This window comes from Papio anubis, chromosome 2, assembly GCF_008728515.1.
Source record: "Papio anubis isolate 15944 chromosome 2, Panubis1.0, whole genome shotgun sequence".
Taxonomy (NCBI): domain Eukaryota; kingdom Metazoa; phylum Chordata; class Mammalia; order Primates; family Cercopithecidae; genus Papio; species Papio anubis.
Window position 1 is genome coordinate 91,858,793 of NC_044977.1, and position 54,077 is coordinate 91,912,869.

General features: G+C 49.2%; 2 protein-coding genes and 1 long non-coding RNA gene across 14 annotated transcripts in view; 2 read left to right on the plus strand and 1 right to left on the minus strand.

Moving 5' to 3' along the window:
- Positions 1-3,405, minus strand: part of LOC110742579 — a 26,862-nt gene extending 23,457 nt beyond the window's left edge. The window contains exon 1 of the long non-coding RNA XR_002520387.2: positions 2,833-3,405. This is a non-coding gene — a long non-coding RNA (uncharacterized LOC110742579). The remainder of the gene's footprint in view (positions 1-2,832) is intronic.
- Positions 3,406-11,120: 7,715 nt separating this feature from the next.
- On the plus strand, positions 11,121-33,591 carry IP6K2 (inositol hexakisphosphate kinase 2). Of its 9 annotated transcripts, none has more exons than XM_021934428.2 (7): positions 11,151-11,243; positions 12,852-13,061; positions 26,129-26,453; positions 28,380-28,605; positions 30,078-30,253; positions 31,886-32,061; positions 32,843-33,591. In XM_021934428.2, exons 3-7 carry the CDS (start codon positions 26,252-26,254, stop codon positions 33,341-33,343), a joined length of 1,281 nt encoding a protein of 426 aa, XP_021790120.1. In that variant the 5' UTR covers positions 11,151-11,243; positions 12,852-13,061; positions 26,129-26,251; the 3' UTR covers positions 33,344-33,591. The 9 variants fall into 9 exon arrangements, with proteins under 9 accessions (XP_009199096.1, XP_003894517.1, XP_009199094.1 ...); XM_017955454.2 differs by having other exon boundaries at positions 26,132-26,453; positions 27,305-28,605; XM_009200831.2 differs by having other exon boundaries at positions 26,132-26,453.
- A 2,083-nt stretch (positions 33,592-35,674) lies between these two features.
- Positions 35,675-48,024, plus strand: NCKIPSD (NCK interacting protein with SH3 domain). 4 transcript variants are annotated; one of them, XM_003894467.3, is made up of 13 exons: positions 35,675-35,970; positions 38,577-38,686; positions 39,031-39,235; positions 39,427-39,538; positions 39,799-40,292; positions 41,329-41,499; positions 41,671-41,757; positions 41,845-41,983; positions 42,100-42,180; positions 42,374-42,502; positions 42,588-42,680; positions 42,821-42,993; positions 47,122-48,024. In XM_003894467.3, the coding sequence occupies exons 1-13, from the start codon at positions 35,800-35,802 to the stop codon at positions 47,323-47,325; spliced, it is 2,169 nt and encodes a 722-aa protein (XP_003894516.1). In that variant the 5' UTR covers positions 35,675-35,799; the 3' UTR covers positions 47,326-48,024. The 4 variants fall into 4 exon arrangements, with proteins under 4 accessions (XP_003894516.1, XP_003894515.1, XP_009199102.1 ...); XM_003894466.3 differs by having other exon boundaries at positions 39,448-39,538; XM_009200838.3 differs by having other exon boundaries at positions 35,699-35,970; positions 38,550-38,686; positions 47,122-47,948.
- Positions 48,025-54,077: the final 6,053 nt, after the last annotated feature.

Here is a 54,077-nt window from a genome sequence, read left to right on the forward strand (position 1 = left end):
CTCATTGCCTTAATTCGGGCACTCATTCTTACAAAAGGACTACGTGTCAATATTTTTACTGACTCTAAATATGCCCTCCATATTCTGCACTAACATGCTGTTATATGAGCTGAAAGAGGTTTCCTCACTATGCAAGGGTCCTCCATCATTAATGCCTCTTTAATAAAAACTCTTCTCAAGGCCGCTTTACTTCCACAGAGTCATTCACTGCAAGGGCCATCAAAAGGCATCAGATCCCATCGCTCAAGGCAACAATTATGCTGATAAGACAGCTAAACAAGCAGCTAGCATTCTAACTTCTGTCCTTCATAGTCAGTTTTTCTCCTTCTCATTGGTCACTCCCGCCTACTCTCCCACTAAAACTTTCACCTAACAATCTCTTCCCACACAAGGCAAATGGTTCTTAGACCAAGAAAAATATCTCCTTCCAGCCTCACAGGCCGATTCTCTTCTCTCGTCATTTCATAACCTCTTCCATGTAGGTTACAAGCCGCTAGCCCACCTCTAGAGTCTCGCTCTGTCGCCCAGGCTGGAGTGCAGTGGGGTGATCTTGGCTCACTGCAAGCTCTGCCTCCTGGGTTCATGCCATTCTCCTGCCTCAGCCTCCCCAGTAGCTGGGACCGCAGGTGCCCGCCACCATGCCCAACTAATTTTTTGTGTGTTTTTAGTAGAGACAGGGTTTCACCATGTTAGCCAGGATGTTCCCTGACCTTGTGATCCGCCCACCTCAGCCTCCCAAAGTGCGGGATTACAGGCATGAGCCACTGCACCTGGCTCTAGCCCGCCTCTTAAAACCTCTCATTTCATTTCTATTGTGGAAATCTATCCTCAAAAAAAAATCATTTCTCAGTGTTCCATCTCCTGTTCTACTACTCCTCAGGGATTGTTCAGGCCTCTCCCTTCCCTACACATCAAGCTTGGGAATTTGCCCCTGCATTTCCCTGCCCAGGACTGGCAAATTGACTTTACTCACATGCCCCAAGTCGAAAAACTAAAATACCTCTTGGTCTGGGTAGACACTTCCACTGGATGGGTAGAGGCCTTTCCCACAGGGTCTGAAAAGGCCACCGCGGTCATTTCTTCCCTTCTGTCAGACATGATTCCTCAGTTTGGCCTTTCCATCTCTATACAGTCCAATAATGGACTGGCCTTTATTAGTCAAATCACCCAAGCAGTTTCTCAGACTCTTGATATTCAGCAAAACCTTCATACCCCTTAGCATCCTCAATCTTCAGGAAAGGTAGAATGGACTAATTATATATATATAATTATATACATATATATATATATATATGGGGTTTTTTTTGTTTTGTTTTGTTTTGTTTTGAGACAGAGTCTTGCTCTGTCACCCAGGCTGGAGTGCAGTGGCCCAATCTCGGTGCAACTGCAAGCTCTGCCTCCTGAGTTCACGCCATTCTCCTGCCTCAGCCTCCCTAGTAGCTGTGACTACAAGCACTTGCCACCACGCCTGGTTAATTTTTTCTATTTTTTTTTTAGTACAGATGGGGTTTCACCGTGTTAGCCAGGATGCTCTTGATCTCCTGACCTTGTGATCTGCCTGCCTCAGCCTCCCAAAGTGGCGTGAGAACCACTGCGCCTGGCCAAACTAATGGTATTTTAAAGACACATCTCACTAAGCTTATCCTCCAACTTAAAAAAGACTGGGCTGTACTTTTACCTCTTGCCCTTCTCAGAATTAGAGCCTGTTCTCGAGATGCTACTGGGTACAGTCCATTTAAACTGTTATATGGATGTACTTTCTTGCTCAGCCCCAGCCTCGTCCCACACACCAGCCCCCTAGATGACTATCTTCCAGTCCTCAAGCAGTCTAGACAGGAAATTCACCAGGCTGCTTCTCTTGCCTACTCCAGATTCCCTGCCATATAAAGACACCCTAGCTAGACGATCAGTTCTTTTTTTTTTTTTTTGAGACAGAGTCTCGCTTAGTCGCCCAGGCTGGAGTGCAGTGGCGCGATCTCGGCTCACTGCAAGCTCCGCCTCCCAGGTTCACGCCATTCTCCTGCCTCAGCCTCCCGAGTAGCTGGGACTACAGGCGCCCGCCGCCTCGCCCGGCTAATTTTTTGCATTTTTAGTAGAGACGGGGTTTCACCGTGTTAGCCAGGATGGTCTCGATCTCCTGACCTCGTGATCCACCCGCCTCGGCCTCCCAAAGTGCTGGGATTACAGGCGTGAGCCACCGCGCCCGGCCGACGATCAGTTCTTATTAAAATTCTGACCCCTCAAACTCTACAACCTTGATGGACTGGACCCTACTTAGCCATCTGTAGTACCCCAACTGCCGTCCGCCTGCAGGACCCTCCTCATTGGGTTCACCATTCCAGAATAAAGCTGTGTCCATCGGACAGCCAGCCTGATCGCTCTTCTTCCTCCTGGAAGTCGCTAGTACTCTCCCCTACTTCCCTTAAACTCATTCACATTTCTGAAAAACAGTAATAACTTTTATGAGCCTAATACATCCCTTCATTCTATCAAGTCTATTCATCCTTACCCTACTTTTTGCAACAGGGCTCTACGTAGTCACCCCCACTACTTGGACTGCGCCCCAAAAACCTGTCATCCCTACTATATTCTGTCTAGTCATACTCCTATTCTCCATTCTCAACTACTCACAAATGCCCTGCCCTTGTTTACACTGCCGGTTTACTCTTTTCCTCCAAACCATCATAACTGATATCTCCTGGTTTTATCTCAAACCACCTTAAGTCTCTCTTGAAGTAAATAAAAGATCTTCGGTGGCAAGGTACACTCCACTACTTTCACCCTGATGAAGCCCTATTCTCTCCATAGTTTTGTCATTGCTACACTGCTTACTTTGATGTCCATTCCTTGCCTTCTGATGAGTTTCAACATCTTTTCATGTTGTGAGGTTCTGTCCATTGCCTCTTAATACCCTTTTCTCCTTCTTTGCTAACAAATCTTGATTTTGTCCAGGAGGGTAAGTGTCCAGTCCCAAGTAATGGACAAATCCTGACCTGTTCTCTGACTTCTCAGCCTCCTTGTGAGAAGTCTGAGTCATTGGTCAGTGAACAATAAATGGAAGTCTGCTGGGGCTTCTGGGAAAGCATTTGCTTACCTCATAAAGGGGATAGATGTGGCTGGGGCCAGCCTACCTCCTACTTTGAATACTGATATGATGTTTGGAAAGGATGCAGCTATCTTTCAAAGCAAGGGCCATAAGCCTGAGGACAGAATCCAACACGTCAAGGATGATGGTGGAAGGATCCAAATAGCCTGAGTTATATGCAACAGAAACAAATGGTGTGTCCACCAAAAGACATGTAAAAGAACATTCGGCCAGGCACTGTGGCTCACGCCTGTAATCCCACCACTTTGGGAGACTGAGGTGGGTGTATCACCTGAGGTCGGAGTTCAAGACCAGCCTAACCAACATGGTGAAACCCTGTCTTTACATAAAATACAAAAGTTAGCCCAGTGTGGTGGTGCACACCTGTAGTCCCAGCTACTCAAGAAGCTGAGGCAGGAGAATCAGTTGAACTTGGGAGGAGGAGGTTGCAGTGAGCTGAGATCATGCCACTGCACTCCAGTCTGGGTGACAGAGCGAGACTCTGTCTCAAAAACAAAAACAAAAACAAAAACAATATTTTATATTTTTGTTCTTAGTTAAATATTTGTAAATTAAATATTTTTCTCATTTTTATTCATTTCTAGGGGCCAATTTGTAGCAAATGCTATTATTTTTCATGTGTTTTTCTTGTATTTATCACCTTAACATTTTATCTTATTAATTGCAATAATTTTCAAGAAAGTCCTTTGGATTTTCTAGATTTGCAATCATGGCATTAACTAAAGAGATAGTTTGGCCAGGCGCGGTGGCTCAAGCCTGTAATCCCAGCACTTTGGGAGGCCAAGACGTGCAGATCACGAGGTCAGGAGATCGAGACCATCCTGGCTAACCCGGTGAAACCCCGTCTCTACTAAAAAATACAAAACACTAGCCGGGCGAGGTGGCGGGCGCCTGTAGTCCCAGTTACTTGGGAGGCTGAGGCAGGAGAATGGCGTAAACCCGGGAGGCGGAGCTTGCAGTGAGCTGAGATCCGGCCACTGCACTCCAGCCCGGGCGACAGAGTGACACTCCGTCTCAAAAAAAAAAAAAAAAAGAGATAGTTTAATGTCTTTCTCTCCAATATTTATAGCATGCCATTTTCTTTTCTTATTATATTCGTTAGGACTCTTTTCTTTCCTCCAAAGCCAAATACTTTGGAAATATTTGCTAGAATTCTAAGGCAATGTGTTATAATAGTGTTGCCATCATCCCTGTCTAGTTCCTGTTTTTAAAAAATGTTTTGCATATCTGGTGTACCTGAACTTATTATTATATCGTTTATGTGTAGTTTATGTCTGTTTCTTTTTTCTTTTCCTTTTTCTTTTTTTTTTTTTTTTTTGGAGACAGAGTCTTGCTCTGTCACCTAGGAGTGCAGTGGCATGATCTCAGCTCACTGCAACCTCCGCCTCCTGGGTTCAAGCGATTCTCGTGCCTCAGCCTCCCAAGTAGCTAGGACTATAAGCATGCACCACCACGCTCGGCTAATTTTTGTATTTTTGGTAGAGATGGGGTTTCGCCATGTTGGCCAGGCTGGTCTTTAACTCCTTGTCTCAAGTGATCTGCCCGCCTTGGCCTCTCAAAGTGCTGAGATTACAGATGTGAGCCACAGTGCCCGGCCATGTCTGTTTCATAAATTGTCTCTTTCTGTATTAGATAGTGGCCCTGTTTATTTTGCTCAATGCCTGTCACCTTAACTCCTACCTTTTCTCATGTGTACTCCTGTTCTCCTCTAGTTTGTGCTGGCCTGATCTCTCTGCCCACTCCTTTATTTTTCAGCCTTTTCTATTCATGTGGTCTCAAATATCCTACAAATAGCATGTGGCTGGGTTTTGTTTCTCTAATCCAGTCTCTGTGTCTTTAAAGGGAGTTCAGAATTTATTTACTGTGATAAAGATGTTTAGTTTTGCTCATTCCATAAATTCTTTTTTTTTTTTTTTTTTAAGATATAGGATCTCACTATGTTGCCCAGGCTGGACTTCAAGTCCTGGGCTCAAGCAGTTCTCCTGCCTCAGCCTCCAGAGTAGCTGGGATTAAAGGTAAGAGCCATAGTGCCCAGTCCCATAATTTAGATTTATTATTATTATTACTATTATTATTATTATGTTTTTGAGATGGAGTCTCGCTCTGTCGCCCAGGATGGAGTGCTGTGGCGCTATCTCTGCTCACTGCAAGCTCCGCCTCCCGGGTTCACTCTATTCTCCTGTCTCAGCCTCCCAAGTAGCTGGGACTACAGGCGCCCGCCACCACGCCCAGCAAATTTTTTTGTATTTTTTTAGTAGAGAAGGAGTTTCACCATGTTAGCCAGGATGGTCTTGATCTCCTGACCTCATAATCTGCCCGCCTCAGCCTCCCAAAGTGTTGGGCTTACAGGCGTGAGCCACTGTACCCGGCCTAGGTTATTTTTTACATTGCAGTTTTATATTTTTATTCAGTTGACCTATATGAAACTACTGTTTTTGTAGGTTAAAACAGTTGAGTATTAGCAGTTTCATAGGGTCAACCTAATATTTTCCTCTTTCTCTTGCTCTCTTTGATTAAACTGTCATTCATTTAATGTTTCCCCCTGGTAATTTAGACATTCTACTATTTTTTCCTCATTCCATTTATGGTTATTGTTTCTCTCCAGGCATGACAACTGTCCTTTAGCTGGGCCTAGGTGGGCCGATAGTGCACCTGTGTTACGGGGAAGAGTTTGAGGCCAGCTGGCCCTTCTTCCTTGATATGTAATTTGTTTTATCTATCTAGAACCTTGTATAATGGTCTCTTTCTCCTTGGAGTTTAAGAATTTTACTGTAGTCTTTCTCTTTCATCCTTCTTGGGAATGTGATCAGTTCCTCCCATCTACACACAGCGTTTTTTTTTTTTGAAAGGGAGTCTCGCTCTGTCACCCAGGCTGTAGTGCAGTGGTGTGATCTTTGCTCACTGCAACCTCTGCCTCCCAGGTTCAAGCAATTCTCCTGTCTCAGCTTCCAGAATAGCTGGGACTACAGGTGTGCACCACCACGCCAGGCTAATTTTCGTATTTTTTAGTGGAGACAGGGTTTCACCATTTTGGCCGGGCTGGTCTCAAACTCCTAACCTCAAGCAATCTACCCGTCTCAGGGTCCCAAAGTGCTGGGATGACAAGTGTGAGCCACCGCGCCTGGCTGACACTGCTTTCTTCATGTCATGAAAGTTTTCTTCTGTAATTTGACTAGCCGATGCCTCCATTTCAGCTGTCCCTTTTTCTCCTTTTAGGACTCCTGCTGTCTGCACATCAGAATTCCTGGACTTGCCCCCAAGATCTGTGGTCTATTCCTTCATCCTTTTCTGCTCTGTGCATCTTTCCCTTAAGTTCTGAGCTACTTCTTCCATTAGACCCAAGTGGCTTTTTCATATTCCTTCAGAACGTCAAACTTCTTCTTTCCTTGGGGTCTCTGTACTTTCTGTGCTTTTCTGCCAGAAATGGCTTCCTCTAGATCTTTCCATGCTCAGTCAGTGCCTTTGGGCTGATCTTAGCTCAGATGTCCCCTTCTCTACCTCTCCTGCTGCTTTAGACGTAAACACCATACTCTGCACTTTGCTTAGTTCCTTTTCTCCATTGTAGTCACTCTGCCTAAAATTATGTTATTTGTTCTTTTACTGTCTGTTGCCTCTCATCCACCTCTGGACAAATAAATCATTTTAATTCTTACTGTGTTTATTCATGCTGCATCCCTGGTGTCTAATCTAAGTCAGACCTTGATAAGCACTTGCAAAAGGAATGGAAGAGTGAATAAATGCTCAGGCTGCTCCAAAGAGACTCTGCCTTGCCCAGCCTTATTCCCCACACAGAGGAGCACTGGAATGGGAGATGGGGTGGGGAGAGGGTAGAGCACTGGTCTATATGTTAAGGACCTGAATGTGTAACTGCCCAACGGGTTCACCTTGCCCACTGACTTGACAGAGCCAATTTATCAAGACAGGGGACTTGCAATGGAGAAAGAGTAATTCACGCACAGCCGGCTGTATGGGAGATCAGAGTTTTATTATTACTCAAATCAGTCTCTGGAGCATTCAGGGATCAGAGTTTTTAAAGATAATTTGGCCGGTAGGGGCTCAGGAAGTGAGGAGTGCTGATTGGTCAGGTTGGAGATAGAATCACAGGGGTGTCAAAGTGAGGTTTTCTTGCTGTCTTCTGTACCTGGCTGGGATGGCAGATTACTGGTCTGGGAGGTGTTAGCTGCATCGAGTGCAGGGTCTGAAAACAGCTCAGACATTGATCTTCGGTTTTACAATAGTGTTGTTATCCCCAGGAGCAGTCTGGGGAGGTTGAGACTCTTGCAGCCAAAAGCTGCATGACCCCACTAAACTGTAGTTTCTAATCTTGTAGCTAATTTGTTAGTCCTACAAAGGCAGACTGGTCCCCAGGCAAGAAGGGGGTCTTTTGGGAAAGGGCTATTATCAATTTTGTTTCAGAGTCAAATCATAAACTAAATTCCTTCCCAAGGTTAGTTCATCCTATGCCCAGGAATGAACAAGGACAATTTAAAGGTTAGAAGCAAGATGGAGTCAGTTAGGTTTGATCTCTTTCAGTGTCATAATTTCCTCAGTTGTAATTTTTGCAAAGTCAGTTTCAAATGATTGGTGCCTTTTGAGCCTTTATTCAGCAGCCACTGTAGGTCCTGAAGCCACAGGCAGGGAACAGGAACAGGAACTGGGCCAGGCTTCCCAGCGATTCTGCTGGTGTGAGGGGCCTTCTGGGCCTGACCTTAACCTGCGGTATTCTCACCTTGCCCCAACCTCTAGCTGCCCCATTTTATTTTTCTCCACAGTACTCACCACTTAACACCGTGTGGTACTCAATTTATTCAGTCAGTCAACTGGTATATCTAGAGCTTAATTGGTATTTGAATTTCTCAGGATACATCCATGAATGAAAGGGCGACTCTCACTTCACAGACCTCTCTTTCTTGTGGGAGAAGCGAGGCAATGCCATATAAGGATAATAAGCATTTACTTTTAAAGTGCGTGAAGCTGAGTGCAGTGGCTCACACTTGTAATCCCAGCACTTTAGGAGGCTGAAGCAGAGGGATTGCTTGAGCTCAGTAGGTCGAGACCAGCCTGGGCAATATAGCAAGGCCTTGTCTCTACTAAAAATTTAAAAAATAGAGGACCAGTCTCGCTGGCTCCTGCCTGTAGTCCCAGCACTTTGGGAAGCTGAGGCAGGCGGATCACTGGAGGTCAGGATTTTGAAACCAGCCTGGCCAACATGGCAAAGAAGCCTCTTCTCTACTAAAAATACAACAATAGGCCAGGTGCGGTGGCTCATGCCTGTAATCCCAGCACTTTGGGAGGCCAAAGCGGGTGGATCACCTGAGGTCAGGAGTTTGAGACCAGCCTGACCAACATGGAGAAATCCTGTCTCTACTAAAAATACAAACTTAGCTGGGCGTGGTGGCGCATGCCTGTAATCCCACCTTCTCAGAAGGTTGAGGCAAGAGAATCACTTGAACCCAGGAGGCGGAGGTTGCAGTGAGCCAAGATTGCGCCACTGTACTCCAGCCTAGGCGACAGAGAGACTCCATCTCAGAAAAAAAAAAAAAAAAAAATTCCCCAGTTGTAGTGGTGCATGCCTATAAACCCAGCTACTTGGGAGGCTGAGGCAGGAGAATCACTTGATCCCAGGAGGTGGACGTTGCAGTGAGTTGAGATCACACCACTGCACTCCAGCCTGGGTGACAAAGTGAAACTGTGTCTCAAAAAAAATAAAAAAATAGCCAGGCATGGTGTCATAGTCCTAGCTACTTGGGATTCTGGGAGTTTGAGGTTGCAGTGAGCCGTGATAAAACCACTGCGCTCCAGCCTGGGTGACAGGGCTAGACCCTGTCTCCAAAAAATAAAAAAAGTGTATGAGAAGGTGGTAACTGCTAATAAGCGGCCAGGCGCAGTGCCTCACGCCTGTTATCCCAGTACTTTGGGAGGTCAAGGAATATGGATCACTTGAGGCCAGGAGTTTGAAACCAGCCTGGCCTGGATAACATGGTGAAACCCTGTCTCTATTGAAAAATAGAAAAATTAGCCGGGTGTGGAGGTGCACACCTGTAATCCCAGCTACTTGGGAGGCTGAGGCATGAGAATCGCTTGAACCCTAGAAGCAGAGGTTGCAATGCCATAGCACTGCAGCCTGGGTGACAGCAAGATTCTGTCTCAAAAAATAAAAAAATTCTGAGAAGGTGGTAACTGCTACGGAAACATATAGAGCCAGGATAAGGGGATAAAGGTGATCATGAGTGCTGGGGGCAGAGTGGGGCAGGTTACAGTCTGAAATGAGGGGCTCTGAGAGCTGGGGTGCAGCCCTTTGGAAATCTGTGCAATCCAGGCATGGAAACAACCATGGCTCATACACTGTGGAGGAGAGTGCATGGGGTGTGATGTGTGAGGAACACTGGGAGATTGAGCAGCAAGGCTGAAAGCTGGCCGGGAAGATACAGTCAGAGGGGTAATAGGGAATCATGAGGGTCCTGCTGTCTCTGTTTTTCCTTGGAGAGGAGGTACTCCACGGTTCTGAGCAGGGATTGGGAGGGTCTGACTCATGTATTCACAGGCTGATGTGTGCAGAACAGACTGAAGGCATCAGGGGCGGCAACAGGAGACCAGGAGGCAGCTGTGACATTGCCCTCGAGAGAAATGGTGGCAGTTTGGACTCAGTGGAGTATGGACATGGCAGGAAGTGATTTCATTTTGGGTAGATGATGCTGATGGGGACAACAGAACTTTCTGGTGCACTGGATATAGCTGGGAAAGAGAGTAGTCAAGGGGTACTTTGAGGTGTTTGGCTTGAACAATAAGAAGGGTTGAGGTGCTATCACTCTATTTGGGGGAAGTGGGGTGAAGTAGGTTTGGCGGATGAGCCAGCGTTAGGGTGGCACAAGTTGCGTTTGAGATGCCAATGACTGGAAGTCAGAGTGCAGACGTTTAGTTGACAGTGGGACTAGTGAATCTGCCACTCAGGAAGGATCTGGACTGGACAAGCACTTTTAGGAGTGATTGACACGGTGGCATTCGAAGTCATGAGCCTGGATAAGATTTTGGAAGAGTAAGCGTAGACAGAAAACACACAGATGAGAAACTGGTGAGATTGGAGGAAACCAGGTGGACATGGAGCCCTGGAAACCACATGCTAGGGTGAGAGGAGCTGCTCACAGGAAGTCTCTCCTGTCCACTGTTACAAGGTCAGGGATATTTATTTATTTTCCCTTTTTGTTCACTGCTGTATGTCCAATACAGAGTGTAAGTGCTTAATAAATACTTGTTGAATTAAGGAGTGTATGAGTGAATTTATGCCTTTGCAAACACCCAGTACACAGGGCTGCAACATTGGCCTTCTTTACAGAAAGAGCAGAGATCAGGTATGAGGCTCTGCCCACTCTCAGTGGCACTAATCCTCTCCTTTGCCTTTCACAGCTACACTGACATTCAGTCAGGTGAGAGCCCTTCTGTCCAACACAGGCCCAAGACAAATGAGCCTCAGACAAGCCCTGTGGTGTGGAGCTTGGTGGGAGCTGGCTTGGGCACTGGGTCATCCACCAGTCCCCAGAAAACTCTATGGCCACTTCTCTGTCTACCCTTCCATATCTAATAATCTGTCTGTCTGTATATATAACCATTTCTTTGTCCACCGTCTACAGTCACTCTTTTGTCCCTCTTTCCGTCTATTCACATCCAGTCTTCTGTCCATCTGCTAGAGTCACCAACTTCCCAGTTTGTAGTGGACTGTCTCTGTGTTAGCACTGAAATTCCTGCATCCTGCGAAATCGCTCAGTACTGAACAAACCAGGACTGTTGGTCAATCCATCTGTTTCCCAGGTATCCTGCTGTCCATCGGCCCGCAGCCAGTCCGTCCACCCAACCGCACATCACACCTCCTGACCATCCTCCCCGACGGAGGACAATGCTCCGCCCTCTCTGGCCCCGCCCCCAGTCACCGCCTTTTCCGGAAGCTGCTGCAGCGAATCCTGGCACCCTAGCAACAGCGCCTTTCAGGCTGTCCAGTCCGCGTGCGCAGCTCCTAGGACGAGCCAATAGCGAGGGGCACCGGGAGCGAGGTGCAGGGGGCGGGGCTCGGCCTGGCTGCAGCCATTTTGGTGCGAGAGAAACAATAGGTCGGAAGCGCCGAGGAACCCGGCTGAGGCAGCAGGTAACGCTCGCGTCTTATGGCCCTAGTGCCCCAGGAGCTTTGAGGGAGATTTTTTTGGGCTACTGGGAGATGGGATCTCTGATCATTGGAGTCTCCCAGCTTATTTGGGAAGGACTTCTTCCGTGGTCTTTGTGGGGGAAATCTCCCGGGGTCTTTGTGGATTCGATTTCCCTGGGTAATTTGGGAGGAGCATTTTTCTTCTGATCATTGAGGGAGAGATTTCCCTGATTTTGGGGGTGCAGAATCTTCCCCGGTCATTGGAGAGGTCTCCCGGGTTGGTGGGGGGACAGGATCTTTCCTGGTCATTGAGATCTCCCCCGGTCTTGGGAAACACAAGATCTACGGTGTCATTGAGGGGTCTCCCCAGGTCATTGGCGGCCACGATCTCCCCAGGTATTTGGCGGGTTGGGGGGTCTTCTTCCCAGATCTTTGGATAGGGAGTCAGCCCAGCGCCTCAGGTAGTGTTACCTGGGGTCGGCAGATGTGCAGCCATTTTGAATGTTGAATGCCATTTGGGCCCGTCAGATGGTGTTCGATGAGGGAATCTACACACTTAACCTCACTGTAGAAAAAAGGCCTTTAAATGGATAAGAGGACACCTTTATAGTGGTATTTCCACTCTTTACTTTTGATTAGAGACCGCTTTTGTCTTTTGCATCCTAATGCCTTATTTCATTTTAGGATTGTATTCGGTTTCATATATCAAGAAAGCTACACTAGCAGAAAAATGGGTGAAAATAAAATGTAGAAACCAGTAAAATCTAGTGCTCTTAAATACCGGAGGAAATAGAACTAGTCACTGGTTGGAATTAAGCATTTCCGTAGCAGAATGTACATAGAACAAAAAATCATCTTGAATAGTTTTAAGAAAAAGTACTGGAACTTTGGAACGTGGTAACAAAAATGTTGTAGATCATCAGTTCTATGATATTTTTAATAAAGGATCATGATTACAGTAATTTTGTTGAATTCTAGTGTTTAAAATGTTTGCTGTATTTGCAATTGTAGCCAGGTAATATTTTAAGTGAACTAAGATGCTTATTTATGTAGGTTGTTGCTGTGGGGTTTGTATAATTGCATCCTGTAACTTGGGTGTTAAGTATTTAAAGAGAAGCTTCAAGGTGTTGTTTTAACTTTAGCCACTATCAGAGTTAGAAAGGGCCAAATGAATACTTTATCATATTTGACATAATAGACAAGTTGATGGCTTTTGAGAAAAGTTAAACTATTAACTGTCATTAAAAATTTTTTTTTATATTTTCTGTGGTCTTGTCTGACATTGTCATTTCGATAGATTTACCTTCTTTGTGACTTTAGAATTCACAGGCATTGTTAGAAATCAAATGGAGAATCACTTGAGCCCAGCAGTTCAAGATCAACCTGGGCAACATAGCAACACCCTGTCTCTACAAAAAAAAAAAAAAAGGAGAGAAAGAAATCAAATGGATAAGAACAAGGACTAGAGTTGATACAGTTGTAGAAACTAGTTTTTTTGTTTGTTTGGTTTGTTTTTTATGCAGGGCCTGGGTAGGGAGGGAGCAAGGCAGGGACCTGGGAGATCTAGAAATCAGTGTAACAGATATAATAGACTTCTTTTGTGCTTCAAAGCTTCCTAGGTGACAGACAGGTACACTGTATGCTAGCCCTGTATCTGTCTGAGCAGTGGAATGTGCCGGGAAAGAAGGAGCAACCACTGACTGAACCTTTGCCAGTCTCCCTTCCAAGAGGGATGCCAGAGCCTTCTGTATGCTCCTGAGATGTCACTGGTATCTAGGCAACAGGGATGAGCCTGAACCTCTCTGAGGCCAGCTTGCTGAGGTGAAAATTTTCCATTGTTTGGCTCATAAAGAGGATGCATTGGGGAAGAATTTTCCCTTTAAGTGAAGTTATTTCACCTAGTGAGATAATCTTGTTAAGTAACAAATTGAACACACTCTTGTACATTAGAAAGTAAGCAGTTGATTATTCTCATGTTATTACATTTTAAAGCATGTATTTGTATTTTTAAATAAATTATGTTTTTGCCCATTTGTGCACCATGTAATAAAAGTAATAAGAAGTAGTTGTGTTTTACAGTATATTATGGTGGCAAGGAAGTGTCCTTTTCTCCAAAAATTGAATTTAGAGCCCACCTCAGGATTTGGAGAAGTCAATTTGCCAAGATGATGCACAGTTGATTTGGGTCTGTCACACATCACCAGCTTCAGTAGTTACTAATTGCTGGCCAATCTTGTTTCATCTACACTGTGCCCATCCCCATCATTGCCCTACTTTTTTTTTTTTTTTTTTTTTGATACACAGTCTCGCTCTGTCACCAAGGTTGGAGTGCAATGGTGCGATCTTGGCTCACTGCAAGCTCCGCCTCCTAGGTTCACGCCATTCTCCACGCTCAGCCTCCTCGCCTGGCCTGCCCTACCTTTTAAAGAAAGGGCCAGGGCCAGGCTTGGTGGCTCACGCCTGTAATCCCAGCACTTTGGGAGGCCAAGGTGGTTGGATCACGAGGTCAGGAGTTCAAGACCAGCCTGGCCAACCTGGTGAAACCCCATCTCTACTAAAAATACAAAAACTAGCCGGGCACCGTGGCACGTGCCTGGAATCCGAGCTACTCAGGAGGCTGAGGCAAGAGAATTGCTTGAACCCAGTGGGTAGAGATTGCAGTGAGCCAAAATCGCGCCACTACACTCCAGCCTGGGTGACAGAGTGAGACGCCATCTCAAAAAAACAAAAAGGAAAAATAAAGAGCCGAGGGTGGTGGCTCACGCCAGTAATACCATCCCTTTGGGAGGCCGAGGTGGGCGAATCACTTGAGATCAGGAGTTTGAGACCAGTCTTACAAACATGGTGAAACCCCGTCTGTACTAAAAATACAAAAATCAGCTGGGTGTGGTGGCGGGAGCCTCTGTCTCAAAAAAATAAAACTAAACAAATTTCTGGGATGTACTCCCTTTGAAATTCAGGTTTTTTTTTTTTATGAGGCGGAATCTCGCTGTGTCACCCAGGCCTGAGTGCAGTGGTGCGATCTCGGCTCACTGCAACCTCCGCCTCCCGGGTTCAAGCTATTCTCATGCCTCAGCCTCCCGAGTAGCTGGGATTACAGGTGCGTGGCACCACACCTGGCTAATTAATGTTGTTTGCTTTCTCTGTGTATCCACGTATCTTACTTGAGACACTCCTATGTGTTTTCGAAATTGGAGTGTCTAATCCCAAACCTAAGGAAGAGTAAAACTTCTTTTAATGGAATGAAACGTGTTAACAAGAAGCAGAACATCTGGCTCTAGTGTTGTTGCTTTTGCGTTTAGTTTGTGAGAATGTGCCCATTTGGAACCTGGGCTACATCTCCTAAGTCTGGGTTTGTGGAAGGCTGCCACGTTGCTTGGTCTGGCCCTGGGGTGCTATGGCCCAAGTTCCCCAGGCCATATTACTCTACCTTAACCCCACCTGTTAGAAGAGCCCACGCGTTATGGCTCCTTGCCTTGAACCTTGTCTTGCTCTTTTAGTTTGGGCTGCTTTGGGGCCAACAGGCCTTCCTAACTAAAGCTGCACACTCAAATGAGATGACCCATGGGCTGTGTGAGCTTGTCTCAGCTTTCATGGGGATTGCAAAAATCTCACGTCCCCCTTCAGTGTTTGTTTTATAAGAATAGGTTATTTTTGCTTTGCAAGTGTGAAACTAACATTGGATATGACTTTTTGGTATAACTACTCACCTGCCCATTCAGATTTTTATATGCCCTAGTGTCTGAGATTTATATATTTATTATTATTATTATTTATTTATTTATTTATTTTTTTTTTGAGACAGAGTCTCGCTCTGTCGCCCAGGCTGGAGTGCAGTGGCCGGATCTCAGCTCACTGCAAGCTCCGCCTCCCTGGGTTTCTGCCATTCTCCTGCCTCAGCCTCCCGAGTAGCTGGGACTACAGGCGCCCGTCACCACGTCCGGCTATCACGCCACTGCACTCTAGCCTGGGCGACAGAGCAAGACTCCGTCTCAAAAAAACACAAAAAAACTTTTTTTGTAAAGACAGGGTCTCACTTTTTTTAACCCAGGCTGGTCTTGAACTCCTGGCATTAAGCAATCCACCTGCTTCAGCAGGAAAAAAGCATCCAGAAAAAATCCTCAGCGTCCAAAAGGGCTGGGATTACAGGTGTGAGCCACTGCATTTGGCAAAGATCCCTTTTCTACACAAATTTGATGGTATTGTTGAGGCTGCAGCCACATTTGTTTGGGGATTAACCTAACTGCAAGCCTGCCCACTTTCATTCTGATGCCTATTTGTTTAGATGTGCTTTATACTTGCTGTCTGTGGACTGTGCCATGGTTCCTTCCTCCTCATCAGCAGGGAGTGGTGGTAAGCAGTTTACCTGCTTTTATGGGGTACCCTAAGGAAGTGTGCAGGCTTGGTATCTGCTTAGCTCTGGTGCTGAAGAGTCTTCATATTTTTTGAGAACTTGCCTAGTTACTCAAGGAAGAAAGGAGGGCTGATTGTAGTATACTTGACCAAGGAATGTATATTTTTATGAGCTTGAACAACCTGACAAGAAAAACAATAACAAATAACTTGTTAAACCAACTTTTTGCACGTTGCTGAGATTATGATCTTCTTAAATTAGTTAATTCTTATTGAAGATTTTCAATTTTTCATCTACTATGAATAGAAGTTTTACTTGTAAGGCAGTAAAAGGTGTCATTCCTTGAACAGTATCTGTTCTTCCAGGCAAGTGCCTCTGGAGGAGAGAGAGCCCAGTTGATTACAGACCCACTACTGAAGGGCTGGGGTTTTTCTTGCTTTGTGTTTGTATCTGAGCATGAGGATAAAAGTGTCAGTCTCTTCCTCAGGTTTTTGGGCCACCTCTGCCCTTTGTAGGTTCTCTGCTGGGCATTTGGAACTAACACAGCAACTTCTAGGGTCTCACGTTGAAGACTTTATGGGTTAGTCAGAATGCTGCATTTACACTGGGAAGGCCAGAGGAGGACTGTAAATCCAGGAGACAAGGTCCTGGGGGATTTGGGAGGGTCGAACTTACAGGGGTGCCAGTTGGCAGCTGACGGGTTTAGATTTTGGGGCTTAAAAACTAATGGGATGTGTGATCTGGTTCAGTAGCTCATGCCTGTAATCCCAGCACTTCAGGAGGCTGAGGTAGGCGGATCATTGGATCCCAGGAATTCGAGACTAGCCTGGGCAATGTGGCGAAACCTTGTCTCTACTAAAAATAACAAAAAATTAGTTCGACATGTACCATGTGCCTGTAGTCCCAGCTACTTGGGAGGCTGAGATGGGAGAATCACTTGAACCCAGGGAGGCAAGGCTACAGTGAGCTGTGATTACACCAACTGCACTTCAGCCTGGGAGACGTGAGTGAGACCCTGTCTTAAAAAAACAAAAACAAAACTAATGAACATGAGCAGCAGGACGACGGCAGGTGAGTCCTGGGAAAGTAAGGGACAGGACCCCTAGGATGATTTATCTCACACTCAAAGACTGTTTTTACTTTGGAAAATAACTTAAGCTCCTTGTAATGAGCGAGATAAAAGTAAGATGTTAAAACTGAAAGTACCTTGTTGGCCTTCACTGCTGGTCCTGAAATACAATCTTATTTTATTTTTACTTTTTTTAGAGACAGGGTCTCACTCTGTCACCCAGTCTAGAGTGCAGTGGCAGTCTCATAGCTCACGATAACCTCGACCTTCTGGGCTAAGGTGATCCTCCTGCCTCAGCCTTCTGCGTAGCTAGGACTACAGGCACGTGCCACCAAGCCTGGCTAATTTTTAAAACATTTTTTAAAAGACGGAGTCTCACTGTGTTGCCCAGGCTGGTCTCAAACTTCTGAGCTCAAGCAATCCTCTTACCTCAGCTTCCCAAACTGCTGAGATTATAGGTGTGAGCCTCCATGCCTGGCCTCAAATGTGATCTTGATTGACTGAATCCACTGCCTTCCTTACAAACTGGGTGATTCTGAAGAGATCAGTGTGACCTTTGCTTTGGAACTATGAATGCAGTTGGACTTGATTTTCCTAACAAAAATTTTAAAATATTTGCTGCATCTTATTTTGGAGAGCTAGCTCAGGACTTCTGAAGGATAATTGGCAAGTGTCTCTTTATTAGGACATAGTGCTGTGACTGGTGCAGTCTTTATTTATATATATATATATATATATATATATATATATTTATTTATTTTTTTATTTTTTTATTTTTTTTTGAGATGGAGTCTCGCTCTGTTGCTCTGGCTGGAGTGCAGTGGCGTGATCTCGGCTCACTGCAAGCTCCGCCTCCTAGGTTCAAGCGATTCTCCTGCCTCAGCCTCCCTAGTAGCTGGGACTACAGGCGCCCGCCCCCACGCCGGGCTAATTTTTTGCATTTTTAGTAGAGACGGGGTTTCACTATGTTAGCGAGGATGGTCTCGATCTCCTGACCTCGTGATCCGCCCCCCTTGGCCTCCCAAAGTGCTGGGATTACAGTGAGCCACCGCACCAGGCCTGACTGGTGCAGTCTTAAATAATTTTCCCAAGATCATATCTCATTCCTTTCTGGGCTGGTCTGGATGAACACTGACTGCACTTAGGCCAAGTGGGTTGGGTGATACAAGCTGCCAGATTGCTGCCACAAACCTAGAATAGTTTGCAGACCCTTGTGAGGAGTATTTGTCTAAGTGAGATGTTGAAAGGACCTAGAGGAAATTGTCAGAGTTCCCTTGGTCGCAGGAACTGGTGCTGCATAGGGCACACTTTCGTCCCTGCTCCAGCAAAAGCAGCACTCAGGTGCTTGCCTGGGCAGGTCTGGGATGCCCTGCCTCTGTGGTTGCCCATTGGGACTGAATCACTTTTGGCATCCTTTATTTCAGAGGATGAATTCATGTGTCATTTGGGTTTGGCAGTGAGCTAAGAGCTAAACGGGGTAAACATTGCCCACTGGCAGGAAACGTATAATCTTGTCTGAAGCTAATGGACCGTTACTTTTTTGTTTGTTTGTTTGAGACAGTGTCTCGCTCTGTCACCTGGGCTGGAGTGTGGTGCAACCTTGAGCTTTCTGGCTCAAGTGATCCCTCCACCTCTGCCTCCCAAGTAGCTGGGACAACAGGCATGTACCACCACACCTGACTAGTTATTTTTTGTAGAGACAAGGTCTCACTATGTTGCCAGGATTGTTCTCAAACTCCTGGGCTCAAACAGTCCTCCTGCCTTGGCCTCCAAGTGCTAGGATTACAGGTGTGAGCCACCACACTGGCCCTATGGGACCATTACTTATTGGCATATGAGAGAACTGTGACTTGAGGTAGCAGAAATCCCTCAGAGATTGAGACCTGTGAGCAATTTTGGCTTTAGTCTGAGAGAGTTGCTTCTCTGTGTTCCTGTTGAGTTACGTTTCTTACAATGTGGTGGGAGATGGGAGACTGAGAATTGTCCTTGAAAAAGAGAATTGTCTCTGGCTTTTACAAGAGAACTGAAAATTCCTGGTATGTGTATAGAATCCATTTAGCTATTTCTAAGAAAATTTGGCCAGATGACTCATGCGTTGTATTCTAGCACTTGGAGAGGCTAAGGCGGAAGGATCACTTGAGACCAGAAGTTTAAGGCCAGCCTGGGCAACATAGCAAGCCCCCATCTCTTAAAATAAAGTTTGATATATTGCTAAAGGGGACATACGAGACCTTAGAATCAAGCATTGTTTTATCTAGAAGCTTTTAAAAATTGCTAAAATTCGTTATAATTCTAGCAGATTATTCAGATAAACATATTTCTTTTTTATTATGTTTTTTTTTGTTTGTTTGTTTTGGTTTTTTTTTTGTTTTTTTTTTGAGACAGGGTCTCGCTCTGTCACCCAGGCTGGAGTACAGTGGCGTGATCATGGCTCACTGCAGCCTTGACCTTCCAGGCTCCAGTGACCCTTCCACCTCAGCCTCCCAAGTAGCTGATACCACAGGTACGTGCCATTGCACCTGGCTATTTTTTTTATATTTGGTAGAGACAAGGTGTCCCCATCTTGCCCAAGCTGGTGATAAACATATTTCTAGGTAGGCTGAAAGTTCCTTCTTCCTGTTCCCCTTACTTTGGAGTCCTCTAATCTGTCATTCCAGAAACCTGGTCAGATGAGGCAAAGAGATAGGGCAGCATAGTCGTGCTGGTGGTTCTAGAAAGGAGAAGCAGCTGAGAGACTACTGTGTCCCTTATGGAAAGGCTGAGATTTGTCCAGATTTTTGGAACAGAATCTGCTGTTTTGGGGGAAGAAGCTACATTGTTGTATGACTTTCATGAAATCACTCCAGTTAAAATCCGTGGTTTCTTCTTTATTAAAACCAGAATGAGGCTGGGTACGGTGGCTCACACCTGTAATCCCAGCACTTTGGGAGCCTGAGGGTGGATCATCTGAGGCTGGGAGTTTGAGACCAGCCTGTCCAACATGGAGAAACCCTGTCTCTACTAAAAATATATATAAAAATTAGCCAGGCGGGCCGGGCGCGGTGGCTCAAGCCTGTAATCCCAGCACTTTGGGAGGCCGAGACGGGTGGATCACGAGGTCAGGAGATCGAGACCATCCTGGCTAACACGGTGAAACCCCGTCTCTACTAAAAATACAAAAAAATAAGCCGGGCGAGGTGGCGGGCGCCTGTAGTCCCAGCTGCTCGGGAGGCTGAGGCAGGAGAATTGCGCGAACCCGGGAGGCGGAGCTTGCAGTGAGCGGAGATCTGGCCACTGCACTCCAGCCTGGGCGACAGAGCGAGACTCCGTCTCAAAAAAAAAAAAAAAAATTAGCCAGGCGTGGTGGCGCATGCGTGTAATCCCAGCTACTTGGGATGCTGAGGCAGGAGAATCACTTGAACCTGGGAGGCGGAGGTTGTGGTGAGCCGAGATCAGGCCATTGCACTCCAGCCTGGGCAACAAGAGCGAAACTCCATCTCAAAAGATAACATAACATAACATAACACAACACCAGAATGAAATGCTATTGAGGGCTCTGACCTTCTAGCACCTTGTGTGCAGCTTAAGGACAGTGTGTATTGTGGTTGTTATTCTCACTTGGAGTGAAGCTCTGAGTACGAAGGGTGGGCTGGATCAGTGTTTGTTTCTAGATGGATTTAAAACCATCAAGAGCCAGGCAGCCATCTGTGTTTTCCTGTTTCAATCTTGAATCCTCCTCTTCCCCCAGTATTTTCTCTCTCAGTTATAAAGGTAATGTGTGCTCAGAGTTGGAGGATATTATAAGAAGTTTAAAACATTCAGAAAACTGAAAAGCGGGCAATCATGATCTTACCACCTAGTATAGGGCAGGTTTTGTGGTGTCTGAAGCTTATATAAAATAATATAAATATATATAACATAAATATATAATTTGTAATTATACGTGTAATTATAAATGCCATCTTTAAACAAAATAATGTACAAATATGAAAACAAAATTAGGTAAGAAAGTGAATGTTTGTTTAGATTGAAAAAAAATCACAAAAAGTCACACATTTAAAAATGCAGAAGAAAGTTCTACAGTACTTACCTCCCTACATTTTGGGGCAGCATTTTGACCACCGCTTGCTTGCCTTTTTATTTTTTTGGGGACAGGGTCTCATTTTGTCACCAGGCTCACTGCAGGCTCAGTCTCCCAGGTTCAAGCTATTTTCTTGCTCCAGCCCCCCAAGTAGCTGGGACTGTGGGCCCGTGCCACCACGCCCAGCTAGTTTTTGTATTTTTAGTAGAGATGGGGTTTTACCATGTTGCTCAGGCTGGTATTGAACTCTTGAGCTTAAGCGATCTGCCTCCCAAAGTGCTACGATTACAAGCCTGAGCCACCGCACCTGGCCTGACCACCTCTTTCTATAATAGCAGTATTATAGCTTTCTGTAGAGAGAACAGAAGGGTCACCATAGTACTCCTCAAGGGTAGTTGATCCCAACTTTTATTTGTTTGTTTGTTTGACATGGAGTCTCACTCAGTCATGCACGCTGAAGCTCAGTGGTATGATCAGAGATCACTGCAGCCTCAAACTCCTGGGCTCAAGAGATCCTCCTGCCTCAGCCTCCTGAGTAGCTAGGGCTACAGATGTGCACCACCACAACTTGCTAATTTTTTTGTAGAGATAGGGTCTTGCTGTATTGCCAAGACTAGTCTTGAACTTCTGGCCTCAAGTGATCCTACTGCCTTGGCCTTTTTTTTTTTTTTGAGACGGAGTTTCACTCTTGTTGCCCAGGCTGGAGTGCAATGGCGTGGTCTCGGCTCACTGCAACGTCCACCTCCCAGGTTCAAGTGATTCTCCTGCCTCAGCCTCCTGAGTAGCTTGGAATACAGGCGCCCGCCACCACGCACAGCTAATTTTTTGTATTTTTAGTAGAGACGGGGTTTCGCCATGTTGGGCAGACTGGTCTTGAGCTCCTGACCTCAGGTGATCCGCCTGCCGCAGCCTTCCAAAGTGCTGGGATTATAGGCATGAGCCACTGCGCCTGTCCTCCTTGTATTTTTTAAATTTTTTGTTTATTTTATTATTCTTTTTTTTTTTTTTTTTTTTTTTTGTAGAGAGGGGTTTTTGCCATGTTGCCTTGGCTGGTCTCATCAGTCCACCTGCCTCAGCCTCTCAAAGTGTTGGGATAACAGGCGTGAGCCACCACCCTTGGCCAAGCTGTAGTATATCCTTGAAGAATTCTTTTAGAGAAGGCTTGTGAATATCAAGCCTTTATTTATTTATTTATTTACATATTTATGTATTTATTTATTTTATTAATAGACAGGGTCCTGCTCTGTCACCCAGGCTGGAGTGCAGTGGCATGATCATACCTCACAGAATTCTGGAACTCCTGCACTCCAGTGATCCTCCCACCTCAGTCTCCCCACCATGCCTGACTAATTAAAAAATTATTTAGAGACTGGCTCTCACTATGCAGCTTGCCCAGTCTGGTCTCGATCTCTTGACCTCGTGATCCACCTGCCTCGGCCTCCCAAAGTGCTGGGATTACAGGTGTGAGCCACCGTGTCCGGCCCCATCTTCCTTCTTGTAACTTAAAAGTTTATCATAAGTGAGGCCGGGTGCGGTGGCTCACGCCTCTAATCCCAGTACTTTGGGAGGCCGAGGCAGGCGGATCACGAGGTCAGGAGATCGAGACCTGGCTAACACGGTGAAACCCCGTCTCTACTAAAAAAAATACAAAACATGCCGGGCGCGGTGGCTCAAGCCTGTAATCCCAGCACTTTGGGAGGCCAAGGCGGGTGGATCACGAGGTCAGGAGATCGAGACTATCCTGGCTAACATGGTGAAACCCCGTCTCTACTAAAAATACAAAAAAACTAGCTGGGCGTGGTGGCGGGTGCCTGTAGTCTCAGCTACTTGGGAGGCTGAGGCGGGAGAATGGCGTGAACCCGGGAGGCGGAGCTTGCAGTGAGCCGAGATCACGCCACTGCACTCCAGCCTGGGAGCACAGCGAGACTCCGTCTCAAAAAAAAAAAAAAAATACAAAACATTAGCCGGGCATGGTGGCAGACGCCTGTAGACCCAGCTACTCGGGAGGCTGAGGCAGGAGAACCGCTTGAACCTGGGAGGCAGAGGTTGCCGTGAGGTGAGATCATGCACTCTAGCTTGGGCAACAGAGCAAGACTCTGTCCCAGAAAAAAAAGAAAAGTGTATCATAAACGGCCCGGTTCGGTGGCACACGCCTGTAATCCCAGCACTTTGGTTAGGCCAAGGCAGGAGGATCACTTGAGCTCAAGAGTTTAGGACCAGCCTGAGCAACGTGGCAAAACCCCATCTCTACACAGAAATACAAAAATTAGCTGGATGTGGTGGTGTGTTCCTGTAGTTGTCCCAGCTACTTGGGAAGCTGAGGTGGGAGGATCACTTGAGCCTTGGTGGACAAGGCTGCGGTGAGCTGAGATTACACCACTTGTCCTGCAGCCTTAACAATGGAGACCCTGTCTCCAAAAAAAAAAAAAAAAAAGTATATCATAAGCATTTTCTCCTGGTTAAAAAATATAAAATTGATAAGAAAGCTCTTTGTGGTATCCTAATAGTCCGTCACACGATTGTATGAAAAAAAAATTTTTGTTTCATTCCTCTCCTGTTGCTGGATGTAGAGGCAAATGTGTTCATCATCAAGGATGATAGATGTCCTGATTTTATGGAGCAGTGGACTTGATTTTTATGGAGTTTTCCTGAGGTTGATGGTAGTTTGATGCCATGTACCCAGACAGGTCAATTTGGTGTTCCCTACAAGACTCCTTTCAGAGTCAGACATTGACTGTTTCCTTCCTGGCTTTATTTTACTAAAAATGGTTTTTAGTTTTTTATTGTTTTTTTCTTTTCTTTTTTCTTTTCTTTTTTTTTTTTTTTTTTGAGACGGAGTCTCGCTCTTTTGCCAGGCTGGAGTGCAGTAGCGCGATCTCGGCTCACTGCAACCTCCGCCTCCTGGGTTCAAGGAATTCTCCTACCTCAGCCTCCCAAGTAGCTGGGATTACAGGCGTGTGCCACCATGCCCCGCTAATTTTTGTTATTTTTAGTTGAGATGGGGCTTCACCACGTTGGCCAGGCTGGTCTTGAACTCCTGGCCTTAGGTGATCTGCCCGCCTCGGCCTCCCAAGGTACTAGGATTACAGGCATGAGCCACTGCGCCCGGCCGATAGTTTTTATTTTAAAAAATATTTTTATATTTATTTCCTCATCTCCATGGTTAGCAAGAGATTTTTTGTTGTTGTTTTGTTTTTTTTGAGACAGTCTAGCTCTGTCTACCAGGCTGGAGTGCAGTGGCACAATCTTGGCTCACAGCAAGCTCCGCCTCCCGGGTTTATGCCATTCTCCTGCCTGAGCCTCCTGAGTAGCTGGGACTATAGGTGCCAGCCACCATGCCTGGCTAATTTTTTTTTTTTTTTTTGTATTTTTAGTAGAGATGGGGTTTCACTGTGTTATCCAGGATGGTCTTGATCTCCTGACCTCGTGATCCACCCACCTCGGCCTCCCAAAGTGCTGGGATTACAGGCGTGAGCCACCGCGCCCGGCCTCATTACAGATACACAGTTTTATATTTATAGTTTTATTTTAAAACTATTCTGGGCTGGGTGCGGTGGCTCACGCCTGTAATCCCAGCACTTTGGGAGGCCGAGGTTGGCGGAACATGTGATCAGGAGATCAAGACCATCCTGGCTAACACAGTGAAACCCTGTCTCTACTAAAAATACAAAAAAATTAGCCGGGCATGGTGGCAGGCACCTGTAGTCCCAGCTACTCAGGAGACTGAGGCAGGAGAATGGCGTGAACCCGGGAGGCGGACCTTGCAGTGAGCCGAGATCTCACCACTGCACTCCAGCCTGGGTGACAGAGCAAGAGTCCATCTCAAAAGAAAAAGAAAGGAGAAATTAAGCTGGGCAGTGCCAGAGATCATGTGCCCTAGAGGCAGCTGTGTGGGATTCACTTGGGAGAAGTGGCTTATTGTCTCTGGCCCTGGGTGAGTTTCCTAACCATCTCTAATCAGCTTCATTGTTTGCAATAGGGAGAGTAGTGTCTGCCTCAAAGAAAGTGTCATGAGGACCAAATGACATAAGAAATTCCTGTCATGAACCTGATACATAATAGGCGCTTTCCCCATATTAGAGGTCAGAGGGCACATCTCCTCCAGATCCATCCTCACTCCTCTCTCAGTTGGAGTCATGGGAACTGAAGGAGTTCCCAGTAAAATCTCTGTACAGATACTGAAATGTAACTCAAGCCCTATAAAGAATGCTAGTAGAGACTGCATAACTTGTAAATTAGACAAAACAGAAAACGACTGTGACATGACCTGAACCGGTTAACAAGGTGCATACAGAGGTGTGCTTCGTTGATGCGGCATCCAGTGCGTGTCTGAGTGAGTGGATACGAGCCCTGATTGCCCCAAAAGCATAACTTTGGTTTAAAGGTGTGTACCAGCTTTTGGTGATCAGGATAGAACTGATAAAAATAGTGACCTAGAACACTGTGTATCTTTTTAAATGGAGTTAACCAGCTTTGATCAGTTGTTTTAAGTTGTTAATCATTAAAACTGGACCCAAGCTCCATTGCTAATAAGGTTAATGGGGCTTGTCTTTGGCCTTGGGCAGGAACAGTGTGCATAGACAAACTGGACAAGTAAATAATGAGTCTTACCAGATAATGAGTAAGCAGGTTTTCCCTGTATTTAAATGCATTTTATAAAAATATAATTAATGGGGCTGGGTGCGGTCGCTCACGCCTATAATCCCAGCACTTTGGGAGACCGAGTCGGGCAGATCATGAGGTCAAGAGATCGAGATCATGCCAGCCAATGTGGTGAAACCGCGTCTCTACTAAAAATACAAAAATTAGCTGGGCGTGGTGGTGCATGCTTGTGATCCCACCTACTCAGGAGACTGAGGCAGGAGAATGGCTTGAACCCGAGAGGCGGAGGTTGCAGTGAGCCGAGATTGTGCCACTGCACTCCCGCCTGACGACAGAGTAAGACTCCATCTCAAAAAAAAAAATTTATATACGTGTGTGTGTGTGTGTGTGTGTGTGTATAAAATTAATGGGAGACTTGGGCATCATCCACTTAAAGCTTGACACTCTTATTAGAAAATGGTAAGATTTAATCCAAATATTAGGCATGAAATTGTGATTTCACCTCACCATGGCATCAGTTTTGCCTGTGGTAGTGGCTTTCTAACACTGTAGTGGGACCTCTGCCTTTTTAGGGCCCCTGGAACCCATTCCCTGCCTGTCTGCATCTAACCCCGCCCCATGAGCTCATAGTGTTTTTGTTTTTCTGCCGGAGAAGGAGGGGCCAAGGTGGGTGGCATGGGCGGAGTCCCGCAAGAGCTCAGACTGTTTGTCTTTGTCTTTATGCTGGAGGAGCAGGGTGAGCAGCTCTAAGGCATTTCCCACGCTACTTCGAACCCCCATGTCATCATTGTGTTTGCTTCTAGCAGAGCATCCTGGCCAGAACAAGCCAAGGAGCCACAACGAGAGGGACACACAGACAACAGACGGAAGACGTACTGGCCGCTGGACTCCGCTGCCTCTATCTCCCTGCCATCTGCGCCCGGAGGATGAGCCCAGCCTTCAGGGCCATGGATGTGGAGCCCCGCGCCAAAGGCGTCCTGCTGGAGCCCTTTGTCCACCAGGTCGGGGGGCACTCATGTGTGCTCCGCTTCAATGAGACAACCCTGTGCAAGCCCCTGGTCCCAAGGGAACATCAGTTCTACGAGACCCTCCCTGCTGAGATGCGCAAATTCACTCCCCAGTACAAAGGTAAGTCCCAGCTGCTGGAGGGGTTGCCACACTGGTGAGGAGATGTGAGGGATCGTGGCCATGGAAGGCCCTGGCAGCCATCCCTGGAGCCCTCACTCCCTCCCACTCTGTGCTTTCCCTCCCTCTCCTCCTTCTCCTCCTCCTGGCCCTCAGCCCAGCATCTCACACCCTCAGTTTTCAAGCCCTGGTAAGATTGCTCAATTCTGTTTTGTTTTGTGGATTTGAGTTTGATTTTGGTAGAAGTGTAGTTGTGTTTTATGTTCAGGTGTCTCTTGATCACAGTAACCCATAGTCCCCCATTGAGGGGACAGTGGGGGAAGACTTTGGGAGGATTTTAACCCAGAATACTTGCCGCCTGCTTTTTGTCCTCCAGGAAACCAGAAGCCCGGGTGATTAGGTAGGCCGGGGGAGCAGGGTTGAGTCAGATGGAATGCAGGAGTGGGAGGCCTGTGCTGATTAGCCCAAGCCCTTTGCTGTTACAGAATGTCCCCAAAATTGCTATGTGAAAGCAACCCTTCGATTCACATATGATAATTTCTAATTTCTTTTTATAATGTATTTTATAGGGGACATCAGCAGCCACCAGCATGGTAGGGTCTTTGTTGGGGAGTGGGGGAGACTTTTGTAAATCTAGGAAGAATCCATTAAATAAATTAATTTTAAATGTGCATTACCTGGTTACATAAAGGACTCTAGAACAACTTAGGTTCTTTTGGGACTCTTGAAACATTGTCTTTAAGAACAGAACGTACTGGGTACCTTTCTCTGTACTCTGAATATGCATGTGTATTGCGGTGGGGATGGGGGAGTTGGGGGCCCTCACTTGGTCCTTCTCTGTTGTTTTTTTCCAGGACAAAGCCAAAGGCCCCTTGTTAGCTGTCCGTCCCTGCCCCATTTTTTCCCCTGGTCCTTTCCCCTGTGGCCACAGGGAAGTGTGGCCTGAATCCCCCACCCCGGCTCCTCTGCACCCAGAGCTGGGAGCCACCTCAGAAGTGTCGTCTCTCTCTGAGCACGCATTCCCCTGCAGCAGTCGAGCGGGCGGGCAGCAAGGACTGAGCAGATTGAGTGATGCTGGGGCAGAGAGGCCTGGGAGGAAAGGTGTTCAGCCAGTCGTTTGTAAGGCGCTCGTCGGCACCTGCTGAAACGCCCCCACCTGACAGCCCCATCCTCAAAGACTGTCTAATTACTCATGGCAGGTTCTAGAGACTTAAGGGGGAACGCTGCTTTCAAGGCCACCACATGTCTGTGCTCCCCAACCAACTCTATCTGCCTTGTGTTCATTTTGTTATTTTGTGACGTGAGACTGCAAAGACCAATAAAAACATATTTTAAAAGAACAAAAGGCCTGGGTGCCTACCCGTGTGGGGGCACTGTGGGAAGCCTTTGCTAGGGTGTCTTGTGCTGTGTGGTTTGTTTTGTTTGCCCCTTTATTTTGTTTTGCTTACCCAATCTTCCCTTATTCTTGGATGCTTCTTAACCCTCAGGCAAACCTATGTTCCCCCTGTATTCAGGCTCTGCTTTAAAGCAAGCCATGAGGCTATTGGAGTTTCTGTTTAGGGCATTAAAAATTCCCGCAAACTATAAAAACCAATGTTTTCAGTCTTTTAGGATTAGAAGAATTACATAAAAATTAATAAACATTTTCAATGATGGAAAAATGTGTCTTGTAATTCTTTGGTTCTTGCCTCGTTGAGTACATAAGAGAAGAAGACTCTCGGCCATGTTTGCTCCCTAATTGCTTGTCTTGTATGGTGTCATCTTTTCTAGCTGTTTTGATATTTGTTAAGTTTGCAGATGAGTTTGGGGCCTCTGGCAACATAGAGACTAAGGAACTGGGTAAGAAAAAAACAAATGTTACAATCATGTTACTTACAGTGCTTCTTCCTGTGGAATTAAAAGTTCTTTCTGCTCCTCACCCCCTTCCAGGTGTGGTATCTGTGCGCTTTGAAGAAGATGAAGACAGGAACTTGTGTCTAATAGCATATCCATTAAAAGGGGACCATGGAATTGTGGACATTGTAGATAATTCAGACTGTGAACCAAAAAGTAAGCTCCTAAGGTGGACAACAAACAAAAAACATCATGTCTTAGAAACAGAAAAGACCCCTAAGGACTGGGTGCGTCAGCACCGTAAAGAGGAGAAAATGAAGAGGTGAGTGTAGACAGAGGACAACTCTGGGCTATGTGGGAGGGGAAGTGTTGGCGGTTTTGGTTATAGCCCAGTTCCCTGGAGCTAAGGACTCAAGTGGATTTAGTAGGTACCTGTCATTCAGTGGCCAATTCCTACATGGCATGCTCAGCCTCTTTCTTTAGTTGACTCTGGTTAGATCCTGCCAGTTTGGGTGTGACTGCTCTGTGCCAGGCTGTGTTCTGGAGATGTAGCAGTGACCAAGAGAGGAGCTATCCTTTTACCTCAGGTTGTTCACCAGTGGTGGGGGACAAAAGGGGCATTGGGCATCCCTGAAACTCAGTGATCTCCTTAAGCAGGGCCATCCTACTCCTGCACCTTGGCAAAGCTTGTGAAAATATAAATAGTATATATATAAAGTAAAGTACATGTAATGTAGCTAAGTAGGTTGACTTAGTCTCATGGAATTTCAGTTCCTATTTTCCCAGTTGCCAGCTTTTGGAGTCAGGGGAACCTGGTTGTACTGGAGGCTAGGTGGTACCACTGCCTAGAAGAGGGCAGTGAAGGCTCTCCACATACGGGGCTGGGGAGCAGGGGTTGATCATGGATCTTAAGTTCTTTTTGCTGTAGAAAGTAGTGGATGGCTGGTCCCTTATGTTATTTTCTAAAATCAACTTTCTTGAGGTACACATGTGGTAAAATGTACCCATTTGAAGTGTTCAAAGAGTTTTGGCAAACGTGTACACGGTAAGCTACCACCACATCAAGAAGTCACTTTTCATTACTCTAGAACGTTTCTGGCCGGGTGCGGTGGCTCATGCCTGTAATCCCAGCACTTCGGGACGCCAAGGTGGGCGGATCACCTGAGGTCAGGAGTTCGAGACCAGCCTGACCAATATGATAAAACCCTGTCTCTACTAAAAATACAAAAATTAGCCAGGTGTGGTAGCATGCATCTGTAGTCCCAGCTACTTGGGAGGCTGAGACAGGAAAATCGCTAGAACCCGGAGGCGTAGGTTGCAATGAGCCGAGATCGCGCCATTGCACTCCAGCCTGGGCAATAAGAGCGAAACTCCATCTCAAGAAAAAGAAAAAAAAAAAGAAAGATTCTTTGTACTTTAACCCTGGATTATTTATTTATTTATTTATTTATTTATTTATTTTAACTTTTTTTATTTTGGAGTCTTGCTTGCTCTGTTGCCCAGGTTGGAGTGTAGTGGCATGATCTTCTTGGCTCACTGCAACCTCTGCCTCCCGGGTTCAAGTGATTCTCCTGCCTCAGCTTCCCGAGCACACCACCATGCCCGACTATTTTTTGTATTTTTAGTAGAGACAGGGTTTCACCCTGTTGGCCAGGCTGGTCTCCAACTCCTGACCTCAAGTGATCTGCCCATCTCGGCCTCCCAAAGTGCTGGGATTACCGGCGCGAGCCACCGCACCTGGCCTTCTGAATTCTGATAAGACATACTGACTTATTGGTCTTTATCTCTTTATAGTCATAAGTTAGAAGAAGAATTTGAGTGGCTAAAGAAATCTGAAGTCTTGTACTACACTGTAGAGAAGAAGGGGAATATAAGTTCCCAGCTTAAACACTATAACCCTTGGAGCATGAAATGTCACCAGCAACAGTTACAGAGAATGAAGGAGAATGCAAAGCATCGGAACCAGTACAGTATCCTTTGTTCATGGGCATCTCTGCATTTGAGGGTAAGAGGAGAGGAAATGAGGAAGTCCCTTGGAGCTTGGAGAGAGAGGTTGGGTTTTTATAGTCATGGCTGAGTTTCTCCTACCTGGGTTATTCCAGGACACCCTGTATGATAATTATGGGCAAATAATCACTTCCCTCAGGGCAGCCACTGGCCTAGGAGTGCAGATGATGAGGAGTGGGGTATAATAATGGGTCTCTGGGGGGAGAGAGATGCCTCATGAAGGGGCCAGCTTGCATCAGGTGGGCTTTAGCCTAGGTAACCTAGAGGAAGAGGGCAAGGGGCTGCCCCCTGTTTTCAGACTCTTCAGAAGTCTCAAAACATTGTTCACCTGCCAAGGGCTGGGGTGTTTGGGTGAGGAGACTGACCTCTCAGTCCTGGTTCACCAGACTGCCACTGGGACACGAGCTGTGCATGAGGAAATCTTTCTTTTTCTTTTCTTTTCTCTTTCTTTTTCCTTGTCTTTGCTTTCTTTTTTCTTTTCTCCCTCTCTTTCTCTCTCTCTTCTTTTTTTTTTTTTTTTTTGAGACAAGAGTCTTGCTCTGTCCCCCAGGCTGGAGTGCAGTGGTGTGATCTCAGCTCACTGCAACCTCCGTCTTCCAGGTTCAAGCGATTCTCATGCCTCAGCCTCCCGAGTAGTTGGGATTACAGGCATCTGCTGCCACGCCTGGCTCATTTTTCTATTTTTAGTAGAGACGGGGTTTCGCCATGTTGGCCAGGCTGGTCTCAACTCCTGACCTCAGGTGATCCACCTGCTTTGGCCTCCCAAAGTGCTGGGATAATAGGCATGAAGCACCACTCCCAGCCCTCTTCCTCCCCGCCCCTCTCCTCCCCTTTGTAGAGATGAGGTCTCACTATATTGCCCAGGCTGGTCTCAAACTCCTGGACTCAAGTGATCCCCCTGCCTCAGCCTCCCAAAATGTTGGGATAACAGGCATGAGCCGCCATGCCTAGCGTTTATCTATTTTTTGGTCTCTTAAAAAATGTAAAAACCACTTCTAGCTTATAGGCCATAAACAGCAAGCACTGGGCCATAGTTAACCAGTTTCTGCTCTAGGGAGTACTGATTCCTTGAATGGCAAATGATGAGACAATGGTCTGTGCACTAGAGACACTCCATTATTTCTGGTCATTGTTTCTAGACCTTTTTTAGTGCACACAACTGGGAAGCAGACGTTTAAAGAGAAAACTATTTTCATGAGTTTGTACTTACATTTCCAGTTCACATTTAAGGCTACAGGATTTACTGAAGTTTCTTGATGTTCTACTTGTAATTGAGGACTTTGTTTTTGGACCCTAGTCCTACACTTAGCTAAGAGTTCAGGAAATGGCGTGTGTATCTCCCAGGCTGGAAGAGCCCAGGCCTCTGTTGAGTCCAGGTGCAGGCTGCTTTCATGCCAGTTCCCTGACAAGAAGTAAAAGTGTCTCTCAGCTTTGTAGTCAGCTCTGGACTCGCTGTGTGGGTGATGGCAGGACTAATGGACTATCCTGTGGGTTCAGGCTTCTCTGGGTCACTGCATCTAGGCACTGTACCTTGAGAGTATCAAGGACCCATGCAGTAGCACTTCCTTTTGAGGGTATTATTCTTAACTACTCAGAATTTATCTTACTGGAAAACCTGACTTCCCGCTATGAGGTGCCTTGTGTCCTTGACCTCAAGATGGGCACACGACAACACGGTGATGATGCTTCAGAGGAAAAGGCAGCCAACCAGATCCGAAAATGTCAGCAGAGCACGTCTGCAGTCATTGGTGTGCGTGTGTGTGGCATGCAGGTGAGGGGGATGCTAGGGCTGGCTAGGGCATCCAGTGGCTGTCACTTCCTCACCCTGGCATAGTCCTGTTTGCTCAAAAGATTCCAGGCCAGGTGCAGTGGCTCACACCTGTAATCCCAGCACTTTGGGAGGTCAAGGTGGGTGGATCACCTGAGGTCAGGAGTTTGAGACCAGCCCAGGCAACATGGCGAAACCCTATCTCTACTAAAAATACAAAAATTGGCTGGGTGTGGTGGTACACAGCTGTAATGCCAGCTACTTGGGAGACTGAGGCATGAAAACAGCTTGAACCCAGGAGGCAGAGGTTGCAGTGAGCTGAAATCACACCATTGCACTCAAGCCTGGGCGACAGCGAGACTCTGTCTCAAAATAAAAAGATTCCAGATTTGACCCCACACGAGTCTGTTGCTTTTTGGTTGAAAGAGAAAGCATGCATGCCTGCATGATTCTCTCTCAGATTGGTCTGGTTAGCTGAGTCCAGAATCTGTGGATAGTAGTAGGGAGGAGGGCAAGAGGGTTAGGTCATCTCCAGTGACCCAGATGTTGAGTTGGGGTGCTGGGGCACAATGACCAAACTCAGGTTGGATGACTGCATCCCAGGTGTGGGCTGATGAGAGAGTATAGTGGATAGTGGCTCATGTGCGACTCGTGTACTTTATCTGATTTGGGCTTTCACATGCCGCCGCCACCACACCACCCTTCCCTCCCACCCCCGGCCCCACCCCGAGTCCAGGGATTGAGATGGCCCTCAGCCCCTGACTTGCTGGTCTCTCTCCTACAGGTATACCAAGCAGGCAGTGGGCAGCTCATGTTCATGAACAAGTACCATGGACGGAAGCTGTCGGTGCAGGGCTTCAAGGAGGCACTTTTCCAGTTCTTCCACAATGGGCGGTACCTGCGCCGTGAACTCCTGGGCCCTGTGCTCAAGAAGCTGACTGAGCTCAAGGCAGTGTTGGAGCGACAGGAGTCCTACCGCTTCTACTCAAGCTCTTTGCTGGTCATCTATGATGGCAAGGAGCGGCCCGAAGTGGTCCTGGACTCAGATGCTGAGGATTTGGAGGACCTGTCAGAGGAATCAGCTGATGAGTCTGCTGGTGCCTATGCCTACAAACCCATTGGCGCCAGCTCTGTAGATGTGCGCATGATTGACTTTGCACACACCACCTGCAGGCTGTATGGCGAGGACACTGTGGTACATGAGGGCCAGGATGCTGGCTATATCTTCGGGCTCCAGAGCCTGATAGACATTGTTACAGAGATAAGTGAGGAGAGTGGGGAGTGAGCTTGCTAGCTGCTCCAGTACTTGAGAGAGACGCTGTGTCAGGGAGGAGGCCGGTATGGCCAGGTGGTGGCTCCTGCAGCCTGGAGCTGATGTGCAGTGGCCTCTGTGAGCCCCAGCCTGAGCCAGCCCTAGCTGCGCTTGGAGTCTTTATTTATTTTAACTATTTCTTCAACATTCCACATTTGATGATGATACCTCTTTCTTCCCTGAGTGTCTATGTTCTAATACAAATCTTTTTGTTTATTGTATACCGTGCTACTGTCATTCTTTCCAAGGGTAGGCAATCCCCCTCCCAAGCCTCACCACATGCTGTGACCACCTCCCTGGCTCAGTAAGTATTCTGGCTGCCCCATGAATCCTAAAGTCAGCACAGCCTCTTGGCATGGTGTACAGTCTCCAACCCAGCCCCTGCAGGTTACCCAGAAAGGATCCCTGAGTTACGTATCTTCTGGGGTCTGTGCTGGCTGAGTGTCTCAGCACCTCTATCCAAAAACCACATGACACTTGACACAGGTCTTCTCATGGGCCCTATGCAGCTTAAGCCAGTTAGATAGCAGGTGCTCCAAACCTTGGGTCCAGCTTTTAATCCTTCCTATGCCACTGGCAGCAGCTAATTGGCTGGCTATTGTGATAGATGTCCTGGAGCCAATACTAGGGTCTCTAGCCTCTAGGGTCTGGTCCATTGGCAGCCATGGACTGTGTTATAAAGGGGCCCAGGTGATGGAGGGTAGGATAAAAAGGCATATTTGGGTAGGTAGGGTGGTACTCTTGGCCTCACCACTTGTCACCACTCCTGCCCAGCCCTAGTCCCCATCGCAATTTCACCAGTCTCATTCTTCAAGCAGTCCCAGACAGCACAGACCCTGAGATTCTACTCTGCCCCAGGAGGGTTTCTGGGAGGAGGAACCAAGAGAGGTCTTGAACTGCAGAGCCAGACCTGGTGCAGAGGAGGCAGGGTGTGGATGTCAGTTTCCAGCAGTTCTACCCCTCACCTGAACCTCGCACTAGGCCTATGCACTTTAGGTCTAAAAATAGGCAACTGGGTCAGACAGATTACGGGATGATGCCCGTAATCCCAACACTGGAAGGCCAAGGTGGGAGGACTGCTTCAGTCCGGGAATTTGAGACTAGCCAGAGCAACATAGCAAGACCTTGTCTCTACTGAAAAAAAAGAAATTAGCTGAGTGTGGTGGTGCATGCCTGTAGTCCCAGAGACAAGAGGCTTGAGCCGGAAGATCAAGGCGGCAGTGAGCTTGATCATCCCACTGCACTCCAGCCTGGACAACAAAGCAAGACCCTGTCTCAAAAAATAAATACAAATAAAAATAGAAAACTTGCACACACTGGCCTGTACTCGCCCCCTGCTTCCTGGCCTCCGGCTTCCTGTGGAGTGTAGCTGGACCATTCTCAGCCACCGTCTCTCCAGGACCCTGAGGGCCTCTTCCCTGGGTCTTACAGGCACTCTTACTGCAAGGATTTCAAATACCTGGAGATCTGGGCTAACAGGAAAACTGGGTGGATCAAATAGGCTCTTAAGGCCACCGTGGTACCCCACTCCCTCTTTCAGCCCTCCTGTATGCTCTCAGAAAGGGGCATTGCAAATCTTAAGTCCTATAAAGACAATAAAACACAGCACGATGATAGCGATTGATAGGGGTGGGAGCTTGACGGACTATAGGAGAGGGAAGGGAAGAGTGTCCCAGGTAGAGGGAACCGAATATGCAAAGGCCCAATATAGAGAAAAGCAGCCATGGCTGATGAGAGAGGAGGAGCAGGTGTGAGGAGCAAAGATGCGAGGGCTTTAGACAGGGAATAGCACTGCCTGGTTTCTGTTTTTAATGGCCCCCTTCTCCCCACACTTGCTCCCCACTGGCCACCACTGGCACTCGGTGAAGAGAGGTGGTGAGGCCTAGACACACCGACAGCCGGGCCCCGCGGGGGCTTCCAAGTTTCGGATCAGCAAGATCGTCCTTTCGAGGTAAAGTCGCCGTCCTTGCAGTTAGTAGATGGGACCCCACTCCCCCAGGGCGGCGGGGGCGCACCCGCTACGAGCAGAGCGCGCTTTCACCGTGAGATAGGACGGGACGCAGCGTTCGGACTGAAGCGCGGAAAGGGAGCAGAGGGCTGGACGGGTGAAGCTGAGGCCGGATGAGGAGTGAGGGTGCAGGGTCCGGGGATGAGGCGCCTGGAGCCAGGAGGGACCAGAACCAGAGTAGACAGCCAGCTGTCTACCCCCGCCCTGCCGCACCTCTTGGGGCCGCGCGGGGGCGCTGCTCTCGGATTCGTGGAACGATACAGCCCGGGGCGGGGCTTCGGCGGGCGGGCGGGCGCGCGCGCGCCTGCGTGGTGTGTCACGGGGCGGGGCGAGCGCGGCGCGGCGCGGCGCGGCGCTCCCGGCCTGGCGTTGTAGCTCCGCAGCACCTGCCACCTTCCCTGCACCTGCCCTGCCCGGCCCCATGTACCGCGCGCTGTACGCCTTCCGCTCGGCGGAGCCCAATGCGCTGGCGTTCGCCGCCGGCGAGACCTTCCTGGTGCTGGAGCGAAGCAGCGCGCACTGGTGGCTGGCAGCGCGGGCGCGCAGTGGTGAGACGGGCTACGTGCCTCCAGCCTACCTGCGCCGCCTGCAGGTGAGTGCGCCCCTCCCCGCCCGGCCTCTGCACCCCTGCGGCAGGACCCCTTCACAGCCCCGCGGAACCGACCCAGGAACCCCACCCATTCCGGGACCCGAGGCCAGGACCTCTATCAGAGAGGGAGTTTGAGAACCTGACCCTGAGACCCCCGGACCCACGGGGACTGAGACCCCTTGCCAAGAGTCTGCATCACCCACAAAAGACCAGGCCCTTGACAGCCCGATCCTGATCGACCAAAAGCCTAACCCTGGAACTGAGATTCGTCAGGACCTCAGACCCTTCAGTATCGAGTCAGCTATCCGAATGGCGACCCTGAGCCCTACCGAATCCTGGCCAATTATTCAAATCCCTGAGACCCCAGACCCTTAATATGCCCCTTCTCTGGATTCCTAGGACCCCACAACCAACCTCCCTCCCTCCCTTTCTTCTCCCCCCACTCCCTCCCGCACCTTGCCCCCCATTGGAGCCACCACTGAGACCTGGACCACCTTGGACACCACCTATTTCCCCAACCATCCTCCAGGTCCTCAACCCCCTAACTTGGATCCTAGAGCTATGGACATCTCCATCCCTTATGTGACACCCAAGCTTTGGTAGTGTCTTTCACTAGCCTGTGCTCAGCCACCCTCTAAGCTCTTAAGTCTCTCCCAGCCTTATTTGAACCAAGGACCCATGCCCCTGCTGACACTGTCTGGCACTGCTCCCTCCACTCCCCAACCCTGACTTCTCAAACTGTCTTCCTTTGAAAGTGAGGGGCTCCATCCCTTCTTGTCCCCAGCCTGGAGTGAGGACTGCTCCCATTGTGACGAAGTGAGTTCTTATAGCTTCCCCTGGTCTGACCGTGGCCCCATTTCCTTCCAGTGGAAGCTGCAGTCCCAGTTCCTGTTTCCCTAAGAGTAGCCCTGCTGCGGGGGTTGGGGTGTGGTATCTCCAGCTGGTCTATTCTGACCACGGGGGAAGAAGGGCCCAGAGCTGCCGGGCCTGTGCCAGACACCCCCGCCCCGTCCTAGTCGCTATCCTTTAGGAAACATCCTGTCCCAGCCCAGTTCAGGACAGAAATAACGGGATAAATTTGGAAGTGTCATCTGGTCTTACCAGGGAGGATGGGCCCTGGGGACCTAGGGGCTTCCTCATAGACCCTTGGCGTGATCCCATGTAGGAGTGCCAGGGTGGGAGTGGGGGCTGTGGACACCATGGCTGCTGTGTGTCAGACCCAGTAAGTGTGTCAGACCCAACCTTTTTGGGAATGGGGTCTCATTGAAGGCCTCTGAGGAAAGTCCTGTCTCTTCCCCTACTGGGCATAGCTCAAGGACCTGTGAGTCCCCTGTCCCCAGCCAGGACCAGTGGGGCAAGGTATTTGGGGAGGGCAGAGAGGCTACCATCTTCTCTGTCAGTCTCTCAGTTTCTTTCTGCGTGTCTCTGTCTGGATTGCTGTGACTCTGTGCCTCTCTGCCTGTGTGTCGTTCCGACTCCACCTATGTGTGTGTTTTTGTTTCTTCCTCCAGCTCCCCCCACACTCTGGCTCTGGCTCTCAGTTTCTTTCTTCGTTGTTTTCCTCTGCCTCTCAGTTTCTCTCTGAGCTCCTCTCTTTCCCCATTCCTTTCTCTCTCTCTCTCTCTCTCTCTCTCTCTCTCTGTGTGTCTCTTTCTCTTTCTGTCCCCTGTCTCCTCTCCCTGCACTCTGGCACACCTCATACCACCTGGAGGGTTTTGCTGACCTCTGTGCCCGCCTGTCTGTCCCCAACAGGGAAGCTTCTCAAACCCATGGTGGAGTGAATTCATCTCAGCTCTGGGGCTCCTGTGTAGCCTGATGGACTACGTGTGCCAAGGCCAGGGGAGGGCTGGGGGTAGCTGGTTTGATAGCTGCTACCCCATACCCCCCATGCCAGATAGGCAGAGTAGACTGGACCCCTGGGATGTTGGGGATGGCAATAAGAGCCTGGAACAGGTGCTAGGCCCCTTTCTCATGTTTATCTTTTGCCGCAAACACAGAACTGCTTCCCGGGGCGGGTCTGGAAGCTTACTGAGACACCCTGTGGGGATGAGGGCCAGCAGCAGGGTTGGGGAGGGTAAGTCCCTTTGACCCATTCTCAGCACCCAGGGCTTACAGAGGACTCTTACAAGGACAGGGCTGTTCTGGGGTGTGACCTTGGTTTTGTGGAAGATCAGCAAGATGCAGAGTGATGTATTAAGGATTCCAGATATTGGAGGCTTCCTGTTTGGCATCTCAACCTGGGCTCTGAGCCAAGACCAGGGATAGACTAGGTATGCGCTCTTGGCTGCAAGCTGGGAGTCCCTGGGCTATGTTTTTGCTTTAGACCTCTGATTTTCAGAAACATCTTAGCCAAGAGCCTTGCTGTGGGGTAAAATCCTGATCGGGACCTAATATGTAATGTGGCAGCATGGGGGTCACCTGTGCCTCAGCTCCCTGAGTGATGCGGTTTGAGAACCCAGTTCCATATTCTGGTTCAACTTTCTGTGCTATGTCTAGCATTCAAGGCTTTAGCTGTATTGGTTCTTTGCCCTGGGTTCTGTATTGGGCTGGGTCTGGGCTGAGCACCTCCATTTGGCCTTCAGGTCTAACTGCTGTCCCCTGCCCCCCAGGGCCTGGAGCAGGATGTCCTCCAGGCCATTGACCGGGCCATCGAGGCTGTACACAACACAGCCATGCGGGATGGTGGCAAGTACAGCCTGGAACAGCGTGGAGTCCTCCAGTGAGTGTTGGGGGGAGTGGAGTGGGACCTCCCGGTGAGCATGGTGGGGTCGGGTTCTTCAGTGAGTGTCATGGGGCAGGTGGGAAATGCAAGGGTTGGCAGGGGTAGTGGGGGAGTGGCACCTCCCAGTGAGCATGGTGGGGTCGGGTCCTTCAGTGAGCACCAGGAGTGTGCAGAGTGCAGGACTAAGGATAGTATAGGGTACTGCAGGCTGGGGTGGAGCATGGAGGAGATGGGGATGTCTGAGGGGCCTGGGCTGTGGGGTCCCAGCATCCCACAGGGGCATATGAGGACTTTGAGGTGTGAGATGCAACCCCCCAATAGCCTCCCTGTCCCTCCATCAGGAAGCTGATCCACCACCGGAAAGAGACCCTGTCACGCAGAGGCCCCTCAGCCTCCAGTGTTGCAGTTATGACCCCATCAACCAGTGACCACCACTTGGATGCTGCTGTGGCCAGGCAGCCCAATGGGGTGTGTCGAGCTGGGTTCGAGCGGCAGCACAGCCTACCCAGTTCTGAGCATCTTGTGGCAGATGGAGGCCTCTACCAGGTGTGTGGTGAGGGCATCCTGGAGAAGGAAGGTGGGTGGGGCTTAAGGCTTCATCCAGAGGCTCAAGGGGTCCACTCAGGAGTGACGTGGCCCAGAGCCATAGTCCCGCCCACACCCAGGGCTCAGGGCCCGAGCCTGGCTGCCGCCCTAGATGTCAGTCTGTCCTCCCAGATCCTACTTCCATCTTCCAGATCCCACTTCCATCTTCCCAGATCCCACCACAGCCTCGCCGAGCAGCACCTGCTACACCTCCCCCACCAGTGAAGCGCCGAGAGCGAGAGGCCCTGATGGCCTCTGGGAGTGGTAAGAAGGGTTAGGGGGATTCAGGTGGAGGCAACCTATGCTTGGAATGGTTGTTCTGCCTGTGTCAGGGAGATGGAGGCTCTAAGCTTGGGAGGAGGGCAGGACTCCCATGTTGGGGCAATTAGGGGCTCTGGGCTTTGTGAGGAGACAGTGCCTAGCAGAGAAACTAGGCCCTGTATTAGGGGACAGGGGATCTGGGCTGTGAAGGGTATGGTTTTCCAGGGGGCTGCCCTGGCACAGCTTCTACTCACTGCTTGCAGGTGGCCACAACACCAGGCCCTCCGGGGGTAACTCTGTATCCAGCGGCTCCTCAGTCAGCAGCACCTCCCTGGACACGCTCTATACCGGCTCCAGCCCGTCTGAGCCGGGTTCCAGCTGCTCACCCACACCCCCACCTGTGCCCCGCCGAGGCACCCACACCACTGTGTCCCAAGCCCAGCCCCCTCCCTCCAAGGCATCAGCACCTGAACCCCCTGCAGAAGAAGAACTGGCAGCTGGTACAACCTCAGCCTCTGATGACCTGGAAGCCCTGGGTACACTGAGCCTGGGGACCACAGAGGAGAAGGCAGCAGCTGAGGCGGCTGTGCCCAGGACCATTGGGGCCGAGCTGATGGAGCTGGTGCGGAGAAACACTGGCCTGAGCCATGAATTATGCCGGGTGGCCATTGGCGTCATAGTGGGCCACATCCAGGCCTCCGTGCCGGCCAGCTCACCTGTCATGGAGCAGGTCCTCCTCTCACTCGTAGAGGGCAAGGTGAGGGTGGGCGGCACAGCAGGGCCACCCTGCTACCCACCCTGTTCCCACCGTCACACACTGTCCAGCCTGTACATTACAGGTATTTCTCAAGCTCTGGCTCTGAGCTCTTATTGTGCCGGGCACTGGGGACATTGAGCTGATTTCTGAAGCAGAAAGAAAGGACAAGCATTCCAGGCAGATGCGCAGCCTGGACAAGGGCCACAAGGCAAGACTGAGCCTGGCTTGTGGGAGGAAGTAGAACAAGGCCTGCAGGGCTGGAACACAGGGAGTGAGGGAGTGGGTGCTGTAGGAGGAGGTGAGACCTGGGGCAGGTGACCGCGAGTTCTGTCTGGCTGCAGGGAAGGAATGGACACTGGGCATGGGTGAGGGTAGTGCCTTGCTGACCTTGGCAGTAAGACACATGGGTGCTGGGAGAGCTGTGATGGAGTCCTAGCTGCTGACTTGGACGAGAGGGAGTGAGGTGTATGGGCATCATGGGATGGGTGGGATCCTTGGCACTCACGAGCAGGATGGGGGCAGTGAGCCCAACATACATGACTGGGGTCAGACAAAGCAAAGGTCCCTCTTTAGGGCTCCGTGATTCCTCTTACACTTCTAGTTTGGGTGTTGGGAAGTGGGCCAATGGGCTTGGCTATGCTGGGCACAACAGCCAGTTCCTGGTCAGCAGGGTTCAAGGAAAATGTGGCAAGTTGGTAGATGACAGGCCTGTGCCGTTTTGTGTGGAATGGGAGAGTGAGGTCTCAGAGTCACATTCTGGCAGTGACAAGAGTTCATGGCCCTCCTAGTTGGGGGTGTTTATCCAGGTCTGGGATGAGAGGCGAGCTGTTGAAAACCCCCCTACAGATGAGTCTTCTGTTGACTCCTGTCCTGGGAGGTCATCAAGACCGGAGCGAGCCCCCTGTCCAGTGTGGGCCAGGAGGGACTTGAGTTCATGGAGTATAGGTCCACAGGTGGACTCTCTAGGCCTTAGAGGTTTCCCGGAGATGGTGAGGGCAGGAAGTGTGCTGAGTCATGCCTTGCCCTCTCCCCTTAGGACCTCAGCATGGCCCTGCCCTCAGGGCAGATCTGCCATGACCAGCAGAGGCTGGAAGTGATCTTTGCAGATCTGGCTCGACGGAAGGACGATGCCCAGCAGCGCAGCTGGGCACTGTATGAGGATGAGGGTGTCATCCGCTGCTACCTGGAGGAGCTGCTGCATATTCTGGTAAGGGTAGGGGCCCACACACACACCCCACATGGGGAACAGTGGTCCCTGCCCTGTAGCATCCCTCACAGTACTAGGAGTCTCCCCTACACATATGTGCTCAGCCCTCTCTTGTGTGGCCGCACAGCTCTGCTCATGCTGGCTGACGCTCTCACTTTCTCATTTCTCTAGACTGATGCAGACCCTGAAGTTTGCAAGAAAATGTGCAAGAGAAATGAGTTCGAGTCTGTCCTGGCCTTGGTGGCCTATTACCAAATGGTATGTGCAGGATGGAGGGGAGGGGTAATGGAGAGACCTAGGTAGTGGGGGAGTTTCAGGCACTGAGCATGCAGGGTTCCCTGCCAGGAACACCGAGCATCACTGCGGCTGCTGCTCCTCAAGTGCTTTGGCGCCATGTGCAGCCTGGACGCAGCCATCATCTCCACGCTTGTGTCATCTGTGCTGCCTGTGGAGCTGGCGAGGGACATGCAGACAGACACGCAGGGTGAGGCTAGAGGGCGGAGTGGGAGGGAACTTCCTGCCATCTGGAGGGTGTTCCTGCCATCTGCTGGGATTTCCTGCCATCTTTGGGGACTCTGACTGCCTCCCTTTTCCCCCCAGACCACCAGAAACTCTGTTACTCTGCCCTCATCCTGGCCATGGTCTTCTCCATGGGAGAGGCAGTGCCCTATGCACATTATGGTAAGAATGCAGTTGCCGACCAGCTGATCACAGGTCCTAAGCCAGGGCCCATTGCCCAAAGGCCTGGGACCTGCTGACTACACAGCCTAGCAGGGATAGGCTATCCCCAAGGCTCACAGAAAGCCAGGAAGGGTGGGTGGTGCGGGGGTCGGGGGAGAATGGGGCTGCAGACTTCCGTGCACCTCTCTCGCAGAGCACCTGGGCACGCCTTTCGCCCAGTTCCTACTGAGCATCGTTGAGGACGGGCTGCCCTTGGACACCACAGAGCAGCTGCCAGACCTCTGTGTGAACCTGCTTCTGGCTCTCAACCTGCACCTGCCAGGTGGGGTGGGGCCTGGCCGGGCGGTGGCTGAGCACATGGGTGCTCTCAGGCTCAGCACCCTGTCTATACCCATGTCCTTCCTTAGCCCCTGACCAGAATGTCATCATGGCTGCCCTGAGCAAACACGCCAATGTCAAGATCTTCTCCGAGAAGCTGTTGTTGCTCCTGAACAGAGGGGGTGAGGGCCCGGGAATCTGCGCGGGTACCACTTCGATGCCCTGTGACTCCATGACCCCTGCCATGACTCCCGTAACCCCCTGGGGTGACTCTGGGACCCCCACAAGGTCCACCCTGACCGCTGTGACCCCTGCCTCCTAGATGACCCTGTGCGCATCTTCAGACATGAGCCACAGCCACCACACTCTGTCCTCAAGTTTCTGCAGGATGTGTTTGGCAGCCCGGCCACAGCTGCCATCTTCTACCACACAGACATGATGGCTCTCATTGACATCACTGTGCGGCACATCGCAGACCTGTCACCGGGAGACAAGGTGCCTAGAGATGGCTGCAGCAGGGAGGGTCACTGTGTGGAAACTGAAACAAAATGGTGGGGGTCATGCCATTGAGTGGACATGAGGGGGCACGGTCACTGCTGGAGCCAGGTAAGCGAAGGAGGCCACGATAGGTGCACCAAGACCCAAAGGAGCCAGCCATGAGGTGATCTGGAGGTGATGTGACTGGAGGAGGCTGGAGAGGAGGGAGTGGTGGGAGATGAGGCATGGAGGATGGAGTTTACACAAAGCCTCGGAGGCTGCTGCGGGAGGTCGTGATCTCAGGAACGGGGAATGTGATGTAATTAACATCCCACATGGAATCTGAACTGCGTGCCAGCAGAGTGGAAGCCAGCCAGCGGGGAAGCAGCCGCAGTGGTCCAGGTGGCATGGATGGGGTGGGGACGGGATAGGCCATGGCAGTGGCAGTGGTAAGAAGAGGCCAGCTGTAGAGTGTTTAGTAAGTGGATCTGGCAGGGCTTGCCACTTGACTTATCTTGAGCAGCTAGATGGATGAAGTGCTGATTTTTGAAGTTGGGGAGGCTGGGAGAACTTCTTGGGGGAAAATAGAGAGTTGTGTTTTGAATGTGTCAAGAGTGAGGAAATACCTACTAGACACCGAGGTACCGAGGGCATCAGGGAGGTAATGGGGAATGAGTTGAGACTAGAGAGACATTTTTGAGTTGTCTATGCAGAGATATGATGGGAAGCCTGTGACAGTGTGATTGCCTCAGAAATGAGATAGATAGGTCAGCAGGAAGCTTGGGCTGCAGCCCTGGGCACAACTGAAACAACTAGGGAGAAACCCAGGAAGAGAACCAAGAAAGCAGGAGCCCAAAGCCACGTGTTTAGAGGAAGATGATCAGCCATCTCTACACCGTTAGGAGCCTGAGTGAGACTGGGGTTGGCCATTGGATTCACCACACAGAGGTTAGTGGTGCCTGACAAGCAGTGTCAGTGGGGTGCAAGGAGGAGAGTCAGAATGAAAGTTTGAGAGAACTTGAAGTTATTGGGGAGTAGAAATGAGGGGAGGGTTGGAAGCAGTAAATGGAGACAACTCTTGTGAATTTTCTGTGAAGGGGAAGAGAAAAATAGGAGGGAGGTTGCTGGAGGGAGATGGCATGGGGATAGGGAGAGTGTTTTTTTTGTTGTTTTGTTTTGTTTTGCTTTTTTTTTTTGAGACGGAGTCTCACTGTCACCCAGGCTGGAATGCAGTGGCTGGATCTTATCTCACTGCAAGCTCCACCTCCCGGGTTTACGCCATTCTCCTGCCTCAGCCTCCCGAGTAGCTGGGACTATAGGCGCCCGCCACCACGCCCGGCTAGTTTTTCTGGTATTTTTTTAGTAGAGACGGGGTTTCACTGTGTTAGCCAGGATGGTCTCGATCTCCTGACCTCGTGATCCGCCCGTCTCGGCCTCCCAAAGTGCTGGGATTACAGGCTTGAGCCACGGCGCCCGGCCTGAGAGTGTTTTTTTTGTTTGTTTGTTTGTTTGTTTGTTTGTTGAGATGGGGTCTCCCTCTGTTGCCAAGGCTGGGGTGTAGTGGCGTAATCCTGGCTCATTGTAACCTCCACCTCCTGGGTTCAAGTGATTCTTCTGCCTCAGCCTCCCAAGTTACTGGGATTACAGGCACCCACTACCACACCCAGCTAATTTTTATATTTTAGTAGAGACGGGGTTTCGCCATGTTGGCTAGACTGGTCTTGAACTCCTGACCTCATGCGATCCACCAGCCTCAGCCTCCGAAAGTGTTGGGATTACAGGTGTGAGCCACCGCGCCTGGCCAGGGAGAGTGTTTTGAAAATGGGGGATGTTGGCCAGGTGCAGTGGCTCATGCCTGTAATCCCAGCACTTTGGGAGGCTGAGGTGGGTGGATCACTTGAGGTCAGGAATTGGAGACCAGCCTGGCCAACATGGTCCCTACTAAAAATACAAAATACGAAAAATAAAAAAATTAGCTGGGCGTGGTGGTGGGAGCCTGTAATCCCAGCTACTTGGGAGGCTGAGGCAGGAGAATTGCTTGAACCCGGAAGGTGGAGGTTGCTGTGAGCCAAGATGACACCACTGCACTCCAGCCTGGGCGACAGATGGGGATGTTGACTAGGTGCAGTGGATCACGCCTATAATCCCAGCACTTTGGGAGGCCGAAGCAGGAAGACCACTTGAGTCCATGAGTTCAAGATCAGCCTGGGCAACATAATGAGACCTCTGTATAGCCTGATGGACCACAGTAAAAAATAAAATTAGCTGGGCATGGTGGTATGCACTTGTAATTCCAACTACTTTGGAGGCTGAAGTGGGAAGATTATTTGAGCCCAGGAGGTCAAGGCTGCAGTGAGCCATGATTGTGTCATTGCACTCTAGCCTGGGCAACAGAGCCAGACCTTGTCTCTTTAAAAAACAAAGACAAAAATGGTAGGGATGATGGTGCATGTTCTGAGCCAGAGGGAATGGTCCAGCAAGCACAGAGAGATAGATGGCATGTTGGAGATTGTGAGCCACCACAGGAGTCAAGTGGATGGAGCAAGAGAGGGAGTCCAGGTCCAGGCCCACACCAGGAGCTAGGGCCGCTCATTCTTTTAGGGATAGGTGAGATGTGGGTACTGAGGGGAAAGACAGGTTTCTGCAAGATTTCTTCTGTATTCTCTATGAAGCACAAAGCCAGCTGACCAGGTAAGTAGGTTTCGAAGACAGAGAGGGTGGGTATTATTGCTACTCTAGGGGAGAGTGACACAGCAGAGAAAAGCAGCGGGAGGCCTAGGCAGTGCTGCGTGTCCATTTGAGGTTTGTGGTGGTGAATGACATTCAGGCCTGCACATGGCTCTGCATTTGTCTCTAGCTTAGACACTGGCATTTGATGTGCAGGCACCTCGGTATGACTCCCAGGGCTGGGACTTAGCAGGGTGTGCTGCCTAAAGGAGGTTTTGGTATTATTCCTCTAAGTAAAGAGAGAGATGAGGGATGTTGAGGGAAGCAGACATAGTGCTAGGTCAGGTTAATGGATTGGGAGTCTCTGTAAGAACAAGCTGTCAAGTCATAAGGGCTGGCTGGGCGCAGTGGTTCATGCCTGTAATCCCAGCACTTTGGGAGGCCGAGGTGGGCGGATCACTTGAGGTCTAGAGTTTGAGGCCAGCCTGGCCAACATGGCGAAACCCCGTCTCTTCTAAAAAAAAACACAAAAATTAGCTGAGCAGTTTGGCGCATGCCTCTAATCCCAGCTATTTGGGAGGCTGAGGCAGGAGAATTGCTTGAACCCAGGAGGCAGAGGTTGCAGTGAGCCGAGATTGTACCACTGCACTCCAGCCTGGGTGATAGCACCCTGTATTAAAAAAAACCAAAAAAAAAAAAATATATATATATATTTACACACACACACACACATATATAATAAGGGCTGTTGGAACTGGTTCAGCCAGAGGTGCTGGGAGTATAGATTGGAGGAGAGGCTGTTAGAGATGAATTCGGGGCATATGTAGGAGGTAGGATGGCCAGGTCTTAGACATGGCTTGAATATGAGATATGTGGGAGACAAGAAGAAATAGGACATCATATTTCAGGCCTGTGCTTTTGAATCGACAACAGTGCTCTTTCTAAAGGTAAGAACATGAGAAATCCTTCAACTCTAGGAGGATGGGAAAGATCATGAGTTTGATGGTGGATATGTGGATTTGAGGTCTGTGAGATGTGCAGGAGATGACAAGTGGGCAGTTGAATATTCTCGTCTGGAGCTCACAGGGGAGTTCTAGATGAGAGGTATGAGAGTGGGTTACTATTTGAAGCTGGGAATGTGCACGAGATCTTCCAGGACAAGAGAGGATAGGGTGAGAAGCAGAGGGCCTCTGACTGACAGACAGAGGTACCTTGAGGGACCAGCTTCAAAGGATGGGCAGGACTTCCCTGGGCAGGCCCCATACCTGGGGCTGTGTGTGGCTGGGTGATTCTTTTATTCACTTACTCAAAAACTATTGAAGACCAATTCTGTGCCAGGTATATTGTGGGTGCTGGGGATGCAGCCCTGATATTTAGGTCCACAGCCCTGGGGTCTGTGGGACAGTGGGGTCCTGTTCCTGACCAGCGGTGGTTGCAGTACCTCCCTGGGGTCCCTGAGCTGGCCTGCTCTTCCCACAGCTGCGCATGGAGTACCTCTCCCTGATGCATGCTGTAGTCCGCACCACACCCTACCTGCAGCACCGCCACCGGCTACCCGACCTGCAGGCCATACTGCGACGCATCCTGAATGAGGAGGAGACCTCACCCCAGTGCCAGATGGACCGCATGATTGTCCGAGAGATGTGCAAGGAATTCCCGGTGCTGGGGGAGGCTCCCAGCTAGCACCTTGCTGTCCTCCCTTCCCTGCAGCTCCAGTCAGTGTGCAGGGGACTCAGGGGCTTGGCCCTAAGAATGTTTTGCACTGACAGTGGGAGGGGATAAGGTGGCAGAAGGAACCTGAGCAGGACCCCCCACCTGAAGTAGAACTTACGAGAGGGGCCAAGTGTAGGATTGGGGACCATGGTCTGGGAGCTGTTCTGGGGCAGGGGGAATATGCAAGCTAAAACTCCTCTATACCCCGGTAGGCTTCCTTTTCAGCATGCCCCCCTCTTCACCCCACACCCACGTGTACACTCAGAGTCCTGCTGCTGCTCCAGGCTGGACCAGACCCCCGTCCCCACCCCTCCTGGTCTGTATCCTGGGCCTCAGCAAGCCATGCCCCTGGGGTGAGGGGAGGCATCTCCCACCAGCTCTATTCTTTGCCTTAGCTTTGCAGTGAGTGCTGCTCATGTGCTCCCCTCTACCCCCACTTGGGGGTCGCTGCCCTTCACTCCTACCCCCAGAGGCCTTGGCCAAGCTGCTGCTTTGAAAGCGGGATCTTGGAGACAGGCCATCTATCCCAGAGCCTTATGGAACAGGATGATGGCACTGAGAAAGCCAATGACCGAATCTCTTTTCTCTGAAAATGTAGAGTGAAAAGCCATGTGTATTTTCCTATGTGCTGTAGCTCTCCTTTGGAAATAAATCACAGGCATCTGGAAACAGGCTTCCCTGTATGATCTTGGGAGACAGTGGGAGAGTATGGGCATAAGTACTGGGGCCTCAGGACCCCATCACTGCAGCTTGCACTGACTTCTCCAGCCTGAGGAGATGATGGACCCTGACAGGCCTGGCCTTCAAGGCCCTTTGAGCCCAGTTCCAGCCTCTCTTCCCTGAGCTCCCACTTCTCCTGGACCCCAGCCACAGCCAGGTGCCCCCCAGTGGCCCATTTGCAGGTGTCTGCATCTCCAGGCTTCACTTACACACTTAACATCTTTCTTTTTCTCTTTTTTTTTTTTTTTTTTGAGACAGGGTCTCACTCTGTTACCCAGGCTCACTGTAGCCTTGACCTCCCAGGCTCAAGTGATCCTCCTGCCTCAGCCTCCTGAGTAGCTGAAACTACAGTAGTCACCATGCCCAGCTAATTTAAAGGTTTTTTTGGTAGAGACAGGGTCCCACTGTGTTGCTCAGGCTGGTCTCGATCACCTCAGTTCTGGTGATCCTCCTGCCTTGGCCTCCCAAAGTACTGGGATTGTAAGCATGACCCATTGCACCGGTCCACTTACATCTTTCACTTACATCTTTTGCTTTGCTTTGAATACCGGTACTGTCCCCCTGTTGAAACCCTATTGTCCTTCATAATTATTCTCAAATGAAGCAGGCCCCTACCTACTCCCAGCCCTGGCCTCTGTGAATGCTTGGGCCTCTCCAGCCCTATTTCCTTCCCCCATTTGTCCTTGTTTCCCCAAGATCAGCTTATCTTACAACCTCAGCAGAGATTTGGTAATCATGGTAGGGCAGAAAGAGGGTCTTAACAAGCATGGGGTTAGGTCTCCATTACGTTTTAGAGGAACTCGGGGCCAAAATTTGGCAAAAACTTCGTTCTTGTGGGCTCCCGAGTTAGCAAAGTTCTCGCCATAAGTCTGGGAGCAGAGTCAGAAACCCACAGGCAGACAACAGTCAGAAGTGTTTTTGTTTCTGTTTTCTAGATTGAGTCTCACTATCTTTTCAAGGCCGATGTCCAACTCCCGGGCTTAAGCAGTCCTCCCACTTCACCTTGCCGAGTAGCTGGGACTACAGGCACACACCACCGTGCTTCACACAGAAGTGGTTTTCATCAGTTCCCTTTATTTTTTACCCAAACTCCTCATTCATCAGATGGTTCCACACATCAGGAATCACTGACACTGCTTATTCTTTCTCATTGGGGTGCTGAAAACAGAGGGCAGTTATCCTTCCAAAAAGAAGGTAAAGCAGCACAGGGAGGCAAGGGCTAAGGATGGGACTCCCTAGCAAGAGGCTCTCAGAAGTTGAGGCAGGAACATTCCATAGGAAACCCATGGGAGCAAAGTATGGGGGCCTGGTGGGGGACGCCCTGCTCACCAGTGACTCTGTCAGAAGGTCAGGTGCACAGGCTCACACGGACCTGAGGAGGGGTTGACAGTGTTTGGCCCCCAGTAAAGCTCTGTGGGACACAACCTGGTTACTGACTTTTTTTTTTTTTTCTTTTTGAGACAGAGTTTTGCTCTTGTGCCCCAGGCTGGAATGCAATGGCGTGATCTTGGCTCACTGCAACCTCTGCCTCCCGGGTTCAAGCGATGATTCCCCTGCCTCAGCCTCCCAAGTAGCTAGGATTACAGGTGCCCACCATCACATCCAACTAATTTTTGTATTTTTAGTAGAGATGGGGTTCACCATGTTGGTCAGACTGGTCTCGAACTCCTGATCTCAGAAGATCCACCTGTCTCAGCCTCCCAAAGTGCTGGGATTACAGGCCCATCCCCCCTTTTTTTTTTTTTTTTTTTTTTTTGAGACAGAGTCTTGCTCTGTGGCTCAGGCTGGAGTGCAGTGGCATGATCTTGGCTCACTGCAACCCTTGCCTCCTGGGTTCAAGCAATTCTTCCTGCCTCAGCCTCCCCAGTAGCTGGGATTACAGGTGCCCGCCACCCCACCCGGCTAATTCCTGCATTTTTAGTAGAGACGGAATTTCGCCATGTTGGCCAGGCTGGTCTTGAACTCCTGACCTCAAGTGACCCATCTGCCTCCGTCTCCCAAAGTGCTGGGATTACAGGCATCAGCCACCATGCCCGACCTGGTTACTACTGTTAACCCTGGAGACATTTGGCCTCCCTTTTCATTTCCAGAGTTGATGACACTGACTTCCAGTCACAACTCCTTTCTCACTGGGGTTCGGAAGGCAGGGAAGTATTCTCATGAGATGGTGTATTTCAGTAGAAAGCACAGGTCCTCAGGAAGCTGAGACAGGGACATTGGACAGCCTCTGTGACTTGCCATGTTTCCTGTCATGATGCACACACAAACCTTGTGGGAACGGTAGGACTGTACTGTGCCATCGGTCCCAGTGCTGGCACCTAGGTCAAACAAGGTATGGCCCCATGGCAGAAGCCTCTACTCACTTCTGCAGGAGTGCCCAAGGTGGGCCCTGGCACCTGTTTGTAAGAGAAGCAGAAGCCCCAGCTGATGAAGTTACATAAATGCTGACTCCTGGTAGCAAGCATGCTCTGAGGGACTCCAGGACCTCCTCAGCAAACACCCTTGTGGTGGCCTCACAACACAAAATTACAACCAAAGGCAGATTATGATTAGCCAGAGAAGTCCTCTTGGGGAGGGAACTGTCTTTGATAGAACACATCTATGGCTGCATGGAAGGTTGGTAGATGTGATATGTGGCTAGGCAGTAGGAAGGGCAATGAGAGCGAGCATTAAGCCACCCCAAGAAAGGGGAGTGTTTGGGTAGAGTTGAGACGAACTCAAATTTTGGGGGACAGTGAGGGGGTTTGGGCTGACTTCTGGGTCAGAAATTTCTGAAGCTGCAGCTAGGAATGGGCGTGTAAGTGTGCGGGTGGCTCACGCCTGTAATCACAGCATTTTGCGAGGCCATGGTGGGAAAATCGCTTGAGCCCAGGAGTTTGAGACCAACCTGGACAGCATAGGAAGACCCCATCCCTACAAAAAATACAAAAATTAGCTGGGCATGGTGGCCCGCACCTGTAGTCCCAGCTACTCGGGAGGCTGAGGTGGAAGAATCACTTATGCTCAGGAGCAATCACACCACTGCGCTCCAGCCTGGGTGAGAGTGAGACCCCAAAAAAAAAAAAAAAAAAAAAAGTGCTGGCACCGTGTCTCTGGCGCATGTGCTGAGCCATAAGCTGCACAAGCATAATGCCAACCCCAGGATGAGGGGTCAAGTAATTCTCCTGCCTCAGCCTCCTGAGTAGCTGGGATTACAGGCACGCACCACCACACCCAGCTAATTTTTGTATTTTTAATAGAGACAAGGTTTCTCCATGTTGGCCAGGCTGGTCTCAAACTCCTGACCTTGGGTGATCCACCCGCCTCGGCCTCTCAAAGTGCTGGGATTACAGGTGTAAGCCACTGCACCCAGTGTCTCCATCCACTGTTGATGGCCTTTCAGTTGTTTCCAATTTTTGTCTATTGCAAATACTGCTGCCAGACGCACTGTTGTACGTGTCTTCACGTTGCTCATATGCATTATTTTTGGAGGGTATATTCCCAAATAAAGAGTGGAATTTTAGGGTCACAGGCAGATACTGCCAAATAGGTTTCCAAAGTAGTTGTACCCAATGTATGTTCCTTCAGTAGTGTCAGAGGGTTCAAGCTTTCCCTGTCTTTCCCAAAACTTGGTATTGTCAAGTCATTTTTATTTTAGCTATTCTGGTAGAATAGCTCCCCCTGCCTCCACCTCCCCCGCATTTTTTTTGGAGGTAAAGTCTTGTTCTGTTGCCCAGGTTGGAGTACAGTGGTGCAATCTCAGCTCACTGCATCCTCCATCTCCTGGGTTCAAGTGATTCTCTTGCCTCAGCCTCCCGAGTAGCTGGGACCACAGGTGTGGGCCAACATGCCCGGCCAACTTTTGTGCTTTGAGTAAAGACAGGGTTTCGCCATGTTGGCCAGGCTGGTCTCAAACTCCTGGCCTTAAGTGATCTGTCCATCTTAGCCTCCCAGGGTGCTGGGATTACAGGCGTGAGTCACCTCACCTGACCAGTATTTATTTTTTTCAATTTGCATTTCCCTAATGACTAAAGAGGTTGAGTACCTTTTCATTATTATTTGAATGTTCTCTTTTATGAAGTAACTATTCGAATCTCTTGCCCCATTTATCTGTTTGTGTATATTTTATTGATTTGTAGTATGTATTCAGGATATGAGTCCATGAATGTTCTATCTTACAATATCTTCTCCTACTTTTAATGTCTTTTGATAAAAGAAGGTTCTTAATCGTTATATAATCCAATTTATCAATACTTTATTAGTTTTATTATTTCGTTTAGTACATTTTATGTCCTGTTAGACAATCCTGTCCTGTTAAAAAATCTTGGCCGGGCGCGGTGGCTCAAGCCTGTAATCCTAGCACTTTGGGAGGCCGAGATGGGCGGTTCATGAGGTCAGGAGATCGAGACCATCCTGGCTAACACAGTGAAACCCCGTCTCTACTAAAAATACAAAAAACTAGCTGGGCGAGGTGGTGGGCGCCTGTAGTCCCAGCTACTTGGGAGGCTGAGGCAGGAGAATGGCGTAAACCTGGGAGGCGGAGCTTGCAGTGAGCTGAGATTGCACCACTGCACTCCAGCCTGGGCGACAGAGCGAGACTCCGTCTCAAAAAAAAAAAAAAAAATCTTGACTGGCTGTGGTGGCTCATGCCTGTAATCCCAGCACTTTGGGAGGCCAAAGCAGGAGGATCAGTTGAGCCCAAGAGTTCCAAGAGACCCTGTCCCTACAAAAAATTAAAGAAGTTAGCTGGATGTGGTGGAGCATACCTATAGTCTCAGCTACTCAGAGGCCAAGGCAGAAGGGTCCCTTGAGCCTAGGAAGTCAAGGCAGCAGGGAGCTATGATCGCGCCACTGTACTCCAGGCTGGGCCACAAAGTGAGACCCCCATCTCTAAAAAAATTGTTTTTATTTTTGCTTTCACACTTGTGAATAGCCGCTGCACTCCAGCCCCTACCTCTGTAAAAAAAAAAAAAAAAAAGTTTGCTTAAAGTTATCTTTAAGATCTTCTCTTGGCCAGACGAGTGGCTCACGCCTGTAATCCCAACACTTTGGGAGGTCGAGGCGGGTGGATTACAGGGTCAGGAGATCGAGACCATCCTGGCCAACATGGTGAAACCCCATCTATACTAAAAATACAAAAATTAGCTGGGCATGGTGGTGCATGCCTGTAATCGCAGCTACTCAGGAGGCTGAGGCAGGAGAATTGCTTGAACCAGGGAGTCGGAGGTTGCAGTGAACCAAGATTGCACCACTGTATTCCAGCAGCCTGGTGACAGAGTGAGACTCTGTCTCAAAAACAAAAAACAAACAAAAAAACCCACACGCACACACACAAAACCAAGGTCTTCTCTTATACTGTTTTCTAGAAGCTGTATATTATCTTTCTTTTTATGTCCAGATATCAAATTTATATGGGATTGATTATGCAAGCAGTGTGAAATAGGGATCTCATTTAATTTTTTCTATATGGATATCCAACTGACCCAGCATCATTTATTGAAAAGCCTATTCTTTCAGTTAATAGGGTTGCTCCTGGGGGGTGGGCGGGGGGAAATGCTTTCTTCATGTTGGCTCTGAAGAGCCACCCTTGTCAAAATTCAAGTTTCCACACATCTTCAGGCCCATCTCTGAATTTCGTTCCCTTAGTCTTCCTATCCTCGTACCAGTACCACACAATCTTGGTTTCTTTTTGTTTTTAATTTTCATTATTTTTTTAGAGACAGGGTCTCTTGCTCTGTTGCCCAGGCTGGAGTGCAGCAGGTGATCATAGCTCACTACAGCCTCAACCTCCCCAGGGCTCACATGATCCTCCCACTTCAGCCTCCCCAAGTAGCTGGGACTACAGGCATGTGCCACCACGCCTGGCTAATTTTTGTATTTTTTGTAGAGATAGGGCTTTGCTATGTTGCTCAGGCTGCCAAATCTAGATTGTCAATTTACACACACACAAAATCTAGTGGGATTTTTAACTGAAGTTGCATCGAATCCATATACCAATTTGGGAGAACTGGCACCTTTATAAT

Excerpts from the sequence above, each read along its gene's own strand:
- IP6K2 (XM_003894468.4), top strand. The coding sequence starts at position 26,252 with ATGAGCCCAGCCTTCAGGGCCATGGATGTGGAGCCCCGCGCCAAAGGC. Across the intron at positions 26,454-28,379 it reads ATTCACTCCCCAGTACAAAG|GTGTGGTATCTGTGCGCTTT; the intron begins GTAAGTCCCAGC and ends ACCCCCTTCCAG. Across the intron at positions 28,606-30,077 it reads AAAGAGGAGAAAATGAAGAG|TCATAAGTTAGAAGAAGAAT; the intron begins GTGAGTGTAGAC and ends ATCTCTTTATAG.
- NCKIPSD (XM_003894467.3), top strand. The coding sequence starts at position 35,800 with ATGTACCGCGCGCTGTACGCCTTCCGCTCGGCGGAGCCCAATGCGCTG. Across the intron at positions 38,687-39,030 it reads GAACAGCGTGGAGTCCTCCA|GAAGCTGATCCACCACCGGA; the intron begins GTGAGTGTTGGG and ends TCCCTCCATCAG. Across the intron at positions 41,758-41,844 it reads TGGTGGCCTATTACCAAATG|GAACACCGAGCATCACTGCG; the intron begins GTATGTGCAGGA and ends GTTCCCTGCCAG.